The sequence below is a fragment of the Cyanistes caeruleus genome, chromosome Z (assembly GCF_971803275.1).
Source record: "Cyanistes caeruleus chromosome Z, bCyaCae1.hap1.1, whole genome shotgun sequence".
Lineage (NCBI taxonomy): Eukaryota > Metazoa > Chordata > Aves > Passeriformes > Paridae > Cyanistes > Cyanistes caeruleus.
Window position 1 is genome coordinate 5,453,287 of NC_141732.1, and position 55,176 is coordinate 5,508,462.

The 55,176-nt window shown below is 40.6% G+C and overlaps 1 protein-coding gene and 1 long non-coding RNA gene across 2 annotated transcripts; one reads left to right on the forward strand and one right to left on the reverse strand.

Moving 5' to 3' along the window:
- The first annotated feature begins 2,936 nt into the window (after positions 1–2,936).
- On the forward strand, positions 2,937–29,659 carry PCSK1 (proprotein convertase subtilisin/kexin type 1). The gene is made up of 14 exons (XM_086869773.1): positions 2,937–3,281; positions 4,765–4,869; positions 8,212–8,322; positions 10,582–10,728; positions 11,216–11,292; positions 12,914–13,002; positions 17,128–17,300; positions 19,461–19,673; positions 20,758–20,858; positions 21,833–22,066; positions 23,231–23,388; positions 24,844–24,977; positions 26,621–26,782; positions 28,278–29,659. The coding sequence occupies exons 1-14, from the start codon at positions 3,099–3,101 to the stop codon at positions 28,638–28,640; spliced, it is 2,250 nt and encodes a 749-aa protein (XP_086725899.1). The 5' UTR covers positions 2,937–3,098; the 3' UTR covers positions 28,641–29,659.
- A 5,589-nt stretch (positions 29,660–35,248) lies between these two features.
- On the reverse strand, positions 35,249–40,312 carry LOC147648013 (uncharacterized). Its single transcript, XR_015281152.1, has 2 exons — positions 37,171–40,312; positions 35,249–36,730 (listed from the first exon to the last, which is right to left on the reverse strand). It is a non-coding gene; the product is annotated as an uncharacterized LOC147648013 (long non-coding RNA).
- Positions 40,313–55,176: the final 14,864 nt, after the last annotated feature.

A 55,176-nucleotide genomic window follows, 5' to 3' on the forward strand; every position in this document is an offset into this window, starting at 1 on the left:
GCTTTTTCAATTCACGGTTTGCAGAGTTTTGTGCCTGCGCTTCCCACCCTGTAACATGAATAGGGCCCTGGCCACAATTCAGAGGTGCTGAAGCTCCTGAATCCTTCCAGCTTTCCCCTCTGCGCTGTTCTGACTGAAGGGATGGGTTTGTTGGATGTCAGTGTGGATGTGGTGAAGCCACAGGGTACCAGCTGCAGAGTGATGCCCACACCATGAATAGATAGTCTGGGGAGATGCCATGGCAGCCAGCAGAGAGCTGGGCTCAAGATTATGGACTTGAACTTTGAATAAGGATTACTAAGTTTAAATAAGTTGTCTACTAACAAGCAAGGAAATTGGATGTTGTGTGTAAGAGGTTGGCTTTTCAAAACCAGCCTGTCTCCCTTTTTCATCGACAAATCTTCGAAAGATCAGAAATGTGAGTACAAAATCATGGCTACAGCCTCAGAAGTTTGCATGCCTTTTGACAATAAGAGAGAAAGATCCACTCAGTTAAACTCCTGGTCCTTGTAATTTAGGATTTAATCCTCAGTGTTACATGCTGTATTGATATCTTAACCTATGTGCAAAGGAATATTTTGTACTAGGTCTACAAGGGTGTATTTCTACTTGGGAGATGTAATGATTCCCACTGATCTACCACACACTGAAAAAAACCTGGCACCGTATCCTTATTGGGATGTGGATCCCCTGGAAGCAGGTCTACCTTGAATTTCATGTTAAACTGAAGTTATAAGGAAGAAATAATATTTTAATAATCAGCCTTGTGCTTGTTTCTGATCTTACGCTCAGGCAAAATACCACTGGGTGCAGTAGGGACTAAATAAATATTTCACTGATAAACAACAAGCCTAAATTGTTTATGAAGCATAAAACAATTATCTTTGACTCCACCTGATGCTGCTGAGCAAGCTGTTCCCATTTATTATGCTATTATTAGATGAGAATGTAGTGCATTGGACAGCATCTTTCCTGAATGGATGACATAACCAAATCCACGTAGCACAGACTCATTCTCCAGCACAATTCAGAACTCTGTACAGCCCATCATCTTGCATGGGAGGATTTCTTTAAAACCAGACATATGTGAATGAATATTAATTTAGAAAAGAGTGCCTAGACTTCCAAAACACTCCTGGGGGTGTAGATGTTCTGACCATTACTTAAAGACTTCAGGATAAATTGTAATTATACGTACATATGACCCTGGTTTCATCTCTGTATGGAGACAATAATTCTGCTGAGTTCCTTAATATAAAATGCAGTAAAAAAGCCATGCCAACTTACAGTCTCAGTGATGAGAAATGAGAGGTAAAAAGCACTTTGTGTTTTGAGTAGAACATTGCTTGTAACACTCACACAGGAAAAACCCACATGGAATCAGAAATTACTTGGTGAGATGGCCACATTTAAATAAAGACTCAGAAAAAATTCTAAAAATGGATCTTTAAGGCATCTGTCCAGGAAAGTGAAAAAAAAAGACGTTTTTGGCAGTGAACACTGAGAAAATCAGGCAGAGAATAAAACAAATTAAAATGAACAGGAACCACATGTCCTGGTTGCTGCCTTGGTTTTGGTGGATCTTGACCTGTCGCCACACCATGTTGCAGAAAGCAAACGTGGGTGAGCAACAGGATGGTGCTCTAGTGCCATTTTATCAGTGTTCTGTTCTATATCAATATTTATTGATATTCTCTTGTCGTTTCCAGTATACTTACTAAACACTCACCCTTTCCCCCCTCTTAGATCCATTCATATTCCTTCTATTTGAGGCTCCTACTCTTATGGCAGAGCAGTGGCAGAGATTACAGCTTCCTGATCCCTGTGGGTCCATGGAGATACCCAGCACTATATCCACTCTGGCATGCTTTCCTCTCCTCATTGCTTCATATTTATGTTTTGGTTATTTTCCCATTTTAGAAGCCAACGAAGAGCAAGGCAGGCATATCTGTCACTCCATAATAAATGGAAGGAAGCCTGGTACTGAAGCACAGATCTAAAACCAGCTTGCTAAAATTTATAATTAAAAAGTTGGAACAATCAGGGAATTAAATACACTGCACAGTAAAGTGAAGATGCTAAAAGGTTCAGTTTCTGAGACAAAGGGCATTTAGAAAACATTAGGAAACTTTTAGAATAATTTTCTAATAGGTGAAAATACAATTAAATGGTAGAGGGAAAGTTAGATAAAACTGAAGGAGCTGGGGAAATGCAAATGCAAAATGAAAATGTGGAAATAAGTGTTAAACAAATTGAAGCAATTGCTGAAAAACTACAATGTGCAGACCACCGGGTGCGATTGAAATTATTTTTAAATTAGAAACTGTACAAAATTAGTAACTATTCTTGAGGATAAACATATTTTCCCACCATCATCGGGGTGGGCAGGGTGACCATTAAAGCAGCGCCTCTGTGGTGTGTCAGAGGTGTCGGGGACACTGCGCTGTAATCGTGCTGTGCCGCCCAGTGGGTCCCAGCTTAGAAACCCAATTGAACAAAAAATGCTGGGCTCGCCTGGCTCTGCCCTCGCACAGAGGCGAGAGGGGACGCGGGCTGGGGGTGGAAAACCCACCCGCGACGGGATGGGTGCGAGGGGAGAGCGGGATCCGCGCTCCTGCCTCACCTCGGGCTGGGTCTTACCCATCACCTGCGGTAACAGGAGCGATCGCACACCGCCACCGGCCCGGCGCCCCACGACCCTCGGGGACCAGATCCCCCATCCCCCGTCCCGGCGAGCCGCCGCCACCCCCTCCATCCCCTCCCCGTCCCCCGGGACCCGCCGGGCTTCGCCCCCGCGCCCCCGCCTCCATCCCGCTCGCTTCCGCGCCCCCCCGGGAATCACCCCCCCCCGGCTCGGGGGCCAGGTACACTTGACGTCAGGATGGCTGTCGTCGTTTTGACGTGTAAACACTCATTTCCATTCCGACTCCGGAGGGTCTGTGAGCCTCGGGCAGCCGCGCCGGCAGGCAGGCAGGCAGGGAGGGCTCCGCTCCGCGCTATCGCGTAGCAACGCGGCGCCGCATCCCGCCCGCATCCCGCCCGCATCCCGCCCGCATCCCGCCCGCATCCCGCCCGCATCCCTCCCGCGTCCCGAGGCCATGGCCGGGCGGCGCTGGGCCGGACGGTGCGCGGCCCTGGCCGTACTCCTGGCAGCCTGGTCCCTGCCCCGAGGAGGCAGCGCCGGAAGGCTCTTCCTCAACGAGTGGGCAGCGGAGATCCCGGCCGGCCCCGACGCTGCCAGAGCTATTGCGGACGAGCTGGACTACGACCTGGTGGGGCAGGTACGGGCGGGAGGGGGACAGCCGCTGCCGTGCATCCCGCGGGATGCTTCGCGACGGGGCTCCTTCCCCACCCCGCGGGGCTCCTTCCGTCCCTTCTCCCTCAAACTTGTGCCCGGCTGCCGCCCGCGGGGCTCGGGGGAGTTTACAGCTCCCGGTCCACACCGCAGCCTGCCAGGGTCCGGGTCCTCTCCTGGCGCCCGGCCAGGGACGGCTCTTTCAGAGGGAACGGGGCAGGGAGACTCGGCTCTTCCCCAGGGGACAGGGCGGGGACCTCGGGCTCTCCTTGACGGGAACGGGCAGGGCGCTCCCGTTCTCCTTGGCGGGGCTGGGCAGGGTCGGGCGGGGGGTCCGGCTCTCCCTGAAGGCGTCCAGGAAGGGCAGCTGCTCTTCCTAAAACCGGACAGAGTCAGGCAGGGCTCCCCGCTCTCCCCGAGGCGACCGGCCGGGCACCGCGCTGTGCCACAGGGGACCGGGCAGAGCTCCCGGCTCTCTCCCGGCACTCCGGGCAGCAGGAGGGGGGTGCGGGTGGTCCCGGCTGCGGCCCCACGCCGCCTCCCTCCCTGCCGGCTCCATCGCCATCGCGGGGCTTCTCTCCAGCCATCCCTCGGGCGCTTTTTTGGGATGCCGTGACGTCAGCGTTGTCAGGGATGAGTAACCGCCGTGAGGGAGCAGCTTCATCTCACCTCCCGGAGAGGGTCCTGTGCCGGGCACGGTGTCCCCCAGCGCTGGGACCCTGCTGCCCCCGGCCCGGCCCCGTGGTCGGCGTCGCGGTCAGCTCCCCTCCGTGCTGTCCTCTGTCCGCCTGCCCATCCCCTCGTTAGGGCACGGCTTGTTCCCCGCACTCCCAAACCCATAGGTGTGATCCCACCTCTGAGGGTTTAGTCCTTCTGCTTTTGCAGCCAGTACATTTGCCCCCAGAGCTGCCAAAGGGCCCATCCTTAGGGGAGCGGGGTGCCCAAAGTCAGCGGGGTGCACCTGGCTTGCCGGGTGGCTGGCTGCTGAGTGAGTGAAAATGCTGCTACAGTGGGTGCCTGTGCAACCCAGCCCCGCAGTGAGGTTTCTGAAGCTGCACAAAGCTTTTCACACCTGCCCAGCTGAAACCCGGGAAAAGCAGATAAAACTTCTGTTTTATCTGTGCAGAGTGTGCACGACCTGCCCACTGAAATGTGTCCGTGCCAAGGTGTGTCCATGAGTGCAGTGGTCACTAGTACAGGTGCTGTGTAACTTGGGTACTGTAGCAGTAATGACTGCACTTGAGTAGCCCAAATGAAATTACTCCTCCAGCTTCCTTCAGCAGCACACAGGCTGAGAGAAGCATTTGTTACTTGAAGAGTGCTTCCTTGTTTGGATTAAAATATCTAGAGGCTAGTTTCTTTCTCTTTTGTCTTTCAGGCAATGTGAATTCTTTCATGTTTTTATTGTTGGTACTTGTTCACAGTGGGGAGATACCTCCTAATAATTAAAGCATGCCTGTGTTTTACAGATTGGATCCCTGAAAAACCACTACTTATTCAGACATAAGACTCACCCAAGACGGTCCCGAAGAAGTGCTATCCATATCACTAAGAGACTTTCTGATGATGAGCGGGTAAGTGTTAATTTTTTTTTTTTTTTTTTTTTTTAATTCTGCCTCCTTACCGCCAGCTTTGTAAGGAGGTCACAGGCAGGCCTTCCTCATTTTGCAAGTCTAATATATTCAGCTATACTTGTGCTGAATAATACTTAACTATTCTGTCATTCACAGGCAGAATCTGACCCTCCCTTACCACATATTTTCACAAGAGTTTCCAAATTAAGATTTAGAATATGCAGCACCAGAATTTCAGATGTTGATGTGCCACTGATGAAAATGTGAGCAGGGAACCAAGGGGCTGGATTCAAAGTAAAAATCTAAGGCCACGTCTGTGCAATTACCATCTGAATTAGGTTTGATTTAAAGTGACTGAATATTAAGTAAAAAAAAAAAAAGAAGTAGGAAAAAAGGGCTGAGGTTCTGCTGGATTGGCTTCTACAACAAGCTAAAATCCCTTCTCAAAGGATCCATCAAACATTCCAGAGTTGCAGTCTTCTGTTACAATGATATGCCACTGCAATCAGAGAACAGACAAACTGGGGAGCCAAGGTACGACCCACTGGTGAGGCAGACTCCTTGTTTGTCTGGCTTTATTTCAGAGAGCAGCACTTCTCTGTGTAAGCACAATGAAAAACTGGGGTGCATGACAAATTTAAAGAGCAGACCAGAAAGCTGTCAGCCTCTCTTACAAACTGTTTTCTGGGAAATGTCACAACAACAACATTTGATTTTAAGATCAACATTGTTGCAGCAATCATTGTGACAATATGAGCTGTCCAAACCATGAAGTAACCTAGTTGTCAAAATGAGCAAATTATCATATAAGGACAATTCACTTCAGAATGAGTAATCTTCTATCTGGAGGTTTTAGATGCAAATGTCAGCTAGGAGGAAATATTCTGTGTGGCAAGACAGAGTGTTTGTTTTGCCTGTTTTATTTTAAAACTGTATAGTATCATCTATTTCCTTGCAAACATGAGCTGGTTTAACAGTTAAAGTTGAAATAATCCTAACTTGGGAATGTTCAAACCTGCAGATTCAGTCTAAACTAGTTCAAATTTAATTATCTAATTATGCCTACATAAGATGACAAGATGTCATACATTGCAGTATGATGTTCAGGATCAGAGTTTTGGGTGCAGTCTCTTTTTTTTTGGGCTTACTGCATCAAATTAATCTGATATGTGGAGAAGAATGAGAGTGTTCAACACATCACATTCTAAAACTCTAGCAGAATGGAAGTGATTGTATTGTGTTGCTACCAGACATCATTGCATCCTTGCATTCTTAGACTCAAAGTGCTGCAGGTGATTTGCTAAATTTACTCCAATTTCCATTTTATTTACCATCCAGTATGCAAATTAAGTCTGTGAATAAATGAGATGTAATTATGCATTATGTAAGTGTATAAACACAAAGCAATCATGCAACACTGTTTAGTTTCACAGGGACCTTTGCTCTAAAGAGCTGCTCTTGTTCAGCAGCAGCCTAGTTAAAAAGATTTAGATTCAACCTTTAAAAAGGGAGAGAAAAGGGAATCCTGTTTTTGTTTGTATAACACTTTCATGAATTTCACGGTATGTTACGTGTGGAAGCTGTGGTAAAACTTGGCTCTAATCTGAATATTTATCTGCTTCTTATAGAGTTTGTTGTAAAACAGATAAAGGCTGTGAATACATTAAAGTGATATAATTATCTGGTTACCTAACTTCTTCTAGTATTTGCACTAGTTTCCAAATCTACTTTCTTGCAAGTAAACTTGAGTTGAGATGGTTTTTTACTGCTTTATGTATCAGTGATTGGAGATCTGGCATGGGGCCTTTAGCTTTTGCTGGAGATGGATGGCTGGAACCTCATCCAGCTGCCGAGTGACAAACATTTGGCTGGTTTGCCTGACATATGTGCTTGGGAGTTTCAGCTCATTTCCCTTCAGTGCACTTGCTCACCATGAAAAAAAAAAAATAACAAGCATGGAAGTTTTCAATTGCTAATTACTGTTGGGTGGTGAAGAGGTCAAGCTTTGCTGTGGGGAGGGAAGAGAGATAGAGGTAATTGTTCCAACGTGTGCACAAGTATGTATGGCCTGAGATATGAAGGATAGTTTAAAATACCTATGCTTTTATGGGTATATTCATCTTCTACGACCAAGGTTTGTAGCGGCTTTAGGACTAAATACATAGCAAAGAGAATCGCAAACATGCCTAATGCAGCTACCATTTTAAAGGCTTTATGTTCTTGTAGTGAATTTTCATTAGGCTTTCATTAGAAAATTGCATTTTAATCAAATCATTCATTTTAATCATAACTTCTGAGTCATTATTATCCCATACGTGATGATAGATGTCAGGATCACAAAGCTGTTCAATCACAGTAGATAAAAGGAAAGGAATCTATTCACAGCTTGAAAGCAAAAGATTAGATCCAAAGCATCCTGCATGTGAGGCTTGTCACAGGACCTTGGCAATCTTACCAAACCTGAGTTTGCTTTTCCTGCCTGGAATCTGGGATGAAAAGGACCAACCATATCTGCATCAAAGTGACCATACAAGGATCAACTATGGATAATGTTTTATTCCCTTTCCAAAAGGGGCACACAGCACAGAGAGAGGCATCATCATCAGGATTTCATTTGAACTGGGTTCAGTAATACATTCAAGGGTGATACACACTTAAAATACAGCCTAATGCCTTAGAGACTGCTGTGTCTGTGCACAAAGGCTCGTTTGAAGCTTTATCAAAGCATGCTGAAGCATTTTGGCTTCTAGTTGCCTTAAGTGGAATTATGCCAGTGATGAAGTTAGTCTAATATTCATTGCTTGCTAATTGACCACTCTTCAAAACACTGCTAGGAAGGAGATTTGGGGGTCCAGCTGGTCTGTGAATAACAGCATGGATATGATTGCTAGACTGAAGCCAGATATAATATTTCTTCCTTCCTTTTCACTCCCAATAGAGAGTTAACAAAAGATAAGTAGCAGGAAGAAGCAGGCTGTGGTTTTCCTTGTTTCAGTAAGCACCATTGCTTATATGACCTTCTAGCCATACTACATGGTTTTACTCAATGTGAAAACCTGCCTTGTGTCACTCACAGGAGTTTTTTGTTAATGTGTAATTAATGATTTTCTGTTAATTGATTCTACAGTATTTTGATTTCACCAAGTTCTCCTCCCTAAATCTCACTGTACTACAGTTTAAATAATCCTCTTTTCTCTACCAAATGTTCCTTATTTTGCTTCAGGCACCAAAATTTCTCTGTGTGACGAAATACTTATACTCTAGGTCATACCTTTATACTCTAGGTTGAGAAAGACACAAATTAAAGAGGTTGACTTGTCATATTTTTACAAATAATTGTAGGTGTCATGGGCAGAGCAGCAGTATGAGAAAAAACGAACCAAGCGTGCCTCAGTGAGAGACTCAGCAGAAAGTCTTTTCAACGACCCCATGTGGAATCAGCAGTGGTATCTGGTAAGACTTCATTGCCTTGTGGAGCTGGGGAAGGTGGTTGTGCCATCAGCTGCATTGTTTTATCAGTATCAGAGTGATTGCACTGAAGGGAATAAATGAAGATTCCCTTTCGTTTTACAGTGTCTGCTGTAAAAATGAGTGAATTCTGTGCATAACATTTTCAGGAAACCTTCTCTCTTCTGTGGAATGTTGCTTCAACAAAGATTCTAGATACCAATTCAGCTGCTGTTTAGTACTGGGGGGGGGGGGGGGGGGGGGGGGGTGCGATTTCACAAATTCATAACTGGTAAAATCCACTTTAATGACGATTTTAAAATATTTGCTCTTTTTGTGTAAGAAGTCCATTACCATATCTGAAGCCGGCCATGTATTTCTTTATTAAAATTGGTAGTGCAGAATATATACACCAGATGAAAATAGCATGCAAGTGACAAGCACCTTCAACCACCTGGACTAGGATTTACATATGAGAGAGTCTCTAAAGCTCACTCACATGCTCAAAACCTCAGGAAAAAATATTTGCAGGGCTCCACTGTTTCTGTCTGCATGTGCCAATTGAGAAATACAATTGATTATTTAGATTTTACATTGTTTCTTCCAAGAGCCTGTGTTTCTGTTATGCATCTAGATGTACCTTCAGTTTAGGATTCATTGCTTTCACTCAGACTAGGGATGGGATTAAAGGCAGGTATAACAAATCAAAGAGAAAGGTCAAGCACAAATGGGGCCTGAGTGGCTGGAAATACTTTTCCTGAGTTCATCCTAGAGAAATCATACCAAACTCTAGGCTGCTTTCCTTCATTTCAGCTAAGGAAGGTAAATTATCAACCACGTAGCACAAGATATTTCCATGAAGATTCCTGCAGAGTTTTTCAAACAGAAAAATATTGTTATCTGTAAGAATTCAGCTTTTCTTTGAAGCAGAATGTTTCTTTGCTTCCTTGTCTGTATCCAAAGAAGCAAGATATTTCCAAGATGTCTGTATTAGACAAATATACAGACACATGCAGGATTCATAAAAACAGTCTGGGGGAAAAAAACCAAACCAAAACCTGGCAATGTTCTTCTGTCCCAGAGATGTAGTTCCTTTTTCTACCTATTTATGGTTTTCACTACTTTTCCCTCTAGTTTTCACACATGAGAAAAAAAACTATGCTATTTAACTTGCTCGCAATGCACATTGAATTTTTCTGATTAAATGTATAAATGTGTTAGAGATTTTCTTCCAAAATATGTTTTTTGCCTTTCAGTGAATAACTGACTATTACCTTATTTTTATGATTTGATGGCAACAATTTTAGCTCCAGTGTACCTCCACACATCACCAGGAAAAAATATTTTTATATGGATTCAAGAGAACGAAGCCTGAAATCTCAAATAATTTCCTAAATGGAAGCAGTCAGGTATAGAGAGCAAAAAAATTAAAGAAGTTTCATCCTTAAAGCAAATTTATTTTCCTAAGCTTTGTATTTTTTGCAGCATCTCTTTGGAAACATAGACATAAACAAACCTGCTGTCAGCTAATGTAATTGTGCACAGAGAAACAGAAAGAAAGTGCTTCTTTTTGCATCTGTGCTTTTATGGGGGCTGCAAGCATGTTTTCTAAATTAGATGTATGTACTGATCATTCAGTATTATAGGGGGAAAATGACCCATTTAAGAGATACTCTTCAAAAAACTTGCTGCAGAAGGGAAGGCTATACATGATTCATACTTCCAGCTGATTTACCAGAGGAACAGCAATGAGGGTAGTAAAGAGAAAATTGTGATTCAACACAGTTGTTCCCAACCAAACAACTACCTTAATTGTTTTACCCATTAATTATTTTGCTCTGGCTAACTTTAACAACCAAGGAGGAAATACACTTGGAGGAAATCCAGCTCACTGCACTGCAGGCACTGTCTTGGCTCCTCATCAAATGGAAAGAACAAACATTGGCAGGTCTGATTATTAACCCAGTGTTCCAAGGTCCATCGGTGCATCCCCACCACTCCCTTCAGTTTCTGCTGCCTGCTTACCAAAAACACAAGATGTTTTTTGTTCAGAAGTTGTCTTCAGGGATATTCAGGCAGTGGGGTAAACCTTTCAGTGCCGCAAGTGTTTGATGGAACTCATTTTTGTTTTGTGTTCACAAAATTTGAGCAAAATACAGAAGTTAAAGCTGAGATTGTTCACAGCATCTTTAAAATATGACTTTGGACCTGTTTAGTAGAAATAGATAAAATGTTGATATATTTTTAACCCCCTCTGTCCCACAGCAAGATACAAGAATTACTCCTTCCCTGCCCAAACTAGATCTCCACGTTATTCCTGTGTGGCAGAAAGGATTTACAGGCAAGGGAGTTGTCATCACAGTCCTAGACGATGGACTGGAGTGGAATCACACTGACATCTATGCTAACTATGTAAGTTTGAGCATTAGAATGCTATAGAATATATTAATCAGATGTAAATTTGATAAACAGACACTCTTCCCCAGCTCCTTGTGTATTCTGTAAGTCAGCTCCTGCAGTACAGAGACTGAAATATTTGCCTTAGGCATGGTTTGAAACCTGGTCTGTGTCACAGGAAGCTGAATGTCACTTAGCAATGGTAGCAGGGTGGATATTTTGTTGTTTTGTTTTTCCTTCAGTAGATTTAGTTCCCAGACACGTTTGTATGTAGTGGTTTAATGTTAAATTATTAAAGCTCCATGAAAAAATTATGGAATTGTTAATGGCCATCAGATTCTACCAGCTTGATTGCTGCCTATATGAGGCATATCAAGTAAATAAATACAGACTCTAGAACCCATTTTGTTAGCAATTTCTTTCCTAGTTGTTGACATTTCTTTGTTAGAAATGTCTTTCCTAGTTGCCTGAATTAATTCTGCTTTTCTTTTTTCACATGTAGGACCCAAAGGCAAGTTATGATTTCAATGACAATGATCATGATCCTTTTCCTAGATATGACCCAACAAATGAAAACAAGTGAGTAGGTTCATAATTGTCAGAAGAGAACAAAACTAACACTGTTAGTTTCTGTGTTAGAAGATACAAGTGGAGAAATTTCTGTGTATGTCCCCTCTGGCAATTATTTTATAAGAGAAAAAGTTTGTGTAACAGAATCACTGGATGGCTGAGCTTGGAAGGGACTTCTGGAGGTCATCTGCACAAGGAGGAGCTTTAAAGTCTGCTTCCCAGGATGATGAGGATGGCTTTTGAATACTTTCAAGGAGGGAGAGGCCACAACCTCCCAGGAAAACCTGTGGTGGTGCTCAGTTGGCCTCAACGCTAAGAAGCGTTGTTGGAAATTCAGAAGGAGCCTCCTGTATTCCAGTTTGCAAGAGCATTCTCATATAGCATTGGCATAAGCACTGAAAATTCCCAGATGAAGCATTTCATAACTGTAATCTCCCTATGATGTCCTGAATTTCTTCATGTCCTTGTACATGTAAGGGCTGATGTGTTTCTGCAAGATGAAGGGAATGATCTATTCATGTGTCTCTGTGTGTTTCTGGAAAGATACCTCCCAAAGTGTATTTTTACATCAATTCTCTTCTTTGCACTGGGAATTAAAAAAAAAAAAAGTCTCTTGATGTGTCTGTTAGACCTGGGCACATCCATCATAGCCCAGATATGGATTTTGTCCATAAGAAAGAGGAGGGACCTCCTTAGAAGCTGGTACACAAAATAGTCAATTTTTAAAACAAATTAGGATGCCACTACTCAGTACAGATAGCAAGAAACTGATGCATTGGTCCCCTGTTTCCTATCAGACAGTACAGAAGCATTTACAACACAAATCATTGTAGGAGGGAAAAAAAGAAAAATCAGTCAGAGGATAAAAAAACCCATGAGAAAGACATTAGAAAAATGGCATTTTTACTTTGTTACAGTGTTATTTTAGAGAAAGAAGCCATTATCCTCTTGTTATGATGTCATTATCTCTTAAATCTACCTGTATTGCCTCTAATCTTTATTAATAAGTAAATGGAATTCAGCCCAGAAGCGCTGAAGCATGTCATTGAATAACAAGCTGTAGCATTACATAATAGAACACTCTTACCTTGAGACTTATAGGAAAGCTTTCTGTATTGAGGAATTAGAATCACCTGTTGGGGAAAAAAAAATAAAAATAATTGCATAGAAAATCTTTTGTTACAAGAAAAAAATAGCAATGAGGATACTTTGAGGGCTCACTTTCTGGAATCCTAAATAAATGCAATCATTTAGAAAAAAAGTTTCTAAACGTCTGATTAAAAAATATTTGTATCATATTTCTGTCTGAAGACAACTTCTTAGCCCCATAATTTTATGCCACTTTTTGACTGTACAAAAATACTGGTATCTACAGTGAGATTAAGAGAAGTATTTATCATCTCATTAAAATGTTCCTTTGAGCATTAAATAGGCAAAATTATATTTAATGAAGTTTAGGTGAAATAAGTATTTTTGTATCATGTAGCTACAACTCAAAAGCTTTTCAATAGCTGCATTTCATCTATTGAAAGGAAGAATTCAAACAAATCAAGGTCCTTGACGAGTCTTTCTGTATAATAAACAGCAATGCTGTTATGATGTGTTCTTTATTCTTGCTGTATTTATTCAGGCATGGGACGCGGTGTGCAGGAGAAATTGCCATGCAAGCCAACAACAGAAAATGTGGAGTTGGAGTAGCCTACAACTCCAGGGTTGGAGGTAAGGAAATAAAAATAAGTAGATGTCTAATATGAATGGAAATGAGATAGATGTTGAGTGTTGCCAGATACCATTAATCTGAAATATGAATGATTGGTCATTCTCAGAAAACATTTATCTTGCAGTATTATAAGTTTCAAAATCCTGTCTGGCAACAGTGCTGAGTGATGCCTGTATATGACAGGATTTCTTTAATAAAGTCTGGAATTTGGTCATGAATAGATAGATAGATAGATAGATAGATAGATAGATAGATAGATAGATAGATAGAATATATAACAACAGCAGCAACAATATAGGCAGGGATGATGATGATTATGATAATCGTAATAAAACTAGTTATTATAATGTTAATAATATTAACAACAATAAAAATATTAACAATATCAACAAAAATAATAGCAACAACTTCTCATTTACCTAGAGTTAAGACATCTTTTAAGGAATGAAGGACTAATTACTTAGTCCTATTGCTTAACCAAGAGAGGAGAGTGTAGTAGAGTGAAAGTAGGAGTACACGAAATTTTACCCATCCATAATTGCAGCATATTGTTCCCTTTTACACAATCACATTTGAAAGGTCATGTCAGTCAAGTTATGCAAACAACTGTCCTTTTTGTTTCAACAACTTCCTTCTCTAGTGTCTAGTAACCATATGTTAAATTTGAAAACAAGTAGAGTCTTTTTTGCCCATCAATCAATATCGTTGTTTTGTTTTTTAATCGATGACTCAATCTGTTGGTTGTTTATGAAACAATCATGATGCAAGTATCAGTTGCAAATGGTACTTAGCTCAGAGGAAGTTATTTTTACAGTCCCACTTTTTTCATTATTCCCTCTCTTTCCTTTTAAACAATGGGATGATGAGTGGCAATTGACTCCCATAGCTCTCATTCCCACCATTTCACCGTGGTGTTTTGTCGGATCCCAGTTACTCCACTGAGCTGTCATGGATGTCAGGCTTGCAGTTTGCCTTTGCCATGATGCATTATGCTGTCATGATCTGTTTAAATAAAATATCTCACTCATAACATGAAGACATCAGATTTTCAAAGGAAGGCAAAATGGATGAAGCTGCAAAGATGTCTGAACTCCCACTGTGCCCATATTTTAAGGCTCTTGCATCTACGGAGGAGGTTTTTCCACAGCTATTTGCATAGGATCTGTGCTCATTTGCATATGCAAACTACAGATCTGTGTGGGATGATTTGTTTAGAAAAGGGAAATAACAGTAGGAAAAGCAGTCCAGCAATCCACATAACCCAGCAAGTAGCATACACTTGGGTGGGGGAGGAGGAAGAATGGAAAATAAAGAAATTGAAAGAATTGAAAGAAATTGTAAGCTGTTAGATGTGACCAGACTGAATAAGATAGGGGTGGAAGAAAAATATGTTCAAAGAGCAGAGGAAGATAAGAGAAGTCTCCAAAAGATTCAGATAAATTTGGAGTGGCTACACACTGGGAGATTTTTTTTGATGATCTGAGCTCTACAGGATTCATTTCTCCAGAGGCTGTTTTTCCTCCTTTTTCTTTTTTATTTTATTTATTTTTAAATCCATGAAATGACACATTGCACACTTCTACTTGACATTAGTTCAGGATGACTTCCTTAAGTGGCTATTTGCTTGTAGCAGTTGCCAGACTGGATAAATCCAGTGGTCCTGTAGGTGGACCTTCTCTCTGATAGTCAATATCTGCTTTAGGGAAAGAAAACCTGACCTAATCTGGAATACCTTGTTCTCCAACTTTCAGCATCACAAGTTGGTTTAACTTTGCCTTGGGGGTTAAAACAAAACGTTCCATTATTTTTTGTTGTTTTTTGTTTTCTGGGAAAGTACTGAGTTTAGCAGTCCTGAATCTTCTCTCCAGTAACATCAATGCCTGGCCCTATCGTGAAATACTGACTAACTTCTCCATTACTTTGTGGCTGTGGGTACCATGGGCTTCTCTGTGCACTGTGTGAAGCAAAAAACACTCTTAATTCCAGTTTTCAAAGTGACACCTTTGCAGTGCCCTTTAACATTCACCTCTTGGCCTTTGTAGGGCTGAGAAATGTGTATTGCTCACCCCTGGTATAAAGCAGGGCACGTGTATTTTCATGCATACCTGACTGTACCACAGTGTTATGATATTTCCATGGTGCTGCCATGGTAATTAAATGGTTTAGAAGCTCCATTTTACAAAGGACTGGGCTGAGAATTTGTGCACAGTGATGTGTTGCTAAAAAAAGCTTTCTGCCAGGCAGATACATATATGTGCATCCGAAATTACCTTGGGCTTTGCCCGCTTTTGATTTTGTGGGACTGATGGTGGGAGCAAGAATAGAAAAGAGTCTATGCAAGAGGACATAATTGGAATCTGCTGAAGGGAATATCACTGCAGTCATCGAATCCCTGACCTGACTTGAACAATCAGGGTTTCTGATGATCAGGAATCCAAGGCAGTGCTTTTTTTTTCCCTTGAACAATTTTCATCACTGTGGATCACTGTTCTTGGTTTGTTTGGATTTTTTTCCTTATTACATTATTTATCTGCAAACTTGTCTTTTTCTGTGGGAAGTATCAGCACATTACTCCTTGCATTCCCACTATCTCCTGTGTTGCAAGCTCTCACCTGGGGCAGGTCTTTGCTGGCATGAGAGAATCTGGCAATTCTGAGACAGTAGAAAAAAGAGTTATCAAACCATTCTCAGTTTAAGACAACCCTGGGTAAGTGCTGTATTTAGTACCTGAGGCACAGGTGCTTTTCCCAGCTTTGGGAGTGATAGTGGAGCAGCTGTATCACTGTGGTAGAGAGGATTAACTCCTTTGTCTTATTTTAGCACTAATGAATATGAAATAATAAAGCTCAGCTTTATCTCTGAAGTATTAGGAGTATTAAGAGGTCAGCCATTTGGGAAAAGAATGATGCTTGCAGTCGTTTTTCCCCTGCTTAATAGCTTAAAAAAAAAAAAAAAAGAAAAAAACACAGAGCTGCAAGGGTAAGGTTAGAGGTTTTATGTTGTTGGGTATTTTGGGATATTTTTGGACTTTTTTTTTTAATTGAATTACTACATTTTGCCTGCTGTGCTTTGGCAAAATCCCTCTTTTGTGGAAAATACTAAAGAACGAGTCCTCATAACTGACCAACTGCCAGCAATGGTGCAGCTGCTGTAGCACTAACCTGCCAAATCCAAAGGAACCCAGACATTTTTATTGCTTGTAAACACAGGCTGAATCCTGACTGCTGTGGCTCTTATATTGCTGCTGGTGCTGTTAGCACCATACCACAGTGGGGATTTTGCCAGAGTTCTGCATTTTCTGCTGTCTTCCAGCACTGGACAGTGGCAGCAGCCCCACTGCAGAGCTGTGGCTTTGCTCAGCAAAGGATCCAATGCAGATGAACCACAGTCTGCACCTGAATTTTAAGTACCACTGAGCTCAGGCTCTCTCTGAAAAAGATTAGATCATGCAGGTCCTAATAAATTGTAAATGAGAAGAATATCTCTGGATTGCTCACAGTAGAAAAACCCCAAAATATGGCAGTGGAAAAACACTGAGACTTTTTTTCCTGTGGTGGAGACTGAAGAGCTGGTGAAATTGCAGCGTCACAGAGACAGCAAAACCTTTAATGTGGGGGCCAAGTGCTTTGGTCAGAACATTCAGAACTACGCCTTTGAACTCAAACTCTTAGAACTCTTGAAGATAAAAGTAATGTTGGTAAAACCTATTTAATTTCAGTGGCATTTTTAGCAGCTTGAGGAGTCTTTGTTGCAGATGTAAGAGAGAAGACAGAGAAGAAAGAGAATGCAATAAGAAAAGCCAGGAACAGTAAGCAAGACATCATCTTCTTGGGTCTCTGAAGTAGTGAAAGAAATAAATAGGAGGCTAACAAGATTTTGATGTTTTGGTTTTTTTATATTTGTAGAGAAACACTGAGCTTTTCAGATAAAATCTAACTGTACTTTTTTACACTGACAGGAGCTATCCTCAATATTGCTTACATGAACAGCAGTTGGCTGTGGTTGCAGTATTTATGGCTTAATTTTACTGGAAACATCAAAACCAGTTAACAAAGACAGGGAGGAGGGAACAGAAAGTAAATACAGTCTGATTCTTTTTCTTTTTTTTTTTTTTTCCTGTGAAGGTATACGAATGCTGGACGGAATAGTCACCGATGCTATTGAGGCCAGTTCAATCGGTTTCAATCCAGAACATGTGGATATCTACAGTGCAAGCTGGGGCCCTAATGATGATGGTAAAACTGTGGAGGGACCTGGAAGATTGGCACAGAAGGCTTTTGAGTATGGGATAAACCAGGTATGATACTTCAGGGGGAAAAAAAAAAGCAAAAAATTTGGCAGAGAAGAGAATTTTAAAATGGTTGATACCAGAGAAAAAATTGTAAAAGGTTTGTGCTGTCTTTGCTCAAATATATTTGAATGGACATGATATATTTTAATAGTACAGGTGAGAGAAATTTCCAGCCAGAATGGACTTTTGAGAAAACACCATTAGGGCTTTCTAAACTGGTTTATAGCTGCTAATCTCCACGGATAAGCTGGGGTTTTTTTACATCCTTAATTTTGCTGCCTTTGTCTCACCCTACACCCAGCCTTCTCTGCTGCTTGTTTTACATTGAACAGTAATTGGATTTCTGCACTAAAAGACCATAAAATTTAATACAAAATTCCTGCTCCATGAATATTTTTCTGTGCGAAGTAGTGATGCATTTTAGCACCCTGTGGATGAGCTTGTACTGTGCTAATTGCATTAATTTTTAAATTGGTGCATGTCATGATCCAATTAAAATGAAAATAGTACAAATGCATGATGAAGAGTACTGGGAGCAATATTTTTGCAGGTTTCTTTTTTCCTTGTTACACTCTTTGGGGCTGTTTGGATGATAAATAGGGTGCAAACTGAGAGCTGCCATGAATTTATTAGTAAACTACTCTTGCTCTTGCCAGTGAGGTGAAAAGATATCTAAAGATGGACAGGTACTAATAAAGAGAGAACAACTGAATCATAGAGGGGAGAAGAGAGAACTAGCCTGAAGGACAAGCAAATAGACAATTTTGGATAAAGGGCAATTAACATCAGTAGGTAGAGGAGAAAAGGAGAAAACAATTCAAATGCTGATAGCTGACAAAGATACTCTGAGGGAATAATGGAGACTGAGAGAAGAGAGTTTGTAACAGGTTATATGTCCATAGGCAGGTAGCAAGAGCAGAGGGAGAATTAAAGGTGAAAATTAGACAACAAATTTTCATTGGTCTTACTCTGAAAAAAGCAGGTTCTTTGGTGGAGAATGCAATTTTTTTTGCAGCTTGTTTTATTTATAATAGGGAACAAATTTACCCATTTGCCTCTCAGGATTCAAGGATTCCTTTTGCAAAGGTCTGTCTGGTCTCCATTCTGCTTAAAGTCAGCCAGTGTTGGGATTGACAACAGCTCTGATCCCTGGATCTCCCACTGCTGCTTGGGTGAAGCACAGGTTTAACCTGAAGAAACAAGGAATTGTTTTCATCACTCTAAGTGAAATCAGATCAGATGTTGGGGTACACCAGTGCTTTTCTGGACTGCAGCCTTTGTTCTCAAATACACTGTATAACTTTCCTCAGTTGATGTGGTTTTTCTTTTCAAATTTAGAACTCGTATCACAGGGTACATCTTATTTCTCTTTGCTTTTAACTTTTTAATGTTTTAAGTGAAAATATCTTAGCATTTGCATAAATAACTTCAAATCTCACCTAAATGGAATGAGAAAAAAAAAATTGCATTCCAACTGCTGTGGAATATTAAATGTGCATATATTAATAATGAACATATATGTGCACAGATATTAATAATGAACAACACATGAAATTTTGCTTGTCAGACGAAACATATTTCTTTCCTCTGAAGAACTAGTAGAGGTTAAGACTGGATAGTAATACATGTTTCTGCTGTGATAGCTGTGATATTTTACATGGTTATGTCTGGAGGCTGGTGATGCTGATCCACAGATCTGTGAGGGAAGGAAGGGTATTCAGTGTGTCCCTTGTTCATACTCCTAACCCATACCTCCGTGAGTACAGGAAAGGAAAATTAAATAAACCCCACTAAACTTGCCTTTTTTTTTTTTTTAAAGGCATTTTTTCTAGAAATGGTGAGTATCAAACAGCAGCATGTGGAAAAATTTACTATTGGACACTGACAATACAGACTGTTTTTAACCTGAAAACCCGAGGAAAGCTGCTGTATCTGGAACACTAAACCTCAGCCAGTGAGATTAAGAGTTGTGCTGTAGGGTGAGCAGTGGCACATCGAAAACAGATGATTTATTCTGTCTCTGTCTTCTACAGTGCTTATGGAAATTGCACCTCTTCTATGTTTGCTCATTTAGGCTTTTTGGGGAAAGGAGTTGTTAAGGATACATTGTGAGATCTGAAATCTCTTTTTTAACCATTAATTTCCTTTTTTTATTTTTTTCCTTAGGGCCGAAACGGAAAAGGCTCCATTTTCGTGTGGGCTTCAGGGAACGGAGGTCGTCAGGGTGACAACTGTGACTGTGATGGTTACACTGATAGCATCTACACCATCTCCATTAGCAGTGCTTCTCAGCAAGGGCTTTCTCCCTGGTATGCAGAGAAGTGCTCTTCAACTCTGGCCACAGCATACAGCAGCGGGGATTATACTGACCAAAGAATTGTAAGTTGCTTTTACCAGTTTCAGAATAAATAAAAAGGTATGATATATGCAAATAATAAATGGAACCTCTTAAATGCTTGGCTTTGAGTGCCTGTTTTATGTTATGTATTATGTGTTTAGTGCTTTTGACTGGAAACTTTAAGGGATTTGTAATCCAAAAAGTGATTGTATTCCTGTATTCCTCTACCTTAAAGCAATGGTTAAACAAAATCGTTGTGTCAATGCAGTTCAATAAGCATGCTGAATTTGTCTGTGGTTTGTGAGCACTGTTTGTGTATGAAAGTGGTCCCTGCACTGTTTGATATGGTACTATTCTTCACAAACGGCAAACGAAGAGAGATTCAGAGTAAAATGGAAACCTGTGATGTTGGGGCCTCTGCCATACCTTGCCATTACCTTTTTTAAGACAGAGACAGGAACAACGTCTCCAAACCCTCAGCAAGCAGACATACCAGCCGGTGTGCTTTTCTTAATTGTGCTGAAGAAAATTGCTGTGGCACAATAATGCTGAAACACCTGTGATTTCTCTCCAGCCCTGGTAGATGCTAATTTTACAATATGATGGGGATTAAAACAGTGTCATTCCAAGTTAGCCTGGAGATCAGTCCTTATTAAGTGGCTTCTCTTTGTAGTCGAGATACATGGGCTGATGAGTTTTGTGTTTATTCATTGAAAATTATAGTTCTGCTGAAGACGGAGCAGAACACCAATACTAATCCTATGAGTAATTTCCTAGTAAGCAGTAATTTTGAATGTTCTAGGCCCAACACAATGATCTGTTTTCATGATTCACCAGTAAGCCTGAAACACTTATTGTGAAACCTTAGACTGAAATAAGATATTCAATGTGGGAATATTTTGTTCCAACACGAAACATTTTGATACTAAAATTATAGTTGAAGCAAAAAGAGTAGATTGAAATATGAACAGATTTAAACACTCATCACTTTTTCTGCTGGTGAGGAGTGTATTAATACGCATCAAGTAAGGGATGCATAGTTACGTTTGTGAGTATGGATACGACTGTACGTACAACTCTTTATTTATGAGTTTGTTTGTTTGTTTTTGTTTTATTTTCTGTCAGACAAGCGTTGATCTTCACAATGAATGTACAGAAACTCACACGGGGACCTCTGCATCTGCACCTCTGGCAGCAGGAATTTTTGCTCTGGCACTGGAAGCCAAGTAAGTTGTCACAGCATCACCTTTGAAACTCCTCTCTCTCAACCACCCCCACCGCCTTCCCCAAAATGCCTGTTTTAAGAGGCACTACCTCACAATGCAGCACCACTTTTTGTCAGTCAGACTTGGTCAGGCTGATGGCTAAAAATAAGCAGCTATTTGCCCCAACACTTCCCTAGCAAAGCAGAACGAATGTGAGTAAATCATGATGACAGGAATATTTTATGTACTGGCAACAGCATTTACTGATTTCCGGTCAGATGCATCTAAAAGTGAGGGTGTACATGGATTCAGGAGAATGATTTGAAGACAATAGGCTGCAGGACCCTAATAGGTCCTGCCTAACAATAGGCTGCACAACCCTAAACTAACCTCAGCCAATTTACAGAAGAATTTCTGCCAGTGATGAGACATAAAAGGGAAGGTGCTGAAGCTTTTCTTTCAGAGCAGGTAGGAAGCAGCCAGGTTTGGACCCTGTAGGGCAGGTAGTCAGAGTTTAGACCTTGGGGAAGCTAAGAAAGGGAAGGACAGTGACTTTTTTCACAGAAAACACTTTAGACAGTAGTGCATAGTTCAACACTTGTATGGTGTAGATTCAGCTCCATTTTCCACTGAACACACCTTTGGTGACATGAGCCAAGACACTTAAATATTTTAAAGGGTAGAGTGAGTCACAGATGAAACCAAACACCAGTTTTCAGAAATCCAGGTCCTTAAAAAGATGGATGGGAAATTCTAGTATCACTAGCTAACTTTAAATGCCTGAATTGTTTCGGAGGATTGGGCTCTACTCTTGCTAGACACCTGTTCTTCATGGACACAGAAGTCTTGTCTGCCAAGGACAAGTGCAACAGGCTGTGTATTATAAAACACTGGGATGCCATATACACTCAAAGCATGTTCTGTTTCAGTCTAACAATTGATAGAAAAATTATAGATAGCCCTGAAACATTTAACCAGGAACATTTTCCAAACAGCCCAGACCTAACGTGGAGGGATATGCAGCACTTGGTAGTGTGGACCTCAGAATATGATCCACTGGCTGGAAATCCAGGATGGAAAAAAAATGGAGCAGGACTGATGGTCAACAGTCGATTTGGGTTTGGGCTACTCAACGCCAATGCCTTGGTGGATTTAGCTGATCCCAAGAGATGGAAAAGTGTACCAGAAAAGAGAGAGTGTATTGTCAAAGACAAGAGCTTTGAGCCCAGGTAAGGATTTGCATTACCAGTTACCAAGTTGGTGTCTGTTGTAATAAAGCCTGAAGGGTCATATTCTTCACAGATTACTCTGAATGAGAATAAGGGACTTCTTTTTATTCATTTAGATTTGCCAGACTCTATTCCCCAGAAGCAGACAAGCAGCATTTGCTTCTTGGTTTGTTTTTTTTTTATTGTAAGACTGATGGAAATTACTAGAAGGAAGTCTTAACAAAGATTAAGACTATTATTTCTGCTTGTGCAGACAATGTATGAAAAGATGATACTGTGAAGCTGAGCTAAATCAGCAAGGCTGTGAATTTTTAGACAGCCATTAGAAGACAGCTAAAAAGATACTGACGTCTTACAAAGACTTTTAAAAAATAAAACGTCTGTAATGGGTCTAAGCAATTCTTCTCATGTGACAGGCTTGTATATGTTGAAATCAAGGTGATATATTGAGCTTTAGTCATGTCTGTTGCATTTCTCTTATGAAACACAAGTGTCTCAAAAGCTCACTGAAAAGTCTTATCAGCCACGTGCCAACAGCACAATGAGCCTGAACAGACAGATTAATTATCATTAGTCACTGAGCTGGTTAATCAATAAGGATATCTAGACTCTTTCTGTCTCCACATGTTCTCATGGTTTTTTTATCGAGGAAAAAAGATCTGTTTCAAAGGCTGAAATTATACCATGTAAATGCAACAAAGATCTGTCTGCAGAAATATATTGCAGTGCTTTGGAGAGTCACTGCTTGGTAATCTTATTAGTTAAGCTATATTACCATCAAATTGTTTTTATGGACTCTGTCTTTTTCAAGGAATGTTGACCCATTACTGATGTATGCCATATTTGCTCATTATGTATTTTTATTGCAGTCCTGTGTGTTATATGATGAGAACAAAGGTCCCATGATCCTGAGTTTAGAATTATTTATGTGGAGATTTGGATACCCATTCTGTTTGGAAGTAATGGGAACTGTGAAGAGAAAGCTATGCAGGGTGTCTCTCTGTGCAGAGCATGAACACTTAGACATCGCCTTTATTTGTTGAGCTGGCACTGACTCCTCCTTTCTCATCACTCTGAAATGGCTGTTAAACGTGTCATTTACACTTCATGACCCAGAATCAAAAGTTCCCGTGGGTAATTAAAGAACTACCTCAATTTTGACAGATTATTAAGAGCAAATGAAGAAGTCATCATTGAAATTCCCACAAAAGCCTGCGAGGGTCAAGGGAACTCCATTGCATCTCTGGAGCACGTGCAGCTCGAGGCAACGATTGAATATTCCCGTAGAGGTGATCTTCATGTCACTCTGGTTTCTCCATCAGGTATGGGACAAAAAGGCACATTTTGCTTGTGTTGCTGTGGTGTGCAGCATTTACTTTAATGAAAAAAAAATGTGGTTTTCAGTGGTTAAAGAGAGTTAAATATATCATTGGACAAATCCACTGAGGATAAATCATCCAGGGAGCTCTAGAGACCCCTCTTCAACCTCCCCCGGGTTCTGGATTATTTTTGTGAAAGGAGATTTGAAAATCATACTTCAGAAAATAAGAGCACAGAATGTTTTCACAGCGGGAACTGGACCTATGAAACCTCAGGTCTCCTGGCAGACAACGAATTATAGATCAATAATTCTTATCAGAGTTCCTGTGATTTAGCAGACTAATGGAAAACTGAGGGTATCTGATTCCTTAGGTTTCATTTCATGCATCTCCCCATTGGTGTATTAAAAAAAAAAGTAGTGTTTTTGCACCTTAGTACAAATGTACTAAATGAGCTAGAATATGGCAAGCTGTCTGGACAATGCCCTGAAACAACACAATAAGACAAAAATATAAAAAAAAAAAGGAAAAGAAAAGAAATATTATAAACAACTAAGAGTAAAGTCTGTTAGATCAACTGGCATTAATATGAAAAAAAAAAGACAAGCTTTCATATATGAATTTAAATATAAGGCTTATCTAATTTTTCTGTTTCTAGGTAGCAATCATCAAGTACTGCTGCCTCTACTGCACTATCATTTTGTTTTCATGATGAAACTGTTTTTCCCTTGTTTCTTGTTACTCTTCTACTTTCCTGCAAAACATTAGTAGCAAATGTTTGTCATTCCTTTTCTATATTTATGTTGTTACCTTTAAATATATTCATAAATTGTGACAAGGCTCCTTGGGGCTTCACTGCTCCTCATAATGTAAAAGTTGCTCCCTTGCTTTTTTCCTTATATGTAAACAAGCCAAACAAATTTCCTCCTGTGCAGTAGAACCGCTTTTGCTGTAGAAATGCTTTGTGAGCTGCAGCATTTTTGTAATAATAGCAATGCAAATGCTTTTTTTCACCCTGTTGGAGGACCAAGCTGTAACAATACTCATCCACTCACCAAGAAACCCCAAACCAGTGATGAAATCAGATAAAACTGTGGGTTCTGCATGAGCTGGTTTACCATCGAAACTTCTGTTTCAGAAGTTTCTTGAACAGCTCATCAGTGGGAAAGACTGGCTGTGCCTGACATCTTCTCCTTATGCCTCTTTTATGTGCATTCACTACCTTTTGTGCCAGAGATAGAACACTGAACAAGATGTACCTTCTTGGTGTGACCTGACAGCTCATGCACTCCTAAGCACTGCTGTAAAAATAATTACAAGAGCCACTGCTAAAGGAGCCACTGCTGAAGAGTGTATTTTCCAGGTCACCTCTGCTCTAGGCAGTGTGCAAGCTGACAAATGTGGAAAGTAGGAACAGGCAGTGCATGGACAATCAGTGTTGATCTTGCACCCACACAGGGACCAGCACTGTCTTACTGGCTGAGAGAGAGAGAGACAAATCTCCCAATGGCTTCAAGAACTGGGACTTCATGTCTGTCCACACCTGGGGGGAAAATCCAGCAGGCACCTGGGTTTTAAGTATTACTGATATGGTGAGTATGCCTGCATGCTAACTAGCTGTGTTGGGGAACTAACACAGATGAAATGATCACTCATAACTACAAAGCACGTTGGGTAATGCTCATTAAGCAAGCTAAATGAGGGGTTATTTAAGATATCCAGCTGGGTTAAAGATTAAAGAAAAAAGGTAGGGTCAGACTTCCTTGTTCTTTACCTAAATGCAAAGTGCCATTCTCGTTTCACTGACAGGTACTTGTCAAAAAAATTTCATGCCTGTGTTTTTCAGACACATGCCATCAAAATTAATAATTTAATAAAGTTTTTTGTGATTCTTGGGTTGAAATATGAAAACAAATTAACATATGGTTAACTGGAAATTCTTTTCTGCAGGAAAGAACACAGCATGGATCTAGTCTTCTCCTGGTCCATGTACACAGTTTTCATTAACTGAAAACCTTTTGAATTAATGATTTTTTTGGGGATCTCAGTGACCTATTCTGATGAATACATTTCCCTAGTTTCTTTCTGAGAGTATCTAGTGTTGAACAAGGTATAAGATTTAAGGATTATGTAACAAGTTATAAATATATAACAAGATATAATATTTGAGGATTAAAGCCAAGTTGCCTACAGATATGAAATAAATCAGTTTACTAAATCCACATGGGAATATGGATTACAACAGCAAGACACCAGAATTAAGCTACTTGGTAGGCAACTGAAAAATAATTCTCTTCAAAGAGAGAGTGATCAAGCTCACTCATCTCATTGAAGTTGTCTGTTAATAAGCTTGTCCTTAGGGGTCAGATCTTGCCAAAAATTGAAAGCTTCCTGTTAGACACTGAGCCTTCAGCCCCTATTGGCCTCAAATTGTAAACATGAGGGCATTGCCAAGAGATGAGCAGATGGACAAGGCACCAGGAATAGACATTTCTATCACCAGTGTTAATACTGCAGGCTGATAGATAACCCCATGGTTACAGATATCCTGATCTTTGAATGCATTTTTTGTGGAACAAAGCTGAAAGAGCATTTTGTTTGTAAATTAGCTCTCCTTTCAAGTGAGAGCTTCCTGAAGCTTACAATAAAGCAAGATTTTTGCCCTCAAGGCTTAATACACTCTTTCCTCACCTTACAGGTTTTTCTGTTTTTTGTACTTGTCTCTTTCACTTTCTGCTTCTGAAATTCTGCTACCAAAACTTATAAATAAACATCTGCTGTTTACTTCCACGCCCTATATTTCAGATTGCTGTTGTGCACCACATAATAGAAAATAATAATATTTCACCTTATCATTTCCAATGATATCTTTTATAAGGAAACTACCAAGGAATGGCCTAGTGAACAAATTCTAATAATGCAAAATACTACTTCAGTAACTTCTAGCATTTTGTTCCATGACAAAATTCCATTTATGATTACAAGATGAATTAATAATTATGTTACATCAAAATGTGAATATTTTGAGTGGTTAAGCTATTGTGTTAAATCCCACGTTCTAATATACTCTGTCTCCACTATATCTGGGGGCTTTGTGCTTATGAATCATACTCTATAGGTAGGTATTGAAAGCCGGATAATTTGATTTGGTCGCTTCTGTGTACTCTGCATTCAAGTGTCTGTTTTGATCCTTTATGTCCTGAGAACCTATTCTGATGCCACGCTTGTTTTTCAGTCCAGACGAATACAAAATGAGGGAAGGATTGTAAGCTGGAAATTGATTTTGCACGGCACTGCTACCCAGCCTGAACACATGAAGCAGCCACGTGTGTATACATCCTACAATGCTGTGCAGAACGACAGAAGAGGAGTGGAGAAGATGACAGATCTTGTAGAGGTAGAGTTACATTGCATTTATTCCTTACACATTTTTCAGTTTATAAGGAAATGTTTGTTTGGGTTTTTTTTTTTTTTTTTGGCCTTGTAAGAAGATGCATATTAATTTTGTATTCATTTCATCTAACCCCTGACTGTTTTTGAGTGTATACTGAAATTTTGCCCATGTCAACTGATGTGTTTATTAGTGTCTGTTTTCAAATTTCAAAATGTAAGGGGTTTAGGATGATAACAGGAAATTTGTCCTAAACCACGGAACTCTGTGGCTAATGCAATTGAGTGGTGGAAGGAGTGAGGAAGACACCTCTGACAGACACACTAAATTTATGTAATTCTACTGAGAACGTCACATTCTAAAGGAACTTTGCCTGCTGGAGTGCTTCCAGTGAGTTTGGAAGGAGTTTCAGGAACAAAGGGCTTGACAAAAGTCAGGGATTCACTGATTCAGAGGTTTGGCTCAGTGGATCTGTTCCTGCCAGATCCATTAGCACCCCCTGTTTACCCTACAGATAACAGTGCTCTAAAAATATAGCAGGGCGGAGTGACCCTGGGTTTCAGGATGGCACAGGATGGTAGTAATGGACATTTTCATAGTGCTTGATTACATCAACAGCTTCAGAAAATAGTCCCATCACATCAAATTGTCTCCCCATTAAGTAATTAGGACAGCAATAGAGCGCAGATAGTTTAACCTTCCTCAGACAGGTTATGAAAGGTGGGTGTGATAGTGGTCTTTAAATCCATTACATAAATGTCACCAGGTCTGATAGCCACAGGCAAGGAAATAAACTGGAAGAAAGCAAATGTAGATTTGCAGATGCTGTAGGAGGAAATGGGCAGACATGGTAGAAATTACGTGAAGATAAAATGAGTGCTGAGTTAGAAATACAGTTCTAAACTGAATGAGGAAGCTCTGCAGGAATATATTAATGTTGAAACAAGATCAAGCCTCTCACCAACTGCTCTGTGAACTTTTATTTAGTATTGGTCTTCCAAGGTCTCCTAGATATGTGCTATGACCACAGATTAGCCTTACTTCACTGTCTTTTTCTCAGGTGAAATCATCTACAGAGAAGGTTGCATGGAAACACTGGTTCTGTCATTTTTCTAAGAGTACAAGGCACAATCAGAGCTGACATCACCACTGCATATATGTTTCCTTCATTTAGAGTGCTGTGTCCTGTGGCACAGCCAGAAATATCTTTTAAGTCTGGGATAAATACTGGTATAAAATGACGTGTTGTATCCTGCCAATGTGGAATCTGAATTTATTACTGCTGATATGGGGGGGGATTTTATATTTTTTATGGTATAGTCCATTCAATTGTTTGCTTTGGTTGATAATGGTCTGTTTGTTTTCTACATGCCCAAGTGGCTCCTGAATGGAAAAGTAACATTTGCCCATGTATAGATGGAGATAACCAACCAGAGCAAACCTTAATCCAGTCAGTCTTTTTTTGACACCTGACCTTTTCTCATGCTAACCTGTGTTCTAGGACCATACCACACTGGAGAGCCTGAGTGAAAAACCCAAAGCCACAGAAGACACCAGCAGCAGCAGTGACAAAGCAGAAGATAAAATCCCATCAGAGGCCATGCTGCATTTACTGCAAAGTGCTTTTAGCAGACAGATGGATCAGAAGCAACTGCCAAGCAAGACTGCAAGCGAGAAGTCAAACATTCCATTTGAACACTTCTATCAAGCCCTCAAAAAATTGAACAAGCCCTCCCAGTTGAGAGGCTCAGAAGAAAGTCTGTACAGTGACTACGTTGATCTTTTTTACAATGCCAAACCTTACAAGCATAGAGATGACAGACTGCTGCAAGCATTGGTTGATATCATAAATGAAGGAAATTAACTGTAGGGTATGGCACTGAGTTGGAAATATTCGTTCTCCCCACCTGTAGTTTTTTTTCCAGAGTCTGTGTATGCTCTAGTTGTGTGATTGCTGCTTTGATTGCTTCATATTTAATACAAATATCAAGGAAGAGAAAAAACGGGTGTGAGGGGATAAGGAAGGAAAATTACACTTTTTAGTATTATCTTTTTTCAAAACCTTTCTGCAGTATAGATTTGCCCCCTCAGGCATGAAATGCAATAGGACTCCCCTGAAAACCTTAGTACTCTATTTTAAACAATTTTCACATTACTTATTCTTCCACCCTCTTCACTTAAGCATGCAGTAGGATTCAAAACCTGAATTACCAAGCAGTTTTGAACCAAACTGCCAAAGCTATGGGGATATATTCTCATCCATGGATTTGTCATGAATATTGCAGTCTTTGTTATATTTGTCATTTATTCTGATTTAATACTTGCAACCAGTATTGCTTCTGTCATAGGTGTTTTGTTCCTTCTCCAAACAATGCTCCCCTGCCCTTCTGTTCTCCTGTAAAGGAACATCTGGGAGGCTGGGTTTGGACTGGGGCATCAGTGAACACTGATGAAGTTATTCACAATTTAGACTACAGACAGAAACACACCCTAATAAAAAAGAGCCCACAGTGAGGCATCCCAGACCATGGGATGGCATTCTCTCCAGCTGCCTGGAACTTAACCAGGTGAAGTGCCTGAATTATGAGCCTGGTCTTTCTAGGTTGTATGTGTTTAATGAGGACAGAGTCTCACTTCAGAGCACTTGGCTTTCTTTTTAATTGGTTGTGAATCACCTGATGGAGTACTTAATCTATTTGTGTCAATCATATGAGCTTTGAGCTCCAGCCTCCTACCTGTGGAGCCTGAGTTCGGTCTTCAAAGTAGTACAGCTGCCTTTCTGAGATTCTCAGATTCCTGAGATCTACAAGTAGTCAGGCTGAGTGGGATAGAAGGGGTAGCTGCTGCAGAAAAGTCCATCCACAGACTGTAAAATTCCCAAAACATCTAGGAAGACAAGGCAAAATTATCTGAGATTGAAAAAACAAAAAAACAAAATACCTTGAGAAGGGTGAGCATGGGTTGAGGCAGAGGTGGCTGTCAGAAAGCAACTAGGGTGAGAAGCTCCCTAACATTAGCAGTTTTACGCACATACCTCTTTAAAGAGACTAAAACTTATATATTGTTTTGCTTTGAATAATTAAAAAAAAAAAAAAGCCATGCTGGATGCTCAGAAAAGGTAGGGGATCTAGAACAAGGAAATGAAGATTCCTAGGGGATAGTTATGTCATTGAAATGCTAAAGAAAACACAAAAAAGTGCTGACTGCTTTTTACTTCCTCTTATCTACTATTGAAATGTGTTTTGCAGACTCTCTAGAAATATTTGATTGGATTCTTCTTCACTGTCTATTCCTTAAAATTATGCAAGTGTCTCTAAGACAGGAATTTTACATTTTGCTCATAATCCATCAGATCAAATAAAAGTTTCAAAAGTTTTCACACTAAATTCTGTAATTCAAAGGTTAACCTATTTACTGCAACTTATTAAGTCTTCTGTGGAAAAAAAGGACTAAAGACAACCTTGAAAATTATCTTACCAAATGTAAGACTCAGAAAAACATTCTTTGTGGTAGCTTTATGCCTGTCTTGGGCTTAGTCTGCCTTTTTGATAGTTTTAAGGATTCTTTAATATTCTTCTAGTCAACAGTTGAAGGCTATTCCACTATTGAATGTCTCTTGTATTGAATTGCTCCCTCTCTACTAAGAAATTTGCTTAGGAAGAGAAGTCATTAAAAAAAAAATATCCCTTCAAGTGGTCCATATCAGAAAGCTTTCCCTTTGCTGTCCTTTCCAAGCAAAAGCTTTCTGGCAATGCATAACTAATGAACAAGCAAACCATGAAAATTTCTAATTGCTGCTATTACAGAATGAGAGCACTTATTTTCACTAATATTTAATTTTCAGAATAGACTCATCTGGTGAGGTAAGGGCCACTTTTAGTCCTGTGCAACGAAGCTTAGAGGCTGGTTCCCTCAGATAACAACAAATTCAGCCAGTCCTCATTCAGGTATATTACAGTGAGGAAAGTACTAACAACACTCCATTAGGCCTTGAAAGAAATTTTCAGGTTAAAAGGGTGGGAAACAAAAGACCCTCCTTTGTTTTAAGATCAGTTCCTATGCTGTAGCCAAAGTTTCAACAGAGGAAAAGTTTAAAATCTCTGTTTTGAATGTTTCCAACCCAGATCAGCTTGTACAGGAGTAAATTATTTTTATTGTTAGTCTTTCCTTGGTGCCTGTGTGGATTTTGTGAAAAATGTAAAAGTAAAAAAAAAAAAGTTTTCTCTCAGAATTTTAAATTATATTTTCGTTACAGGTATTTATAATATAGCAAAGATTTTATTGAACAGACAGAATTTTAAAAGGCATAATAAATAATATTGAAGAACCAGATTTTTTCTTGAGAAAGAGACAATTTCATCCAATAAACATATTTTTTAAAAGGCATGTTACAACAGCAACCGCAACATGTATGTGATGTGATGTTAAAATTTGTCTACTAGTAGCATAATACAATGTGTTAGCAGAGCTCAGTGTGTGGTCTTAACATTTGTAAAGAAAACAGTAAGAAAAAGTCAAGGTATTGACTTAAAAGGAACAGGAAATTGAGTTTAAAATGAAAAATAATGGCTTGGGGAAATAACTAGGGGTTGGGTGGAAAAAAATGTGAAATGTATTGAAAATGAGGGCTTTCAAGGGATCTCTTCATCAGTAACACTCACTTGTTTCCTCCTCAGAGCTGCAGCCAAGAAAGGTTTGCTGTGGACAACAGAGACAGCAGTACTGTCTGTAATTCAGACAGTTAAAAATATTCTGCCTATTTAATACACAGATGTGTGTGTCAGAAGCTCTAAAATGAAATAATGCAGCAAAAAGGGTCAGGGGGTCAAGGTAAACACAGGGGTCTTCACTTCCTTCCATGAAAACAGTTGAAACATTTGTTGTTCCCTCCACCACTACTCACGTTTCAGGCCAGCAGAGAAACAAGCCCTTAAACCCCTATGCATTGTAAATAGTGTAACCAACTACCTCTCAATTACAAAATTTGCTTTGTCAAATGCCCTAAGGATAAATAAAACACTTTTGCTGTGATTTCAAGGGATACTTTCCCTTGGGAGAAATACTTACAGTAAATGTGCACAGAAAATGGGTTTCTGAAGTAACATTTAGAAAAGAGAGAAATCTAAGCCTAAATTAGAGCAAACTACCACGCTAAACAGTATTTTTTTCTCACAAGTTGACTGGGTTTTGAAATGCTGCATTCGAACTTTCTACCTTCACCAGCTTTGAGTTACCCAAGCAGAGTTTCTGGTCAGTCACGTCTTGTAACTCCAAACTTGTTAGTTTTCAGATGAGCATCCTCTTTCTTACCTCTCCCTCTCCTCTTCACTCTGAAAACAAACATAAGCATTTTCAGTGAACAGAAGGCTATTTTAAGAGAGAAAAACGAGGGGCCTTACAAATAAAATGCTATCTCTAGTATTTATTATTGCATTATCTCAGTGTCATAGATTAAACGAGGATGTGGTCTGTTTGTTAAAACAGCACATTCAAGGGAGGGGGAAACACCTGATTGTTCCTTGTTTTTTGTGCACGGATCACTCGTGGAGGTGATAGTCACAGTTAACTCCTTGTGCATAAGAACAGCAGGAGGGACTGCCCTGTCCAAGGGTCTTCTTCTGCAACATTAAGCCAGTTATGCCACTGCAGTTTTCCAAACATCACAAAGCTAAGGAAAGTTGGCATCTGAGTTAGTTCAGCTTTGAAAATAATTATAGACGAAAAATTACAGGGGGAAAAAAAAATAGTTAATATATAACACAGCCTAAACCCTTTCTGTTTGATCAAGTATTTCTTTTCAGGAAGTCCATTTTCAAAGCTCTGAGGAGCCATTCCATTCACAACAGTGTTTCAGAAAAGGAAAACTCTAGAAATGTGTATTTTGCTTGGAATCAATTGGCTATCTGGTATTTCTAACTGCAGACTGAAAAGATTCAAACTCCAACCCTACTTGGCACTAATAAAGCTAATTTCTGTGAACACTCTTCTATTTAATTACACAAGTACCCATTAAAAATATCACTTCTCCTACTGCAATTTGTGAGAATAATGTAACCAGAAAGAATGGGAAATTTTGCTTCCAGCAATGCACTAAATGCCTACTGGAAAAAAAATAGATCTAATATGTTCCAAGTTCCACTAAGACACCAGAGAAAAATAAATTGATAATATATGAAAGTGGGTGGTTATCAGGAAAATATATCTTAATGGTTATATCGTTTCAGCTATTTGACTGCCTCCAATCATAGCAAGTATATATCTCTTTCTTTCTGATGTCATATTCTTTCCCTATAACAAATGAATTGATTGCTGTTGCATGTAGCATTTTGTTTGACTATGGCCACATTATCAGTTAGTGTTTCAAACAATAAACAGGCAGCATAATGCAGCGCCATATATTCTGATAAGGAAATGCACTTAGGACCAGGGACATGCAGCTCTGCGTGTGCTGCTGCACGGAGGGCTCGTGTGAAACAGATCCATAAAGGCTGGACAAAGAGGAGAGACATATGCCAGCCTCATTAGACTCAGAGAATTAATTCCCCTATTCAGAATAACATTGGTGGGGTGCATAACACCATGAACATCCAGGATGTTAAGATGAAGTTCAATCCCACAGTTCAACAGGGAGCTCAGCTACTTCCATCCTAATTCACTGTTCATGAGAGACATATTAAAAACTGAGGACTTAGAAAGAACTTTCAGCTGTGAGTTTCTCATCTTTTAAACTGTATTTCCATTACCTCATTTCAGAGAAGTGCACCAACCTTGAATTAAACTTTTCTGAAAATACCAGTAGTTATTAAAAACACTGCTTCATCCATGAGTTTCAGGCATCAGGCTGTCAGAATAAATTTCATTGCTTACATTCTTATGTAGAAAAATACACACATGTGCACATGTATAACTCCGTGTAAAGTCTATTCGATGCTAGAATGCAGGAACAGCAAGAAGGAAGAAGCTGCAGCAATGATTCGGTAAAACAGAGTTTAAAGCTAAATTTCAGCTTGGATTTTCCATACCATAGTAGAATTGATAGTGCATGTTTTGGAGTGGGACAGAAAATGAAGAGAGATTTGCTTGTTTGGTAATCCCTTTAGCAACTGTGGCTGAAGAATTTCCCAAAGAATTCTGTATTTCTACAATTGTACTAAGGGAAAAATAACTCTACTCTTGTAATGCAAAAAATAGCCATAACTCTGTAGGGGACTTTGAACAGTTTAGACAGTTAAATATTGCTGGCTTTGTAACACAATTGACAAGTGTGTATTGGCCTCTGAAAACACTGGATCTTGAGTCTCTAGCAAAAATATTGCAGTCAAAATTCCTTTGTGACTTTGAGCATCGGATTTGAAGCTTTTTAGGAAGAAGTATTCATAATATTTATGAATGAGTATTTACTAATATTTTGAACATTTCTATTTGAATATTATTTATTTTGGGGTATTTATATATTGAATATTTATTTATATTTACTTTAAAATTAATAGACATAATCTGCTTTAGAGCATCTGTAGATCCAGAGGTCATTCTGAGTCAGAGTAAGGAGGAGACTTCCTGTCCCCAGGTATACATAGCAATTGTGAATAACACTCTTCATTCAGGCACTGAATTTGTGTGTCTACAGTTAGGCAGTGTTAATGTTACCCTCATCTCTTTCCCCTTCTCGCTCCCAGGATGGAGCTGAGCCATGCTAAGCCCACCTTTGATAAACCTGGACTGAAGCTCCATCCCTTGTGTTCAGACAATGGAGCACTCCAGCACACTGCTGGTTATAGAAAATTTACAGGGATGTCCCATTGTTGTCCAAGATTGTCCTCTGCAATGGGATTGTTCTCTTTCCTCAACCTCCCAGGCTTGAGAAAAATCAATTCAGAATAAAAAATACATTCTTTGCTTTAGCAAGTCATTTAAGCCCAGGCTGCACATGATGTAAAACCTTTAAACCTATACTTAATCTTATTTACTTGCTTAAATCACTCTCCTGTACTGTTTAGGTGCACATATGGGACCAAGTACCTCCCTGAGCACTTGGCTGAATCAGAAGGGATTGCTCCTGCGTGGTACTTCTGCACAGAACATGGGGGATATGATGCTAAAGTTCTGCTCAATTATTGCACATATCTCCTTGCAGTCCTACATTGAGTGTGTGAGTCATGCCTGGATTTCCATACACTGTGCCACCAAGTCTTATGGGCTGCTTACATTGCAGTGTACTGGGTTTCAACCTGGCATAGTGAATCACCTTTCCTCTGGGAAATGCTTGCAAGATTTTCTTTGTTTTTGTCTTTAGGGAAACAATACTTGCAGAGCCCCTGACAAGCATAATATATTTGGAGACCTTACTTCCACACAGGATAACTTAGTGTCCTTAATAAACATTTCAGATGTTCATGTATTTCACACCTGTGTGACCTTACTCTTCTTTGGAAGCTCAGAGAATGCTCTTCATTTATAAGAAGCTAGGCCATGTGTAGTGTATTACAACAATTTATTTGTTTTCATATTAGGGGGCTGTGCAGACGCATCAAGATCGAAGAACATCTATCTTCTGATAGATGCTTTGTTATGAATTTTGAGTAATTCTGTAGTGCTCACTCTGAATGCACTCGCTTATCCGAGAAATGAAAACAGATGAAAATTATTTGACTTGGGTGTTATTCCACAGCAGTTGAAAAGAAAGAGATGGCAGTTTGGAAACAGAGCCAGGCAAGAAGGAATGCATTTTGTACATTTTGTGCTTTTCCATTCTCTTTATTCAAACAGCTCTATTACAGTACCCTGGCTTCAAAGGACAAATTTTAGAGATCTTTCTGCTGCTAATGCTGATGAGTCAGATATGGTTTGTTATGTGACAGGATTAATTGCTTTCTTAATCTCTCATGTCTCTCTTTCCTATCAGAAGTCTAATTATAAAATCCAAAGCCCAGCATTTCCAGCTATTCAAGGTTCATCAGCTCTGCAGTTTGTGTTAATGAGCTTGGTTCTTTGAATTCACCCCTGTAATTTTATACTAGCTGAAAGCCTAAGCCATTATCCATTTTTGAGAATAGTCATCAACATGTACTTACCTTTAGAGATGATCAGAATTTACTTTTCTCAGAAAAGCTAATGGTAATTTCCTCAGCTCAGCTTGTTGGACTGTTCAAAAACCCTACAGATACCTCTCAGAAGCATGACCACCACATACAATTCTTGCTGATGGAAGGGTCTGTCTTCACAGAAACTTTTAAAAGGAAGCAGAGGGAAGGAGGGCCCCAACTTTCCTCACCTTTCAGTGGCATCTGAGAAGCAAAACCCCTTCAGATACATTTTAAGACCAAGGCTATATTGCACCTCCCTGGAACAAAATATCCAGGCCTGGATTTCCAACTGTGATTAGGCACTGACCTAGTTGAATGTTATCATCTCCTGTTAGCTCAAAGTCAAGGCTCAGATTCCAAATATCTTGTGTTTGCATCTGCAGTGTGTGGAGTCATACAATTAGTTTCTCTGTGTGTGGGAGTAAGAGTGGAAGAGGAAGAGATTTGATTTACTGCATTGCACGTAGCAGTGCACCTGATGTCTAGATCACCCTGCCCCATCATCTCCTCCTTTCCTGAGTCACAAGTGGAGCTCATCAGCTTAGGCATTTTGTTTTCATCAGGCAGTACTGCTGCCCCTCAGTAATAACTAAATTATAAAAAAAGATTAACAACCACCTGGGGTTTAGACATTTAAAAACAACAAGGATATTTCTTCATGGAGGCAGCCCTCAACCCTTTTTGCGTTCACCCTCAGTGAAGGGCATTTTTGGTGGAGTGAATTTAATAACAAAACAGTATCTCATGCATTTAATTCTCATTGCCATCACTTGGATCTACATATTGTTTGCAAGGTTTGCAGGTCCCATAACACGTGGGAATATGATGGTTCTCTTATAGGTTCCAAAGCAGACCCCAGAGAGTAGCTAACCTGAAAAAAAAAAAAATATCCTCAGGGCCAGAAAGCTGTAAAACAGCCAAAAGCTGTTAGATTTTAAACAGAGCTACTCAGCCTGAAGGTAGTGATCATTGTCCTCTAGAATTACCAGCAATATACACAAACAAGCATGGATGTATCTCTACATAAATCAGTGGAAAATGTACAAAGGTAAGTATCGCTAACTGCTGTCTTGAGTAGCGTTAATTTTCCTTCAGTGACAATGCTTCGCACTTTTTTGTAGACAGCGAATGGAGACCAGAGTGGCAGAGCTCTCCTGTTCCAGCAGCTGTCATGGTTTTTAACTTTTTCCAGCCCACAGGTGGCCTGGATCACAGAATCACAGAATCATGCTTAGTTGGAAGGGCCCCATCAGGATCACTGAGTCCATGTCCTGGTCCCATGCAGGACACCCCAAGAGTCACACCACATACCTGAGAGCGTTGTCCAAATGCTTCTGTCAGTCTTGGTGCCATGACCACTGCCCTGAGGAGTCTGTTTCAGTGGTGAAACATCCTCTGGGAGAAAATCTTTACTGATATCCAACCTAAACTTCTCCCAGCTCAACTTCAGGCCATTTCCTGGAGTTCTGTCACTAGTGTCAGAGAGGAGTAGATTGGTACCTGCCCCTCCACTGCCCCTTGCGAAGATGTTGAAGCCCCAGTGATGTCTCCCCTCAGTTCCCTCTTCTCCAGATGAACAGACTAAGTGCCTTCAGCCACTCTTCAAAGGGCTTCACCTCCAGGCTCTTCTCCATCCTCATGGCCCTCCTTTGCACATCTCTGACAGTTTCATGTCATTTTTATTCTGTCAGGCCCAGAACTGCACACACCATTCCAGGTGAGGCCGCCCCAGCCCAGAGCAGAGCGGGACAATCCCTCCCTGGCCGGGCCGGCCCTGCTGGGCCCGGTGCCCCAGGACAGGGATGTCCCTCCTTGCTCCAGGACACTGATGGCTCATGTCCAGCTGGCCATCCACCAGGACCCCCAGGACCATCCCAGGTGGAGAATCCAGCAGTTTCCCTTGTTGAACTTCACACTGGTGGTAATTGTCCAGCCCTGTCAAGGTCTCTCTGCAAGGCCTCTCTTCTGAGGTAGTCAACAGCTCCTCCCAGCTTAATGCTGTTGTCAGACTTTCTTAGTGCTCCTTCCAGGTCTGCATTCAAGTCATCTGTGAAGGTGTTGAAGAGAACCCACCTAAAGATGGAGCCCTGCAAAACCCCACTAATGAAAGGTCACCAGCCTGATGTCACCTGGTTCTCTACAACTCTTCCTTCTCAACCCATGAGCCAGCTGCTCTCTTATCACATGATGTGTTTGTCCACCTGTGGGACAGACATTTTGTCCAGAAGGATCCTGGGAAAGCTTTGCTGAGATCCAAAAAGATTATATCAGCTGTCTTCCCTTGATCCACAAGGATTTTTGTTGTAAAAGGAAACCAGGTTTGGCAAGCAGGACTTTCCCCTCATAAAGCTCTGCTGGCTGTAACTGATGACTGTGATGTTCTTCAGCTGTTTTTCAATACTTTCCAGATAATCTTTTCCATAATTTTTCCAGTCAGTGAAATGAAACTGACAGGCCTGATGTTTCTGGGGTCCTTCTTGCCCTTCTTGAAAATCAGGACAATGTTCACCCGCTTCCAGATAGCTGGGACCTCTTCACTTGCTGACTGCTCAAAATTGAGGTAGGCTTTTGGATGACATCAGCAGCTGAGGATTCTCAGACAGATCCCATCAGGATCCTCAGATCTGTAGCAATCCTGTTGGAGCAGCAGATCCCACATAAGGGTCAGCTGGGAGTTAAATATTCTTGCAGCTGTGATCTTCCAGCTCAGGGCACTGAGACACCTGTGGTCCAACATCCATGTTGAAGGCAGAGGTAAAGAATGTGTTAAACACCTCTGCTTTGTCTGTGTCCTTGTTTGTGAGGTGACCATGTTCATCCTGGGATGGGGCAATGTTATTTTTACATTGCCTTTTGTCATTAATATATTGTAAAAAAACTCCCGTTAGATGAGCACCAGCAGTTCAGCTAACCAGAAAAATAACACAGGTGGGGCAGGATCACATTTTTGTTTGCCCTGAAGAGGGGAAGGCTGAGACATCTTCATATATATCTCATGTTTAATAGCTTGTTGTGCCATCTGTGTAACTGCTGTTCAAAAGCCTTCTGATCTGGGGTAACGCTTGGCACACTCTCAGTACTGCTGCTGACAAATTGGGTTGCCCGGAAGCCCCTCAGCCAGATTAAAATGTTATTTATGATTTTTTTGGCTTCTGGTAATACATGAATTCCCAGCACTGCTTTTCTCTGCTAGACAAAACTCTGGCATTATCCTGATAAACACTCTTGGAACAAGATGAAGCTGGCTGCAGAAACAGCTGGCAGACAGGATTTGTGTGACAGTCTGAGCAGGGCAGAGTTGGATCAGAATGAAGCAAAAAGAAGAGTGAAAAGGGTGCAAGAGATTTGCATGGATGAACAAGGAACTCCTGTCATTATGCAAGAGTAAGCAGGAAACACACAGATGAAAGAAGGGTCAGGCCACTTGGAATAAACATAAAGAGGTTGTCAGAGTAAGTAGAAATGAGACAAGGAAAACCAAGGTGCATCTGGAATTAATTCTAACCAAGGGTGTTAGGAACATGCTGAAATTCAACAAAGGAAATGCAGGGTCCTGTACCTGGGCAGGAATAACCCCAAGCACCAGGCCAGGGTGATCTGCTGGCAAACAGCTCTGCAGAGAAGGACCTCAAGGGCCTGGGGGACAAAAAGGTGTCCCTGAGCAGAGTGTCCTGGGGACAAGGAGGTCAATGGGACCCTGGAGTGCACTTGGAAGGGCATTGCCAGCAGGTCAGGGAGTGATCCTGCCCTTCTGCCCAGCCCTGGGAGGCACCTCTGGAGTGCTGTGTCCAGCTCTGGGCTCCTCAGGGCAGGAGGGACACAGAGCTCCTGGAGCAGGTCCAGCAAAGGCTGTGGAGGTGAGGAAGGGCCTGGAGCATCTCCCTCATGAGGAAAGGCTGGGGGAGCTGGGGCTGCTCAGCCTGGAGAGGAGCCCCAGCTGAGAGGGGCCCTCAGCCCTGGGTGTCCCTGGCTGCAGGGAGGGCTCCCAGCAGGGCCCGGGCTCTGCTCCAGAGGCCCAGCAATGGCACCAGAGCCACGGGCAGGGCCTGAGGCCTGCAAAGCTCCACCTGAACACAAGGCAGAACTTCTTCCCTGGGCAGTGACCGAGCCCTGAACGCATTGCCCAGAGAGGCTGGGGAGTTTCTCTCACTGAGGTATTCCAGAACCTGGACACAATCCTGTGCCACGTGCTCTGGGATGACCCTGCTGGAGCAGGCACATTAGGACAGACAACCTACTGTGGTCCCTTCCAACCTGACCCATCCTGGGATTCTGGAATTCTGTGAATGACTTGCTTTCTTCTGCTGTAAACAGAAAGGCTGCAAGCTTTGCTGGGAGCTGCCAGCTTCCAGAGCTCCTTCTCTCTGGATGCTGCTCATCAGCTTCCTTGACACAAGTCTGCTTTCTGCTCAGGACAGGCAGAGAAACCCACACCCCACTGCTGCCCAGACACAGAATAATCCTCACTGCCTTTGCTGCTCCTCTGCAACACCAGTCTGCAGTTTTGAACAGATAGGTCCCTCCACTGAGGGGATTTTATAGGTTTTCTCTGTTATTTAAATTTATTTAGGTTGCTCTTATATTCTGAAATGTTGGAATTTCCTTGTACACTGTGCCCCAAATACTTTGGAAAGGTTCCCATCTTCCTTGCTCAACAGGCAAAGCTGTGGTTCTAGTGTTCTCAGCTGCCTTTTGCTTTCCCATGCCTCCTTCCTGTGCCGGTGAGGAACGTGCCTCCCCACCTTTTCCAAGCCATGCCTTTCCCAATCTGTGCTACTGCAGTGAAGCTGCAGCACTTCCAGGCTTTTCCTGGAGACTGAGCTATCCAGCTCCTTTCCCACTACTCTTATTGCTCTCATCTGAATTCCAGCTGCAGCAGGGATGTCCAGGGCAGGGCAGTTGAACACAATGGTGGGAATTAATTCTCTGTGTGGTGCTAGGACCCAGAGGTGTTGGAGCCTCTCGCTGGGTGATGCAGCTGTACGTGTCCCCAGATGTCACAGGCATCTTCACAACAGAGCCTGGCCTGTGATAGCTTGTCAGCTCTCCTGCTGAGATCACTTTCCATGTTACCCTTTCCTAGGTTTCTTCTTGCTGGATTGATGTTTCGTCTGCCTTCAATTCCCCAAGGTTTCTCTTTATTAAATTTTGCTTTCCACCTGTGTGCTTTGTGCCTTTTGTTTTGTGCCCATGATTGTGGTGTCTATTTCTTTGCATTAATTTGCAACTCTCACCAGTTCTAACTAATCCTCCCAAATATAAAATCTCATTATTCTCTGCTTGTTTGTTCTTCTAAATAATTAATGAGGGTGTTAAAAAGAACAACTCCTGACACCTATCCCTGTGCCATCATATTATACAAACACTCCCCAGTTTGCTATATTGTCACCTATCATTTTGTTCCAGTCCTTCAGCCAACTTTGAAACGAGAATGTTCCTTCCAAGCCAGATTTACATTAATTTATCAGAGAGGAATTTCATCAGCCTGTCAAGTGTTTCATTGCAGTCCAAATCTGGTTGGTTTTGCTCTCCTGCAACTGTGCCCTCTAGTGCTTTCTTTGGCTTGGATACTTCCAGAATAAAAACAACACTAATATTGCCAGACAACACTTGCTGCTTGCTGCTCAGGGGGTTGTGGCCTTCTGAATTCCTGGTGGTACTAAACACTGTGTGTAATCTGTGTTTCACTTCTCTGCTAAAGTCCAAACAGTCTTTTCATTGACAAAGTTTATCTGCTACAATTATCAGGCACAGGGTACTGTTTCTTAAGCATAACCTACCAAGGAAGCATGGGAGCAGAGGAAAACATGGATTTCAGATAGCTGCTTGGTTTTCATTCTGTTTGGCTGCAAACCCTTAGATATGTTCCTTGCAGTTTCAGGTAACAATTCAAGAAAAGCTGGGGTGGAAATGGAAATAGACAGCCTGAAAATTGTCAGCTAAGTACAGGAATCTGGTAAATAGAGGTAAATTAGGAAGGCTGTCCTCTTTACAGCTCGCAACTCAGGTTTGGTTGAAGGGTTTCCTGCTGCTGGTGTTACTTGTCACCTTGTGCATTGCAGCTGGCTGTAGCAAGCCAGTTCCTTTGTCATCCTGCTGCTGCTGAACTTGCCAGCAGCTCACCTGATGGGAGTGCCCATGCTGTCATCGAATTCTTCCTCCTGCCCTGGGGAAGCACCAGCTGCCCCAGGGGTTGCAATCTCTATCAGCACAGTCTTTATTTTTGGATAGACATGCACACAGTTCATCAGTGGTACCAGATTTAACACTGCACCCAGAATCACCATATTTTTGGTGGCAGCTGTCCCCAGTGAACGACACAGAACTCTTTTAACTGGGCATCATTTTGTGCCCTGGTAGGTACTAATAAATAAAATAGTTTTTGAAGTGGAAGGGGAAGTGGGTAATTTTTTTGTGTGTGTGTTCTGGTGTGAGGAAATGTAATGTGTTTTTCACAGTCAGCAATAAAAAACACCGTCAGGTCTTATTTTCCTAGTTAACAAGAAGACTGTGCATAATAAAAACTCTGACAGGTGCCTTCTTATTCAGCATGCTGAAACACCATGCAGAGCACTCAAACTGCCTTGAAACTCATGGAACATGTTAAAACATAAAAATTATACCAAATAATTGGACAATTATGAATTACTGAGAACATCCTTCATTTTACCAGCAGAAAATTACACCCTTAACTGCAAAGGTAATTTTGATAAAATCAACACTCTGGGCTAGGAATTTATCAAGCAAGTAAAGGTTGGTTACCATTACTTGATAAAAGCATCAGATTGTCAATAACAACATATTATCAGCATGAAAACCTCTTGTTCTTTCTATTTACCAAATCATCTTATCTATTAATGCAACAATTGCAGCACACGAGTTTAAACAGTAGTCTTGATTTTACCATCAGTTTAATGGAGGATAAAAACAATACCTCTGTGAAGAGCTGAAAAGCTGTTTTGTAATTTTCATACTGCCTTGGGACTTTTGGAAGGAATTACTCTCTTGCAGGAAAAGCACTGCACCTTTTTCTTCAGCTGGTCTAGGCCATATATTTCATTTCTAATTAAAGCATGACCTTGAAATGAGGATGACTACCACCTCATCATTAGCTGCATGAAGTATTCTCCCTGACTTCCCTAGTCAGGGAGAATACTTCATTGATGGCAAAATTCCCTGATTTATTCCATCCTTTCATATTTCTCTATGGCAAACAAGTTTCCCTCCTGCTGAAAATATTTTCCCTTGGCCTCTGATTCCTGATTCAAAAATGGAACTCCCTCCACATAATAGTAAAATGGATATAATCCATGGAGTTTTACTGGACAATGTATAATCGCAGACTCATGGGATCACTGAGTTTGGAAAAGCCCCCTAAGATCCTTGACTCAAGCTGTTAAACCAGCACTGACAAGCGCACAACGTGTCCTTGATCACTATGTTTACACAGCTTTTAAATTCCTCCAGGAATGGTGACTCCACCGCTTGGTAGATTGTCAGAAGAAAGGAGAAAGGCAGGTAGTGAATGAAAAAACACTTGTAGTAGAGCACAGGCCTTGAGATTGGAGACAATGTCCCATTTTTATTGGCATATGTTTTATTTCCCCCAGTTTTAGCTTTGTTTGAGGTCAGGTATTTGCTATGCATCACTCAAACAGGAACAAAATAGGTAAGAATCTTCCTCACCATTATGGATTATAAACTCTGTAGAAATGGGCAAATGCTACTAAAATGACAAGATTGAGTAGAGACTGCTGGAGCTGGTGCCTTTTGATCCTAAACCCAGCAGGGCCCAGGCTCAGTGTGCCAGCCTCCAGCACATCCCCTCTTTAAACTGATTCCATCAGGCTGGGATGGATGAGGGGCTCAAAGCCCACCCACAAGGCCTGGGGCCACCGGAGAATCCTTCAGAGCAAATCTGCATGGAGCTGCCAGGACTGAGCCTTGCAAGTGACACAGGGACTGAGAGCACCTGGAATACAGCCCAGGGAAACACTGCAACTGCAATCCTCCTCTGCAGTAAGAAGGACAACTTCTGCCTCTCCTCAGCTGCCATTGGCCGGACATCAGCACCGCTGCCCTCTACCTGAGCAGAAAAATAATGAAAACCTCCCCTGAACAAACGATCCCTTGCAAAGGCAGGCAGGACCATTCTGATGGCTCATCTGGACTTCAGGCCTCTACATATACTGGGACCTGTCTGTGCCAGGGCTGGAGGAAGGACACTGAACTTCCCGCCACAATTAGAGAAACTGCTGAATGGTAGAATTACCTCAACACCTTCAGCAATCCCCTGGAAATTCCTGACCGTGGTTCTGCATGGGTCAGTCCCCATTCACTGTCATTACCCACCATCTGAGTCCACCAATAACCCCTGCCTTCCACAGTTTTCAGCAAAACAATGGAGTGAAGCTAACCTGATGTTCTTTGTTCACAACTGGGCTACACTGTCTGGTCAAACTCATGGGTTGGTATTTCTCACCCAGCAGGGCCCGTGGCTAGACAAGAGAGAAAACCAGAAAATCAGAGATACAGATGAGAAAGAAAAACTTCAAAGTGACATTTGAAATAAACACTCATTCAATAAGAAAACAGATTACTCACAGCTCCCCATTTCTGCAGGGGGGAAGAAAGGAAAGCATGAGTGGCAAGAGCAGGAGGGGTTGTGCTCACCCAGCTCATCATCAGGCTCAGAGCTCCATCTCGTGGGTGCTGGCCACCAGCAATGGCCACTGACCAAGGGGGCTGGAGGCCATCAAACCTCTTGGGGATCTGGAGCTCAGTGGTGCTCTCAGAGCCATGGACACACTTTCTGGTGGCCTTTTGCTTACAACTTTTTAATAGCATCTGCCTTGCATTTCTCAGCATTGTATCTGTCTTAATGTCCACATCAAAGTCACTGATGGACATACCTGCACATCTGGCAGGCTGTCTGTGAGTTTCTCTTGCTCTGTCATGGCTCAGGGTTCCTTTGTCTCAGCACAGTAGTGAATGTGAAAATATTTGGCACCTGAGGAGAGGCAGAAGTTGTCCTTACTGCAGAGGAGGATTGCAGTTGCAGTGTTTCCCTGGGCTGTTTTCCAGGTGCTCTCAGTCCCTGTGTCACCTGCAAGGCTCAGTCCTGGCAGCTCCAGGCAGATTTGCTCTGAAGGATTCTCTGGTGGTCCCAGATCTTGTGGGTGGGCTTTGAGCCCCTCATCCATCCCAGCCCTTTGGAATCAGTAGAGCTGGTCCTCAGGGACCTGATTCAGTCACTGTTGGAGGCTGGCTTTTGGTGCAGCAAGCTTCTGATGGGCCTGGATGGTCTTGGTGGGAGGAGTACAGGCATCACCTCATAGCAGGCTCACCTGTAGATATCAGGACCAGATGAAACATTTTGGGGAATGAAGTGGAGCCTCTTATTCCCCAGAGATGCTCAGAGCAAAACTACAAGAGTAAGAAAAGGGATGAAAAAGCATCTGGTTATACCCAAAATAAAATCAGCTGTGTGGGACCCTGGACAAGGAAAGCAAGAAAGCAGAAGGTTGTGTATTAGAAACACTCATGTTTCTTCGAGCTATACATTTATCCTACAGGAGATACATATCTCCAGTAAGAGAGGGATTAATTATTTTCTAACAAAAAACTTACACCATTTACTTACACCTTAAAAAAATTGCTTCTTGAATTTCAGCAGTGGTCAATGATGTTTAAGCTGCCTTTTTGCAGCTGAAAATCTAGCTGATGAGATCAAACCCATAGACATCTTCTCCCATACCATCACCTGTGACAGTGATGACAGCTTTCTAGTAGGCAGGGCATGTTTTTTAGCAAGGAAAACAACTCCTTTCCCCACTTGTACCAGGGAGATTGAATTCAGGGTTAAATGTCTCTAAAATCATTGGCTGCAACAGAGATTTAATCCCCAAAAACAACAGAGAATAACAGAGTTATTAAGTAAGAGGTTTTTGCTCTCAGCAGCAGGATTTAAGGCTAAAACCTCTCCAGCATCTTCTGCTGGGTGTAACAACCCCAAAAATCTCCAGCCTCTCTGTCCCACTTTGACTCCTGTCTCTAATTTTGCACTGTCCATGCCACAGGAGATAAAGAATGGAGAGTAAACTCCTAAATGCTTCAAAACCCAGCTTCCTAGGATCAGTCCTAATTTGTCCAATTTGTAACTACCATGCTTTCATGAGAATTTCTTGTCCAGAACAAAACAAATCATTATTATTCCTGTAGAATTCAGAGTGACTTCTGGAATAAGATGTTTTTTCTTGCACGATTTCTTTCTGAAGGATATACTTGGTGTGATAGTCAGGGCATGTGATTGCTGGGCTCCAGAGTAATGGTGAGCTGCCACAAACAGACCTGCTCAATTCCAAATCCTCAGTAGTTGGGTCTTCCTGTGGAAACAAAACCTCACATATTTTGTATGCAACAGTGGCTGTGCAGTTCTCTTTATTTTACTCTTCCTTATTTGCACCTGTGCTAAATAGCAACATTTTTTTACTTCTCTGCAGGTACAGAAAACTTCCATAAGCTTCTAATTCTTACTTATGTGTGACACTATATTAGGAACGGTGAAGTATGACACAGATTCTCTTAGCTGGGTTGCCCAAGAGAGCAAGTTTTATTATTCCTGATCTTCATTCATAGAGAGGTCTGAGAAGGTCCAAGAGGTGAAACTCTCATTGGTCATTAAACTAACACATCACCATCAGTGGTCAGTTGGGTCCTACACCCCTTGACTGTTTCTTGCAAGTAAACAACAAGGATCCAAACAACACCTGCAAAGGTTGTCCTTCTCCAAGGACTGTTTGGATTTCTCCTTATGATTTCTCAGGCCAGAGTGAGAACCTTGTGTGACTCAGTTTCACACAGGCTCTGTGCTCCCTGCCTGTTTTCTTGCACTCAGCATCCATACTTATAAACCTGGGGCTTTCCCCAGGACATTACCAGGCAATAAAATCCTTTAAAAAAGGATTTAGAAAATGCAATGAATAGGAGCAGGCAAAAAGGAGCATTGTATGGCTGTGTCCTCTCTATTGCTGTGTCCTCTCAGGCTGTGTGCTTGTCTTCCCAAGGAGACTCTCTCCAGAACCAGATCAACAGACATGAATTAGTGAAACAGAAAATCAGGAGCCTAATTATTGCTCTCCATGCTGATGAGGAAAACAATCTGTTGGGAAGGATGAGAATTTAACATAAAAGTTTTATAGATATGAATGCTTAGCAGAAGGTTCTCTAGAAATGAAAACAAGCTTTGATATATAAAAAGATGTATTTAGGGATAGTTGTTGCTGAAACAGCTGAAAGAATAAAAATTTAGTCAAGTTGGAAGGTTTTAGAACAAAGGTTTAGTCAGAAGAAAGTTTTATGGCTAAAAGTCCAACAGGTTAAGTGGTCCTCAAACAAAGCCTGTTTGCTACCAAGTAAAAAAGCATAGGCAGACAGAAAGACGTTTTTTACCAAAGTAAAAAGAATTTTCCACTGCAAAACAAGTTCCAAAGTTTAACATGTAAGTGCTAACTCAGATGATTAGTCACTAACATAGCAGTTTTGATAGGATATATGTAAATGTAACGGTATTGTGTATGATGATGATTGGTTTTTATGTAATAATATGCACAGGAAAAGAAAGAGATATGATGCATTGTAACCTGAACCAAAGGGGCTTCAGGACACTGGGTTTGCCTATAGCCAGCAGCTGTAGGCCAACCATAACACCCTGCTCTGACCTAATCTATGGAATAAATAGCATTGGAAAGAAAAGCCATCTGAAGTCCCCATCTCTCCCCTGGCTCTTTCACAATCAAGATGAAGCAAGGCAGAGGAAAAGAACACTCAAAGGCCTGGTTTATGTGTTCTGAAGAGCAGTGGTTGTAGTTTCCTACAACCTAAAAGGCTTAAAGCTTTAGTCTAGTCTTCTTGTTCCCTTTTCACATGGACAAAGGGCTTAAGAGGAGGCACTGGATTTTGAATGTGTGTAGGAAAATCCAAACACAGGCATAATCTCCCAGTTTGTGAAGGGGAAGAAATTGACCGCTTTGAGGTACTCCGCTGGTTTTATAGTCAATTTCCATCAGCTCCATGACTGGACTGCAGAATGTTGTTAACAAACCAATCTCCTGGCTTTGTGGACACTTCCAACTAGGTGCAGCCAGAAACTCCTCCTCAGAAATTATGGACAAACTGAATGTAATAACAAAGACAGTGCCACTAGTCCACAGCAAGTGCACCACTGATCTGGAGAAAGGCTCCACATCTGGAGTGTGGATTGACAGAATGTCCACTATGAAAAACAAAGCATCCTTGCAGAAGCCAATATTTCAATTTACAGGAAGGTTTCATGCAGAACATGACTGGAATACCACTCACTGCACCTACAACTTGCAGAATTCAAGTGGGATTTCAGTGAGATAAAAAAAAAAGAAGCTGACAAAGTCCAGAGCCTGCAAAAGCAATTAAATATGCCTCAGCAAAAATTCATTGCCCATGAGAGGTTTGACAATGTAAGAGAATTAAGTAATGTGTTACACTGGAAACATTAGGCACAATCACTTTTGAATGAACAGGAGCAACAGCTACAGGCATCAAACAAAAAACTAGAATTGCACTCCAGTGAAGAAGCAGACAAAAGCCAACTCTTACATGAAACTCTAAAAGAAGTCACATAGAGAGCATCTGGATGGGACCTGACAACTTCACAAAAGGAAAGAGAAGACAACAGTGAGAAAGCCTGCATTTTATAACTCAATCTTTATTTCAGATATCCAAACTTAAACCTCACTTTTCTGTGGTTCGTCCATGGAGTTAGTTTGTTATCTTGCTATCTGCTTTATTATTTTATTTGTTTTAAAATCACAACCTTGTGCATTAAAATCTCTTGGAAATAATAATGAAAAAAACCCAACACCCAACACATCTTCCATCCACCCTTATTCAGTTTGTTACAATATATTTAAAATAACGACATGACGCAGAATTAGCCAAACCACAGCTGAAAGCCAATTAGAGAGATCAGATCACAGACAAGAAATGAAGTTTTGAGACTTATCCCAGAGAGTGTGAAATGTTATGGAGTATTTATTTCAATCAAAACCTTCAGTCTTGAAGGATATATCCCAGGTATCCTGACGGACGTGTGCTGTAAGACAAAACCTGAAAGAAGCTCAGGATACTGTGGCTTGTGCCAACAAAGAGTTAAAACCTCTGCTTGCTAATTGTGCAGACAGAGAGAATTTAACAGGAACTTTAAAAACTGAGCTACAGAAAGTACAGCAGTGCTCAGAGAAGGAAAAAATGCTTTTCTAGGATACTGCAGGCTGGGTTTTATTGAGTTGTTTGACATATGTGCTCATACCTGGGGCTTGAAACCTCTTGGCTTGCGAGAACCTTTCCCTAACCCTAACTCCCTCCTCATCGAGGGAAATATGCTCCTGTGGTCCAGAGAGCCCCTGCTTTGAATTCTGTCCACAGACATTCAAAATCTTCCAGCTGTTTGTTCCTCTCTATAACCTGGGCAAAAATTGCACTGCCCTGAGGACACACACATCCCAGTCTGGCTTTCATGTCAGTTGGTCCTTTTAATTTCCTACATTTATATTTTACTGTCAGGAGACTTTAAGCCTTAAAACATGTCTGAGAGGCTGGAGAGAGTGGGCAGGAGACCCAGCAGAGCACTGTGCTGGGTTTGAGGCATTGCGGCATCACTGTGCGTGTGTCCGTGGCAGCTGTGAAACTCCTGCACACCTGCCTTGGGCTCTGCATTCATCCTAGAACTGGAATTCCTGCAGTACCAGGAGCTGCTGCCTTCTGACAGTCCATCCCAGCTCATCATGCTGGCAGAGGAGCACCATCAGGACAGCTCCCAGCAACGGCAGCAGACTGTGCGGTGAGTTTCTGTAGTTTCACTGCAAAGCTGTTACTTGCTCCAGGATTTGCCTGTTTTAAGTTAGTGCACCTTATGATCATGGTTAGATTTATTCTTGAGTGGTCTCTATCACCTTCAAATGTCATGGGACCTCCAAATGTTGTCTTGCTGCACCCCCTGCCATGGGCAGGGGCACCTTCCACTATCCCAGGCTGCTGCTCCAAGATCTGTCTACCCTGATCTCAGACACTTCCACAGATGTAGCAGCCACAGCTACACTGGGCAACTTGTGCCACAGTCTCACCATCCTCACTGAGAAGAACTTCTTCCTCATATCTATTCTAAATGAGCGGCCTATTCTAAAGTATTCAGCATGTATTCATAAGTTTTCAAGGAGAAAGGGATGCAAGTTTTTAATCAAACATAATTCCCCAAAGAAAAGCTTCCTCTGCTGTTTTGTTTAATTATGGAGCTCCCACAAGCTACTCCATGGCACTGGATTTCTTTTTCTCCTAAGTGAAATAGTATGCTTTATGAATTTATCCCTTTGTGTGCTAGTAAACTATTGGTATGTGTTTTAACAGAGGAATACTGCATATTCAAAATCTTTAGCATTCCCAGGTGACGCTTTTCAGATTTAATTTTTTCTTTTCCTCTATGTGACTTCAGAGTAATTTAGAATGATGTGGATGTGACAGAAAAAATTTTGTGTTCATTATGAGAGTTTGGTGTAAATTGCAATAATAAAAAGAATGGTGTTACGAAAAACTAATTTATTAGTTCTCAGGGCTACATCTTAATGCAGAAATCTGTTGCAATTTGTGAAAGACTTAGCAGCCTGTAACACAGTGAGTGTTCTGTTAGAGAGGTAGTCTTGGATATATGATATACATAAAAAATCAAAGTACCTTTATTTATCTCCCTTAGAATTGTTTTGAAGAGAAGCAGACTTTGTAATCTGCTTAGGAAAATGTAGCTCAATCTATGCAACATAACATTTTTTTATTTGTGTTCTGAAAACTCTGACAGTAGATATTCTACTATACATATATTTGCTTCTCTACAATATTCAGACTTAAAGGAGTAGCAGTACAATTCTGTTTTCTAAAGCTGATGTCAAAATGCAGTTGTGGTAGTTGCTCACATGACATGGTAGTAACACTGCTGTGTAACTTTCCATGAGTGGTTAAAAAATATTTTAGTAGGTTGACAGATACAGTAAAACACATCTCTGCTAGAGGCTGTAACGGCTTTATGGCTTTATATAGAAGATATATAATATAATATTTATATAATATTTAAGCTCATTAAGTAAAAGTATATATGCTCATTAAGTAAAAGTAAAACTAAAGTAAAGTAAGTAAAAGTATATATGGTTAACTATGTTCTTAATTCTCCACAGTTTATATACTTAAAAACCTGCATTTTGGCCACCATGTGTTCATCCTCTTCAAACAACATCTCTTCCAGGGAAGCTAATTGGTGAAGTCCAGCTTTGGATTTTTAAGTCTAGCAGTTTATTTCCTGCTTTTGTGGCTTATTTATTTTCTAGATGCCTGAAATGATGCATTTCAGGCTGAGGAAGAACCAGATATGGTGTGATACATGCAAACTGTCACAGAGTCATCAGGAGGTAGTTTCTGCCAGCATGTAGGAGCACTGCCCAGGAGGCCCAGGAGGGCTTTTTACATTAATTGAGGTGGTAGAGGTTGGCTTTAAGTCTTACCATGACCCCTGTGCTTTATAACTTGATAAGTTATGTCTGATCTTTGTCACTAACTATTTGTCACTCTTTAGTCTGTACAGAACTGCTGGTTATGTAGGAACAGCAAAATTCCACAAACACGGACTTTGCTTAAAAAATCAGACTACAGTCTGCTCCTTCAGCTGCAGAAGTTTAGCAAAATTATACTGCTAGGTAGTAAGTGAAAGAACTTTTCTCTCTACTGCAAAATCACTCTGCATTTTCTGCCGGCTGTGGAATTGAAGCTAGTGAAAAGCTGCTTTTCTGCAATGGTCAATGCTGACTGTAACCAGCAGACTTGGGAAGTGAACTCTGAGAGTTTTGGTTTTGAGCTACAAAATGCTTTCTGCAATGTAAAACTCAAGAGCTATTTCACCTGCTCATATGTTTTCTTGAAGATTCTTAAAATCCCGCTAAAAATGCTGTTGTAGATAAAAGCTGTAGCTGGTAAAAAACATCTTTTACTTCAAAACCAAGGGTTGATGAACTAGTAATACATGAAAATGTAAGTAGAAAACATTCTCTGAATTTTGTCAGACTGCAAATTGCGTATGCTTTGCAACTTTCCAGGGATTTTGTGTGGTTTTGTCTTTGAATCTTCTGAGAGCTTTATGGTCATAGCACATCTAGTTGTTACATGAAGATGGAAGGAGACATCTCCTACAAGTGGTAGTAGGAAGCTTTGATAAAGTACTGCATTTTCTGGCCATGCTGTGACAATTAAATAAAATATCATAGAAACAATCATTATTAAAGCTAGTTTCTATTTTATTTGAAATGTTTAAGTAGACAACCAAAATGAACTGGTTAACATAGTAATAGTTCACAGTTCTGTCAGTGGCTGGTTGAGGGGTTATTTTTCTTTGTTTGTTTGTTTTTGTTGGTTTGGGTGATTCTGGTTCTATATTAAGAAAAAAAAATGTGGTTTTCTAATATATATTTTTAAGTTTCCACCGATTGCATTGTGAGTTCAGAAGCTGTGCATAAAATGCTATTTCAAAAAAGTGTATAATGCTTTCTCGCCAGTACTTAATGTTATGTTCTCTGTTTTAATATTCTAATACACGTTTTTCATTTCCATAGCATCCTTAATTTGCTAATGTTTGTGGTGTCATAAAATTTGTGCATGGTATGGTTTTGTGGTTTTCTTTATTCCTCCCCGCCGCCCAGATTCAGTAAAGCAGAATAGTTAATTGCATAGTTAGTTTCTCCTCTGAGTAAGTTTTAATGTGTAGGTGTTTCCATTACCATTCTTTGTTGGTGGATATTTAATAGGAGAGCTGAAAGAAACAGATTTCTTTAACTCTGAGTGCTAAACAAACTAATATAATTTTCTCTTGCTTTCATTCCATGTGTTCTCCATGAGAATAACATTAAATCTCACCAAGTTTAAAGAAGCCAAATGACTCCCCTGTTGCCTACAGACCAAATAAAGGGTTACTTTTTCCATAACCCTTCTTTCTTGGACTGTCTTCCCTAGTTTTCAGTTTGGGTTTTGTTTTTCCCCCTTGGTACTCTCTGGCTTTTAGCTATCCTCAGCTGAGACAGATACTTCATTCATTATCTCTGAATAAATTTACTTGCATTTATTTCTTCTGTGTTTTCCCCAGACAGGGAGAAAACCTATTACATGATGTCCACAAACAACATTTTATTCAGCTTACAGGTGCTCTGGCTGTTCAGGTTCTAGTTATTTCCAAACCTTTCTGTTGCAGGAGCTGAGTTGCATTAAGTTATTTTAATTGTTGCTGGTGTCTTGCTCTTTCAGTCATGTTGGTTGCTCTGGGTATGACTCTGGTAGTAGGTGCTGAAAACAAATAATGGGCATGTGGTTTTCTTGCAGTGAATGCAGGTTTTAATGATTCTTATCCCCTACATTTATTAAATACATAAAATGTGTTGAGAACATGGTACCTTGTGGAACAATTTCTGAGGGACATAGAGATATCCTGATTTCACAGATGAAGTCTGTCTTCTTTTTAAATGGGAATTTACTTAGTATTTATTCAATTATAAAATATTTATTGTCTGCAGCTTAAAAACCTGAAATTTCATCCTCTAATAGTAGTAATGTCTTAAAAGGTAAGATTTAGTATAAGTTACTAATCCCCTCATTGATGGCATTTGTGACTTTTTTGCCAGTCAAAAAAATACATAAGAAAACATATCTCATCAGGTAAATTTTTGGTCAAAAAAAATGTTAATTTTGGGGTAAAGTGGTGACTTTTTATTCAGAAAGATCTATTAATTAAATCCCAATACAATGTAATTTCTGTAAAAAATACTTCATGTAGACAAAGGTACAGTATTTTAGTATTTACGTTTCTGTATTATAGTATACCAATCTAGTGCTTAATTTAATCATATTTCTTTTATTGGTGTATTTCACATTTATTGCCCATAAACTCTTGCACTTCTGTGTGGAGAAAAATACTGTTGCTGCCTTACATACTTAACATAATGTGAAAACCAACATATATCAAATAATGTCAACACTGATTTTCAAGTATGGAAATAACTTAAAAGTTGTCCAGTTTGAAGCTATAATAATTTCACTTTAAATTATTTAGCTAGTTAATCAATATGTTCTTTAATACATATTTATGTTTATGTATATATGTACATATATATATATATATTCTATGTATTTTTGACTCTTTTGACTCTTATTATTGCTTGTGGTGCTTGAGGCCTGATTCTGCTAATTGCCAAGTAGATTTTCTATTAACTGAAATAGTAGTGGAAATGAAGATAAAACAGGGTAATTTGGAGTCCTTATCCTTTGTGTTGTGCTTGTGATCAGTTGCATGTCTGTAGTTTGAATGTATGTATCGCGGCAGACAAAGTGTGTAAAAGAGAATTTTTTTCCACATCTGTGCATTTATTTCATGACAGAGGTATGTTAAAAAAGGAGACTTATTTTGGAGACAAAAATCTTGGCAATTGTTTTAACTTCCTCCTGGAAGTTAATTATAAAAATAATGGAAGTTCAGTATCAAAAATAAAGATACTGAAAATAATAATGAACTTGTTACACTTAAATCAACTTTGTAAATCCAAAGTGCATCTATGTTTTAAGTTCCTGATGTCACATTTCTCAAATCTTGTACAATAAGCAATTCGATGTAATTCTTTCTTCAAAGAGCAGTAGTAAGATGAAAACTGCAAAAAGTCATTTTACTTATGTGGATGCTTAAAATACCGGGCCCATGATTGGGTAATTGAAATAAAGAAGCATTAAAACTTCGAAGGAATACTCTTTTTCTTTTGTTTTTTTGAAAACATGTATTTCAGCTCAGGTAATGATAAACAAGAGTCCCAATTAGCTCAGGATAGAAATCCATCAGAAATGGATACTATTTAAGATTTGAGAAGGAAACTCCATAAGGCTGAGGAAAAAAATTTGTAATTAACCAATCAATGCAATAAAGATGCAAGGACCCCTTTTGTTTGTTTGTTTGTTTGTTTTTTTGATTGTTTGCTTTATTTTACTTTTGGAATTAGTGTAATTTGTTTCTTCAAATGCAATTTGTTTCCTTGAAATAATCCTTTCACCAGGTGAATCAAAATCACAGTCACTATTTGGAAAATAACCAAGAAGTAGCACTACATAGACCTCTCATGCCTGTTCATAGGAACTGATATCACTTTTAGTGTCATTGCTAATACTTGAAGGTGTGTGTAAGAAACTTGAGCACTACACAACAGCAAAGTCATG

Coding starts and splice junctions, on each gene's coding strand:
- PCSK1 (XM_086869773.1), top strand. CDS start 3,099: ATGGCCGGGCGGCGCTGGGCCGGACGGTGCGCGGCCCTGGCCGTACTC. Junction 10,729..11,215: donor CTGACATCTATGCTAACTAT/GTAAGTTTGAGC, acceptor TTTCACATGTAG/GACCCAAAGGCAAGTTATGA. Junction 19,674..20,757: donor ATTATACTGACCAAAGAATT/GTAAGTTGCTTT, acceptor ATTTTCTGTCAG/ACAAGCGTTGATCTTCACAA.